Consider the following 72,089-nt stretch of genomic DNA (forward strand, 5'->3'; position numbering starts at 1 on the left):
AACTGTAACAAGGTTTTAATACTTTGTTAAATAATTACACCTGGATATCGACTGAGTGTAACCCAAGGTTTTAATACTTTGTTATCAATTATGCAAAGTGTCCTTATACATAATTTCACCCCTGTTTTAATAATTCTAGTGACTATTAATCCATTCCCGTGTCCGGTTAAATGAACGATTATTCATACATATAAATACCCCGCCCATCGTGTCCGATCGAGTGTATATGGTTATTTATGGGTACGTCCAATTGTAAATCTTTATATTAAAATTAACAAACTATCATTTAGTTAAACAAATATAAAGTCCATTAATAGCCCATAGTCTAATTTCCACAAGTGTCGTTCTTTTGTCCAAACCCCAATTATGGTACAAAGTCCAATTACCCAATTTTAGTAATTAGCCCAACATCATGATTACTTCGGTATTAAATAAGCATAATAATAACTTAGCTACGAGACATTAAATTAAAAAGGTTGAACATAACTTACAATGATTAAAAATAGCGTAGCGTTACACGGACAGAATTTCGACTTACACCCTTACAATATTCGCTAACATACCCTTATTATTGGAAACTAAAATTAAAATTAAAATATAAATTATATATATATATATATATATATATATATATATATATATATATATATATATATATATATATATATATATTTACGTATATAGAGAGATCGATAGAATTAGGGTATATAAAACGTTCAGAATGCGTTGCCTTTTATAGGCATTTTCGAATTTGGCTGCTCCGCGAGTCGCGACACTCTTGCTCTTCAAACTCCGCAAGTCGCGGAGTTCGTAAATCCAGCTCACACAAGTTTGGATCCTAGTCTGCCGACGGATTTTAATAATATAAATATAATATAAATATATAATTTATATAATTAATTATATATTATATTATATTATATTTATATACATAATTAATTTGTAACTTTCGGTCCGTTGCGTCGAGCGTTGAGAGTTGACTCATGTCCCGGTTTCGGATTTTCGAACGTCCATGCGTACAATTTAATATCTTGTACTTTGCGTTTTGAATCTTGTACTCTCGTAATTTCGAGACGTTTCTTATCAATAATTGGAACCTCTTTGATTGTATTTTGTACTTTTGAACTTTTTGGTCGTTTGCGTCTTCAATTCGTCGAATCTGTCTTTTGTCTTCACCTTTTATTATTTAAACGAATATCACTTGTAAATAGAACAATTACAACTAAAAGCTTGTCTCATTCAAATTCACACCAAAATTTCTCTCATTCTCTCTTTGAAGAATTACTACTAGTAAGTATTCTTTTCTTACTTTTTATTTTTTTTTTATACTTTTTACTTTTTTACTTTTTACTTTTTACATCGGTTATTATTTTTACCGAAACATGTAAATAATGTTATAAATTATATGCAATTAAAAATAAAATAAATAACATGTATACACTATTACTATTACTATTACTATTACTAGCACCTATAACATACTACTTATATTGTAACATAAAAACATTTTGGGATATGTATTAGAGATGTATAGATCTTCGAACTTTCTTGACGAATGGTTTCTATGAGATTCTAGGCAGAGGGTTTGGATTTCCAATTTAAAGGGTCCTATGGCTCAAGCCCCTAGATCTAAATTAGCCATTCGAAGGGAAAGGGGTGATTGGAAGCTTATCTAATACGGCAAGTATCCTAAAATAAAAAATACTGATAAAAGTAGAAACTCTCTAGTCATAGAAACTTAGTAAAATAAGAAACTTTCTAAAAATGAAAACTTTATAAAAATAGTAACTTACTAGGAATAGAAACTTAGTAAAACAAACTATACTTAAATACATACTTAAACTTAAACATGGGCAAAACACTTAACTTCTCTTAAATGTCAATAGGTTGACTTTCCTGCTCACTCGTTCAACTCTTTATTCCGAGGAATAACTCTCGCTCTACTTACTAAGGTGAATTCATAGCCCCTCTTTATTGCTACCAAACTTACTTACTTTACTTGGGGTGAGACACATGTTGTTTTTACTTTTTACAATTTAGACACAAGTAGCAAACTATTAAACTATGCTATACCTAGCTATGTCCGACTAAGTCCCTACAGTGATATTTTTAATTGCTGCGGCATTCTTAATTATTGGGGATGTGATAGATTGGTATCAGAGCATAACCAGGCTGTTATAGAGAACCCGGATTGCATTTTTGTGTGTGCCTTATGTGTTAGCTAGGGTGCCTTAGCAATCTAGGAAACTATAACCTTTCCTGCCTTAGACTTAAAGCACTTAGGATTACCTTATAATCTTAACAACCTTGCTTTGATAATCTTGGCTTAAAATGCTAATCAAAGTCTCTTTCCTAATGTTAGAATATCTAATTTTCATCAAGCGAACAAAATGACTCTTTTCAAGCAGACCGAAGAAGATACTAAATGGTCTTCCACTGAAATACCAGCCCAAAGTCCACCCTATGGCTTTGGTGGTCCTCGTTCACCAAACTATAGTCCGGATACTTTACCTAATTCTCCCGATCACAACCAGACCCCGAAAACTGAAGACAAGGGGAAACGTCCTGAGGAAACTGGTCCGTCAAGGAAAAGAGTCCGATCTTCTTCTTATAATGATCCTACTAAGTATGAGGGTTTGCTTCGCCACATGGCGAGAGTGGAGGTCCGTATGAATAAGAAGGACCGCGAAATTAAGAAGTTGTTGGAGGAAAATGTTGAACTAAGAAAAGAATTAAGGCTCCTAAAGTACGAGGAAGAACGCAACACTCGTTGGGGAAAGCAATCACTTACTCATCTCTAGGAGGATGTTAACTTCTGAATGAAAATGGAGAGAAGCCGAGTCCACAAGCAACTTGCCCTAAGGGAATACGACATCAATGCCGTTAACAGTCGTGTTACCAACCTTTATGACAATCTCGAATATCTCTACGAAAAGCAAAAAGCGAAGAACGAGCGATATGATAAGTTTATCAAAGAGTCTCTCGACTCTCAAACCGAAAGGTTAGAGAAACTTGTGAAGAATAACATGGAAAAAGTGATGAAGCGGTTTGAGGACGAAAAGAAGAGATATGAAGATTATTTCAATCTTAATAATCTTTAGTTATCTTTCCTATTTTTCCATCTATGTAAAGGCTATGCCTTAAAACTATTTCTAATTCCGAATCGTGTATTAAGGCTTATTTAATGCCTAGTTCCTTAATAAAATAAAGTGTTTTATTTATATCATGTGTTACGATAAAACTGTTAATGTTCCATTGGAAATGGAGAGACTCTTATCATCCAAGGTGAAAAGAGTAGTTCCAATCTCAACATTATCTCCTATATTAAAACCCGTAAACACCTTATGAAAGGTTATCCAGCTATTCTAGCTCATGTTAAGATGATTGAATCGAAAGAGAAGTGTATTGAAGATGTACCAGTGGTTAAAGACTTTTCCGATGTGTTTCCCGAAGATCTTCCTGGTCTTCCACCTCCTCGACAAGTTGAATTTCAAATTGATTTAACTCCTGGTGCTTCTCATATTGCTAAAGCGTCGTATCGTTTAGCACCCTCCGAGATGAAGGAATTATCTAACCAGCTCCAAGAACTATTAGATAAAGGTTTCATTCGTCCTAGCTCATCCCCATGGGGAGCTCCTATTCTATTTGTTAAAAAGAAGGATGGTACGTTAAGGATGTGCATTAATTACCGCGAACTTAACAAGCTTACTATCAAGAACCGTTATCCGTTGCCACGTATTAATGATCTATTCAACCAACTTCAAGGGTCAAGTGTTTATTCAAAGATTGATTGGAGGTCCGGATATCACCAACTTAGAGTCAAGGAATCCGATATTCCTAAGACTGCTTTTCGCACTCGTTATGGGCACTATGAATTATGTGTCATGCCTTTTGGTTTGACCAATGCTCCTGCTGTGTTCATGGATCTTGTGAACCGTGTTTGTAAACCCTATCTCGATAAATTCGTCATTGTATTCATTGATGACATCTTGATCTATTCCAAGAGTGAGAAAGAACATGAGCAACATTTGCGTATGATTCTTGAACTCTTACGAAAGGAACAACTTTATGCTAAATTCTCTAAGTGCGAGTTTTGGCTCAAAACCGTACAATTCCTTGGACATGTTGTTGATAGAAGAGGAATACATGTTGATCCTGCTAAAATCACTGCTATTCAGAACTGGGAGATACCAAAGACACCGAAGCATATTCGCCAATTTTTGGGACTTGCCGGTTACTATCGGAGATTTATAAAGGATTTTTCACTTCTTGCTAAATCTCTTACGAATCTAACACAAAAAGGGAAGAAATTTGAGTGGTCCGAAGAACAGGAATCTGCTTTCAAGATTCTGAAGGAGAAGTTGACCACAGCCCCGATTCTATCTTTACCTGAAGGTACTGACGATTTTGTTGTTTACTGCGATACCTCAAAGCAAGGCTTTGGTTGTGTTTTAATGCAACGTGAAAAGGTTATTGCCTACGCATCTAGACAGTTGAAGAAACACGAGGAGAACTATACCACACATGATGTCACACCCCCAAATAGGGCCTAGGGTATTTGTGACTAATTATATCAAATCACAGTTGTTTAAACGAGAACGACTCTATATGAGACGTTTTGAATAAAACATTTATTAATAAAACGGCGGAAGCATTAAAAGTTTTACATCAAATTCAAGCTGAAATAATAATAGTAGTCTTAATGTAAAGTAAATGTAATGAAATGAAGTAGCAGCATTCAATTCATCAAGTAGCAGTCATGGCAATCATCTTATTCGCCACCTGAGACAAAACATGCTTAAAGTGTCAACCAAAAAGGTTGAGTGAAGTTCATAGGTTTAACAAAAAGTTTGACCGTTGTTTTAGACCACAAGATTTAGTTTGTAAAGTTGATCTCGAAAGATCGAAAGAAATAGTTATGCCAATTCGTGATATTTAAACTAAACGATAGTATGCCCGATGACAAGTTAGTTCTACTTGTCGGTTTAATTTCATTATCAAGTAATACAAAGACATAGTCAAATGTATCAGGGACGTTACTCCCGATAGGCCTACCCCCAATAACCTAGCATGCCGAGCACTTAAAAATATCACTGTAGGAACTTTTGCTGAACAAAGCCGGGTATAGCATAGTTTAAGCAGTTTGGTACTTGTGTCTAAAGTGTAAAAAAAAAATAGCATGTGTCTCACCCCAAAAGTTATAAACAGTTTAATAAACAGTAAAAGTGGGGCTATGAAAATCACCTTAAATAGTAGTTGAAGTATTCCACGCAAGAAAGGAAAGTAAAGCAAGTAAGTGACCGGAATATCAACTAGAAGTATTTCTTCAAGTGAGAAATGAGAGATTAAGGTGCAAGTTTGAAATGAGAAGTGTATGTGGTATTTATAGTTGAAAATGTTAGGTAAAAAATAAAATATTAAAAGTAGTTTGTATTTTTATTAAAATTAAATCTTAAAAGTTAAAATAAGAAAAAGTAGTTTGTATTTTTATTAAAAGTAAATCTTAAAAGTTAAAATAAAAAGTAGTTTATATTTTTATTAAAAGTAAATCTTAAAAGTTAAAATAAGAAAAAGTAGTTTGTATTTTTTATTAAAAGTAAATCTTAAAAGTTAAAATAAGAAAAAGTAGTTTGTATTTTTATTAAAAGTAAATCTTAAAAGTTAAAATAAAAAGTAGTTTGTATTTTTATTAAAAGTAAATCTTAAAAGTTAAAATAAGAAAAAAGTAGTTTGTATTTTTATTAAAAGTAAATCTTAAAAGTTAAAATAAGAAAAAGTAATTTATATTTTTATTAAAAGTAAATCTTAAAAGTTAAAATAAGAAAAAGTAGTTTGTATTTTTATTAAAAGTAAATCTTAAAAGTTAAAATAAGAAAAAGTAGTTTGTATTTTTATTAAAAGTAAATCTTAAAAGTTAAAATAAGAAAAAGTAGTTTGTATTTTTATTAAAAGTAAATCTTAAAAGTTAAAATAAGAAAAAGTAGTTTGTATTTTTATTAAAAGTAAATCTTAAAAGTTAAAATAAGAAAAAGTAATTTATATTTTTATTAAAAGTAAATCTTAAAAGTTAAAATAAGAAAAAGTAGTTTGTATTTTTATTAAAAGTAAATCTTAAAAGTTAAAATAAGAAAAAGTAGTTTGTATTTTTATTAAAAGTAAATCTTAAAAGTTAAAATAAGAAAAAGTAGTTTGTATTTTTATTAAAAGTAAATCTTAAAAGTTAAAATAAGAAAAAGTAGTTTGTATCTTTGTATTTATTTATTAAAAGTAGATATAGTTTTGATTTTTTTATAAAATTCTAAAAAAATTGTTTAATACATTTCTAATGTACCATTCTTTATTATCAAACTTTTTCAACGTACCATTCTTTATTATCAAACTTTTGGCCATTAAGACCTTCTACAATTTTGCCGTTTTCTCTGCATTTAATGCAGCCATATTTGAATCATCGGTTATCAATCCGAGATGGTTTTAAGAAATTTCATTTTTAGATGATTAAACGCTGATTGTGATCGTCAACGGATCTAATGGTTGATGAATAGGTGTTGTTGATTTCAAAAGTAATGAATGATAATTTCGGTGGGTTGATGTGATAATTCATCATAGAATACGAATGAATATAATTCATGAATGTAGTGATCTTTAGGAAGATAACATCTGCTAAAGCTTTTCTTGGATTCTGATATGTAAGAATATGTAATTGAATTTGTATGCAAAAGGTGAACGGATACATATGTGGATGTAAGTAGTATAGTTACTGATTATTGAATCAGAATTGGAGAATGTACAATGTAACATATTAAAGTGAGATATAAATATTTCTCGGGTTTTACCTACCCGTTAAAATATTTTCACAATTAACAGTTTGTACAAAAGAATTACAATCTTTATGAAGATATACGTTCATATATATATTCTTCAGATGTAATCATGGGTTTAATGAGTTAATATAAGATTAAACTCGTTTGAGTTACGGTTGAAACGAGAATAAATAATCTTCAAAGCCTTAGAGATTTCATATTTGTCGCGAAATATTTCACTAATGAAGTTATGAATCAATACTTCATCGTTCATTATTGTTGATATACTTCGGTATATGAAGTTGGTGCTCGTGGAATTCTTGTGAAATTCACAAGACACGAATAATGTTTTCTAGAAGGTTTCGAGTATATCGAAAATAAAAGTGTAAAATCAAACATGTATTTGAATAATACACTTGGTTTATTATGAAATGGAGTTTATTATGCTGAAGCAGTGATTAACGATTGCTAAGTTATTAATGAAGGATGTACATCATAGCATATTAGTGATATGAATTAACCAAGTAGTACATACTAGTTAAGATTCACACGTAATAGCTTTGTACAAAAAGATTTATTATTGTTCCAAACCATATATATATATATATATATAAAGTATACATATATAATTCTTCAGGAAGAATGAGTCAATACATCTTAACTCATTATTACTAATATTAATTGGTATCTATGGGGCGTATGATGTTGATATCTGAGGTACCGGGTGTGATGGTGAGACGTGGGTTGTGGATGTTGTGGGTGGTACTGGTGGTGCTGATTATGCTGCTGGTGCTGCTGATGCTTGTAGATTTCGCACCATATTTTCCAGAGCCGCTACTCGAGCGCAAAGTTCGTTGATTTCTTCTATTACTCCGGGATGATTGGCGGTTCGGACAAGGGGATGAATAAGATCTGAAATTCTAGATATTATATATTCGTGACGGGATATCCTGGAAATGAGGGTGAAAATAGTGTTTCGAATGAGTTCGCCGGTAAGCGCTTCAGGTTCTTCGCCAATAGGGCAATGTGGTGGGTGAAAAGGATCACCTTCTTCACTTTTCCATTGATTAAGTAGACTATGAACCCACCCCCAATTCATCCAGAAAAGGTGATGACTAATTGGTTGGTTCATTCCGGTTACGCTGCCGTTGGAGCTCGAGGAGTTCGAGGAATCAAGTGAGAAATCCATATTATATGTTTTGAATAGGGTTTGATATGAAATGGGTGTTGGATACTGAATGATATATTCGTCTCCTTGAATATGTATATATAGCAAAAAAAAATTCCGTAATTTACGGAGGAAATTTAGTAAAAGTGTTAGACAAAGTCTATTGGGATAGATATGATAAGATATGATTTGTCTATACTCCAATAATAGCAGTATGACGTGTCGAGATCATAAAATGATAAGTATGTAATCTAATAATCTTTCGATTAAAGACTTTTAATTCGTATACTGTGATAACTCAATGACATTTTTCGGTTCGCAAATCGATGCATAAAGACATAAGGCATATAGGTACGTGATATAACATGGAGTTACATACGTTTGAGTGTGAGTAGTAACAAATATAGGAGTTTCAAAAATCATGGATAATATTTCATGTAATACATATGCAATACACAAAACCATGATAGATGACATAGGAATGTCAAGAATTTTAGAAATCATGGTGTCGCATTTAAATGCGGTGGCGTAATTGGATAGTACTTAGGAAAATTCTTAGATTGGCTTGGCATTCTAAGATAAGTAAAGTTTCTAAAGTATAGTGTAGCATTTAACAGTTAAAGGCAACAATTAAAGGCACTATGGTCAAGGAAAGTTATAGTCCTACATTGCTAAGGTACCTAATTGTATAAGGCACACATAAAATGCAATCCTGGTTCTCTACAACAACTCTGCTCTGATACCAATCTGTCACACCCCCAAATAGGGCCTAGGATATTTGTGACTAATTATATCAAATCACAGTTGTATAAACGAGAACGGCCCTATATGAGACGTTTTGAATAAAATATTTATTAATAAAACAGCAGAAGCATTAAAAGTTTTACATCAAATTCAAGCTGAAATAATAATAGTAGTCTTAATGTAAAGTAAATGTAATGAAATGAAGACTCCATTTGCAGCATTCAATTCATCAAGTAGCAGTCATGGTAATCATCTTATTCGTCACCTGAGACAAAACATGCTTAAAGTGTCAACCAAAAAGGTTGAGTGAAGTTCATAGGTTTAACAAAAAGTTTGCCCGTTGTTTTAGACCACAAGATTTAGTTTGTAAAGTTGATCTCGAAAGATCGAAAGAAATAGTTATGCCAATTCGTGATATTTAAACTAAACGATAGTATGCCCCATGATAAGTTAGCTCTACTTGTCGGTTTAATTTCATTATCAAGTAATACAAAGACATAGTCAAATGTATCGGGGATGTTACTCCCGATAGGCCTACCCCCAATAACCTAGCATGCCGAGCACTTAAAAATATCAATGTAGGGACTTTAGCCGAACAAATATAGCATAGTTTAAGCAGTTTGGTACTTGTGTCTAAAGTGTAAAAAAAACAGCATGTGTCTCACCCCAAAAGTTATAAACAGTTTAATAAACAGTAAAAGTGGGGCTATGAAAATCACCTTAAATAGTAGTTGAAGTATTCCACGCAAGAAAGGAAAGTAAAGCAAGTAAGTGACTGGGATATCAACTAGAAGTAGTTCTTTAAGAGAGAAATGAGAGATTAAGGTGCAAGTTTGAAATGAGAAGTGTATGTGGTATTTATAGTTGAAAATGTTAGGTAAAAAATAAAATATTAAAAGTAGTTTGTATTTTTATTAAAAGTAAATCTTAAAAGTTAAAATAAGAAAAAGTAGTTTGTATTTTTATTAAAAGTAAATCTTAAAAGTTAAAATAAGAAAAAGTAGTTTGTATTTTTATTAAAAGTAAATCTTAAAAGTTAAAATAAAAAGTAGTTTGTATTTTTATTAAAAGTAAATCTTAAAAGTTAAAATAAGAAAAAGTAGTTTGTATTTTTATTAAAAGTAAATCTTAAAAGTTAAAATAAAAAGTAGTTTGTATTTTTATTAAAAGTAAATCTTAAAAGTTAAAATAAGAAAAAGTAGTTTGTATTTTTATTAAAAGTAAATCTTAAAAGTTAAAATAAAAAGTAGTTTGTATTTTTATTAAAAGTAAATCTTAAAAGTTAAAATAAGAAAAAGTAGTTTGTATTTTTATTAAAAGTAAATCTTAAAAGTTAAAATAAGAAAAAGTAGTTTGTATTTTTATTAAAAGTAAATCTTAAAAGTTAAAATAAGAAAAAGTAGTTTGTATTTTTATTAAAAGTAAATCTTAAAAGTTAAAATAAGAAAAAGTAGTTTGTATTTTTATTAAAAGTAAATCTTAAAAGTTAAAATAAGAAAAAGTAGTTTGTATCTTTGTATTTATTTATTAAAAGTAGATATAGTTTAGATTTTTTTTATAAAATTCTAAAAAAAATCGTTTAATACATTTCTAAGAACATTTAACATTTTATTTCTATATTTGTTTAATTATTAAATACGAATTTTATATAAAAATTATTATAATATTTAGTTTTTATAATTAAAATTAAAATTTATGATTATTACTTTATAGTTTTTATTAGTTTTATAAATGTTATAATATTATTTATTATTTAGTTAATTATATATTTTATTAACTAAATAACAAAAGTAATATAAATATTATATATATTCATTGATGTAATTATGTTATATTATATAACATAACCTTATTTATAATATTTATAATTATATTATTTATTTTAAGCGTACGTTTATTCGGTCAACGTTAAATTTATTCGTATATAACAACTCTAGGTATTTTAGTAAAATCGGAAGTCGAAAAGTGAGGGTTGTTATACATGACCTTGAGTTAGGTGCCGTGGTATTTGCATTAAAGATATGGAGACATTATCTATATGGTACCCAGTTTACGGTGTACACTGACCATAAAAGTCTTCGACACATCTTTGATCAAAAACAGCTGAATATGAGGCAAAGCCGATGGCTCGAGTTATTGAACGATTATCACTGTGAACTGAAATATCATCCTGGCAAGGCGAATGTAGTTGCCAATGCCCTTAGTTGAAAAGACGATGTTAAATGTGTTCGTTCTCTGAATCTAAAAATAAAATCGAATCTTATCTCACGAATCTGTGAAGCTCAATTAGAAGCTATTAAACCAACAATTATCGAAGGTGAAGGACCTATTAGTTTTGAAAACCAACTCCAAGTGAAAGCTAATGGTACACGGTACTTTGGCAACAGAATTTGGGTTCCTCGCTTCGGTAATCTCCGTGAACTAGTCTTGGATGAAGCGCATAAGACTAGGTATTCTATTCATCCGGGTTCCAGTAAGATGTACCACGATGTGAAGGAATTCTACTGGTGGCCTAACATGAAAACCGACATTGCTACTTATGTTAGTAAGTGTCTCACTTGTTTGAAAGTCAAGGCTGAACATCAAAAGCCTTCTGGTCTGTTGACACAACCCGATATTCCGCAGTGGAAGTGGGAATGTATCGATATGGACTTTATTACTAAATTGCCCAAGACTTCTAGTGGCAATGATACTATATGGGTCATAGTAGATCGTCTTACTAAATCTGCTCATTTCTTACCGATCAAGGAGACCGACAAGATGGAGAGATTGTCACAACTGTATATCAAAGAAATTGTCTCTCGTCATGGTGTTCCTATATCAATCATATCCGATCGTGACAGTAGATTCACTTCCAGATTCTGAAAATCCTTACAAACTGCTCTTGGAACTCAACTCGACATGAGTACTCCTTATCATCGGCAAACCGATGGTCAAAGTGAACGAACCATTCAAACATTGGAAGATATGCTTCGCGCTTGTGTTATCGACTTTGGCAAAGGCTAGGATAGACATTTGCCTTTGGTTGAATTCTCTTACAATAATAGTTACCACTCAAGTATTAAGGCTGCACCTTTTGAGGCCTTATACGGACGAAAATGTAGATCCCCACTGTGCTGGGATGAATTAGAGGACAGACAGTTAACTGGTCCTGAAATCATACACGAGACCACCGAAAAGATAGTTCAGATTAAGAAACGAATAGAAACTGCCCGCAGCCTACAGAAGAGCTATGCTAATAAAGGTCGGAAAGATTTGAAATTCCAAGTTGGTGACAAAATCATGTTGAAAGTATCCCCTTGGAAAGGCGTCTTTCGTTTTGGTAAACGAAGCAAACTAAGTTCGCGTTTTGTTGGACCCTTCAAGATTACTGAAAGGATCGGACCTGTGGCTTATCATTAGTATTACCTGCTGAACTTAGCAGCGTACACGACGTATTTCATGTCTCGAATCTTAAAAAGTGTCTCGCTAATGACACTCTCGTCATTCCTTTAGATGACATTCGCATTGATGATAAAATGCACTTCATAGAGGAACCCGTAGATGTCATGGACCGATCTGCTAAACGCTTAAAACAAAGCACCATACCTATTGTTAAGATCCGTTAGAATTCACGACGTGGCCCCGAGTATACCTGGGAACGTGAAGACCAAATGAAACAGAAATATCCCCATCTCTTCTCAACCGCTGATGCATCCGAGAAGTCTACCTAAAACTTTGGGACGAAGTTTTTATTAACGGGGAGGTACTGTAACAACCTTCACTTTTCGACTTCTAAATTACTGAATTAACCCTAGGGTTATATGTCTGACTATATGTATTAAGGGTTGTTATATACAATTAAATATTGACCGAATAGTAATTTTTAGTCAACAATGTACGCTTAAATAAATAATATATTATTAATTTATATAATTTGACATAATTTAACTAAGTATATATACTTTGTATCACTTTTATTATTTAGTTAATGTATTATATATTTAACTATATAATAAATCCAATTATATATAAATGTAATAATATTTACAAACTTACTAAAACTATAGTTTAATAATTAAAATCATAATTATTATTAAAAATATAAAATACCGAATTATTTATTATTTTTATGCAAAATTTGTATTTATTAATTAAATAAAAAAAATAAAAATAAAATAAAATAAAATATTATTGACAAATATTCTTGGAAAAGCATTAAATCAATTTGTTTATTTATATAAAAAAAATCCTTAAAATAAATGAAAATAAATAAATTACTTTTTAATTAAAAATTGTAATGGAAAAACTACTTTTATTATTTTATTTTGTGCATTATCCCATGACCTAACATTTAATACTTTTTAATTTTAAAATCTCATTAAGAATTAAAATATTTCTTTTTCTTTTAATTATTTTATTCTTTTTACCTAATTTTTTCAAGTATAAATACCCCTCATTTCTCATTCAAATTCACACCAAAATTTCTCTCATTCTCTCTTTGAAGAATTACTACTAGTAAGTATTCTTTTCTTACTTTTTATTTTTTTTTACTTTTGACTTTTTACTTTTTTACTTTTTACTTTTTACATCGGTTATTATTTTTACCGAAATATGTAAATAATGTTATAAATTATATGCAATTAAAAATAAAATAAACAACATGTATACACTATTACTATTACTAGCACCTATAACCTACTACTTATATTGTAACATAAAAACATTTTGGGATATGTATTAGAGATGTATAGATCTTTGAACTTTCTTGACGAATGGTTTCTATGAGATTCTAGGCAGAGGGTTTGGATTTCCGATTTAAAGGGTCCTATGGCTCAAGCCCCTAGATCTAAATTAGCCATTCGAAGGGAAAGAGGTGATTGGAAGCTTATCTAATACGGCAAGTATCCTAAAATGGAAAACACTGATAAAAGTAGAAACTCTCTAGTCATAGAAACTTAGTAAAATAAGAAACTTTCTAAAAATGGAAACTTTATAAAAATAGTAACTTACTAGGAATAGAAACTTAGTAAAACAAACTATACTTAAATACATACTTAAACTTAAACATGGGCAAAACACTTAACTACTCTTAAATGTCAATAAGTTGACTTTCCTGCTCACTCGTTCAACTCTTTATTCCGAGGAATAACTCTCTCTCTCTACTTACTAAGGTGAATTCATAGCACCTCTTTATTGCTACTAAACTTACTTACTTTACTTGGGGTGAGACACATGCTGTTTTTACTTTTTACAATTTAGACACAAGTACCAAACTGTTAAACTATGCTATACCCGGCTATGTCCGACTAAGTCCCTACAGTGATATTTTTAATTGCTGCTGCATGCTTAATTATTGGGAGTAGGCCTATCGGGAGTAACATCCCCGATACATTTGACTAAGTCTTTGTATTACTTGATAATGAAATTAAATCGACAAGGACAGACACAACTTGTCATGGGGAAAACTTGAACGTTTAGTCTAAATATCACGCTTTGGCATAACTTTTTGATCCTGTGGGAGATCAACTTTACAAACTAAATCTTGTGGTCTAAAACAACGGTCAAACTTTTGTTAAACCTATGAACTTCACTCAATCTTTTGGTTGACACTTTAGCATGTTTTGTCTCAGGTGCTGTTTGATTCAAGCTTACTTATCTACTGCTCATGTGATGCTATTTGGACATAGGATCAAGAGATTATCGCATTTATTACTATTGCATTTAAACATTTACTTTACTCCTTTGTAACGACATTTCATTTTCCATTGCGTACTCCATAAATTTTAACTTTCTCATTTAGTATTGTTCTCGTTATTATAATATGTTGGTATATTTTGATATTAAGTCACATTTTGCCCAGGGCCCTAACTGGGGGTGTGATACGTATTCCGTACACTTTCATGACCGTCACTTATCTCCTTCATCCTTCACCACTGCTCGACGATCTAACGACACTTCTGGACTTAGGTCCCTAACACTCTTTATGCATTGGATAAGTAGGGAAGCCATCTCCTTTCACAAGGTCAGAGTGTCTTCTACTGATGCTCAGCCATACCCAAAGACTTGAGAGTCACCTCAAGACATATCGTATTACTACTTGCTACACGTACAACTCGACACGAGACCCAGATTGAATTTCTAGAAAGGAACCTAACGATATTACCTGAACCCGAACATTCTGAAGAAAATTTCGGGACATTTAGGCATTGATGCATGACCTACGGAACCTACGTACCTACACCGAGAAATCGTGAGATTAATTATGTAGATTTTGTTTTGAGATAGCATAGATAAAGCACCGTTAGATGAAATTGAGTAGAACTTGAAGTGATCACGTTACATTGACCATATGGAGTGATATTGGAATGAACGTATGATTTAGTATAATATAATGACGCCAGGCCAGCGTGATTATATTGAAGTAAATCATGCAGAATTTCCAATGTTACTACGTAAGGAATATGAAGTGAATCAAAGAAAATTTTGGTAGGAACCACTTAAGTATACGCATTATAGTTTGTTAGAGGTAGGGAAAGAATAACCACATAGCCCAGATACCGTACAAGAAGGGCCTTGATTGCAGAATTGATAACCCGAAAATTTGTTATAGATATAGACACCCTGGACACTTAAGGAAAAAGTTCTCAAATAGAAAAAACTTTAGACTTACTTGTGGTAGAGCAATCGTTATCTCAGCTATGGAGACTCGCATGGATCCTGATTTTAGTTAGGGTACGTTTCGTCACAACGTTTTATTTTCTCGAAGTTGTTTAATACTAGAGCGATAGAAACCTCATATCTAAGAACCTTAGTGTTATGACTAATAATCCATTAACAACCATGAGAGTTAAGTATTCTATAGGACAAGCTAATGGTAAGCTGGCAGAGATAGAGGAATAATTTAAGGTAGTACCTTAAAATTTACAGGTGGGTCATTTGGATATGACCTCATGTCAACAAAACTTGCAAGTTTTAAAGTAGTAGTGGAAAGGATTAGTTACCTACGCACAAGAAGATGTTATTTGAGAAGATTGATAGAATTTTTCATGGTAGTATAATAAGATTTGGTTGGAATGAACCTTAAGATTAACCTAACACCCATCAATTCGGGAAGCTTGATGTAATAGTTGGAATGGACTTTAGGATTAACCTAATACTTATAAAGTTAGGAAGCTTTGATGAAATAGTTGGAACAGACTGGCTTTCAAGGATGAAAGCGAAAGTTATTTATAGTGAGAAGATTATTCGTATACCTCGCGAGAATGGTGAGCCATTAATAGTTTACGGGGAGAGGAGTAGCCCGAAGTCGAACACCAAAAACCATCTGGGTTACTTCAACAGCCCGAAATCCCATAATGGAAATGGAAAGGAATAACAATGGATTTCATCACGAAGCTACCGAAAATGGTAGACAGTTATGACACTATCTGGATTATCGTAGACCGCCTCACCAAATCTGCTCACTTTCTAGCCATGAAAGGAACCGATACAATAGATAAACTTACACAACGATACATAAAGGAAATTGTATCCCGTCACTTCAGCGATTCAAATTCAATATTAAAGACTACCCAAGAATCTTATTTGATACTCATTCTTACGCGACTCTAAATCCTAACTCATTCCGAGAGATTTCTTATTTGATGATAATCACACCATCATCCTTCTTACTTCGATATTAGTCACACCAGTTCAAAATTTTCCAAAATCAATGGGTGGTTAATTCTCATCCTCATACTCTCCCATTCGTATCTTACTTATAAGCAACAGCTTCACACTTAAGCATTTTTGGTCTAAGGGACTTATGCCCTACTAATAGTCATCACCCACGTTTAAATTCAATAGTTTTCATTACCTCGTAACATTTTTGCTCAAATATCACCCGAAATTTTCAAAAATCTTTTACTCGATCCTCATCAATCTTTTACCAACTTGTAACCTCCGAAATATGAAAATTTTGTTTGCCAAAATTTTTCACACACTATTTTACGGTACGATCCTCTAGAAGTTTTATAAAAATAAATTTATTTTATTGCCATTCGTACAAATTTTAGAAACCATGAATATTATATATAATAAAGTAAATAATTACTTATTTTTGACGAGTACATATGAAATTTTACTTTTACTTTTACAAATCAATTCTTTTATTCAAAAGATATTTTACTTAGAATAGTACATGTTGGGTCAAATTTGATGATGACACTAATTTTGGATTATATGGATGTTAAACACTTTTGTTAAGAGTTAAATGGTGTTTTTGAATAAAAATTAATCGTGGGAAGTGATTTTGGGTTAAAATGGTATTTTAACATAAGTCAAACGTGGTCAACCGCAATATGGGTCAATATTGCACGTGTTGGGGTTTTGGTGTAAATAACGTTTGAAATGATTACTACCTAAGTAGTAATTTAGTGTTAAGACCTAGGTTTGGTCTAATTGGTGTAAAGTATAATTTGAGTTAAATTATACTTTGTTGTGTAGGTTTGAATTGCCACCCGAAGTGGTAATTGGTTTGTGTCCATTAGGAGATAAATGGGGGGGTGGTCAAACGAGCAAGGTGAGATCTCTCGACTAAGGGATGTGAGTATCGGGTTCTCTTTTAGAGAATTGTTATTTATGTGCATATTGTGCCTATGTGTGATATATGTGGTTGTTTGCTCAGATATGAGGATGAAGATCATGTTATACATGACTTGTACACGCGTTCCAAGGTGAGTGGAATAATTATACGTGTATATATATAATGTATTTATTTGTGTGATGTAAAATGTGGGTTAGTCGCGGTGTTAAGACACCACATTTTACGTGACTAGTGGGTTAGTCGCGGTGTTAAGACACCACTCCGGGGTTAGTGACATGTGGGTTAGTCGCGGTGTTAATATTGAGTCCCCAAAATAATTAAGGATTTAATTATGACAAAACTGCAATTTATTTGTACTAAAATGTTATGTGCAGCCAGCACAAGTTTGTTTATGTATAGACAACAAATATTGCTATGTCAAGTGTTCAGTATGCTGCCTAGTCTACCAGCACAAGGTAGAGCATATTCTTCGAATCAGCACAAGATGAGTACCAAGCAATTCAAGAATATCAAGTGACCCAGCATAAGAAGAATCAGTAAATCTGGTAAGCAGCATACAACACAAGACAGCCATGCTCCATTACAAGCATGGTGGTTTCCTGAGTGGTTTACATCAATTGTACTATTCAACAGAAGTCAAAGACAAAGTTGAACAGGAAAGGACACGCGTCGGCGGCTGACAAGTGACCTTACAAGACCACGTGGGAATGCAGAAGTTTAATGCATGTGCAGACATGTGCTATACTTTGTCAATGCCTAGGGAACATAACATTCTATTTGTTTTAACTAATAGTGGTGCCAAACCAAATTGGGGTGTTCCTGCAAATAGCTACCAAAGAGGAAAGAGGAGAGCGCGCCCTCTGATGCAGTTGTCCCCACAAGTACAGACATCCTATATACCAGTGGACAATAGAACCATTATACGGTTAATAAGACTACTATAAATTGTTGTATCCACTAGTGTAACAACTAGTGGTGTGGGTTTTATTATCTAGAGTCCAAAACGTGTAATAGCTTTAAGTTTATCCTCGTAGCTATACTTAGATAAATCTGTATCAACCAACTATCATTCCGCCAAGGATAGTTGTAATTCTTTGTGATTTAATCAATAAAGAATAACAGTTGAAAAATTACCTTTGACTCTATTTAAACTACATACTTGAATACTAAACTGTGTTTAATTAGTTAGTTAATTAAAAGAAATTGTATTCACCCCCTCTACAATAATCCTATTGTTAATCAAGGGACCAACAGTTAAGACACCACATTGTCGTGATGGGTGGGTTAGTCGCGGTGTTAAGACACCACCCGGGGGGTTAGTGATACGCGGTGTTAAGTACCCTAATAGATGTTGTGAACTCCGATGGTCCTTCGGGAGCACCATTCCCTTGTGCTATTGGTTAACCATGGTTATGTGTTGTAGTTTTAACATATTATATTGTGAACTATATGCTATTGGTGATGCTAGCATATGGTGAATTGTGAATACTTTAATATGCATTGTGATTGCATGGTTGTTGAGTTGCTAGCTTGTATGCGGTATTTGTGTTAGTATTTGCAAGTAAGTAGATTATATATGTATATATATAATATTGCATTCACTAAGCTTTATGCTTACCCCCCTCATTGTTTACCTTTTTACAGGTATTGTGATTGTGAAGCTAGCTAGTTGTTAGACTATATGCGTAGGAGCGTTGGGCTCAATGGGGTAGCTTTTGGAGATTTGGACGCGGTTTGGGGATTTGGTAGTCCCCGGGATTATGCTCTTGGTATCGGGTTGGGTTATTGTGTATTAACCCATATTCTGTGTGATTGGGTCATTATTACAAATGCTTTTGTAATGTGTAATTTGTGTACCAAGGGTCATTATAATTTGCTAATCGTATCATTACGATATTATGTTTTTGGTTAAAACAGAGTTGGAGGTATTATGTATTATGAACGTTTTAATGGGACCTAACATATAAAAAAAATGTGCTTCGTTTTTGGTAAACGGATTTGAGGTCGTTACAAGTGGTATCAGAGCATAGTCTAAGGGATTTGGGGCCGTTACAAGTGGTATTATGAATGTTGTAATTCAAATTGAGACAACATCGCTCTATATATAGAGTGTGAAAGGTTTCACATTTTGGCGAAAAGGTACCATAAATGGTCACACCTTTTAGTAAAAAGGTATCCACGAATGGTTGCACATTTTCGTGAAAAAATAACCATGAATGATTACACCATTTCATGAAGAGTTGTGTCTTTGACTAAAAAGATAGCAACTAAAAAACATAACATTTCAATTTATAGATTTTAGTTATCTTAAAACAAACGTGCATTCCACAATCGCTTAACTTGTAATAAAGCTTAATTTGAAAACCATTTATCTTAATTAAATCATCATCATACAAAATGTCCAATTTTTTTCTTTTTGGCAAAAATAACACAAACTTGAATATAACGAAAACACTTTCTAAACGAAAAAACGCTCTCAAGCGAAAGATACAAAACGATAGCATAGATGCTTAGGGGTGTGCATGGTACGGGAAAAAAACCGAAAAAATCGAGGACTGGGCCGAACCGGATCGGAACCGAACCGGATCGAGGAGTTTCGGCACGGTCAATGGTCCTTAAATTTCATATTTTCGGTCCTCAGTACGGGACAGACCGAAACCGAATATACGGAAAACGGACCGGACCGAAATATTTACATTTTACCTATCTATAATTTAACAAATAGTCTATAGTATTATTGTCTTAATATATAATTTTTCATGTTGTGTTTGCTAAACCATCAAATAGAAATAGTAGTACTTTAAGATGATGTTTTCATTTGTCTTTTGTATCTTTATTTTGAGATCATTACATATAATTCTTCATTTCTTCACATAGTGGTGCTTCATCGTGTACTCTATTAATATTATTAATAATAATGTTTTTTATCAAAAAAAAAAAAAACACTTGTAGGATAATATATATTTTGTAGGTGCTGTTATTTTAAGGCAAATCGATTAGTTCAAATCGAATTCTTGCAAATTAGCTGCACGCCAGTTGCAAAATATCATATATCATACATCATACATCATATATCATATTATTTATAATACAAAAGAAGATAAAAGTACATTATCAATCACTTTTCTTTAGAAAGGTATCGAGCTTATGATGATGATATTATGATGGTTTCAAGTTGCATAAGATGAGCATGAACATATACAGTATGTGATATATATATATATATATATATATATATATATATATATATATATATATATATATATATATATATATGTACTAATTAGTGTATTGACATTTACAGTATGTGTAAAAAAAATACCAGTCTTTGCAAACGGCAAATGTTGGAACGTTTGAGTTAGTTAAACATATATTCACGTTAATAGGTAGATATATATGACAACTATCAAATATCTCTTATAGTCTTATGTAACCAAGAATAATACGTATGCCTTGTGATCAAGTTGAAGATCAAAATAGAAATAGACGTTTTTGCTACCTATCATGAGAAATAGACCGGTTGTAATCGCAATTCCAGCAGTCAATGTTGAGTGTACTCAAGTGGGACGGTTCTTTCCCAGGAACCGAACTGAAAATCATGGAACTGAACCGAACCGAAATTATTTGGTACTGTCCTCGGTACGACTTCATTCATTAATTTGAGACTCGGAGGAACTGAATCGAAGTAGTTTGGGACAAAACCGTACCATGCACAGGCCTACAGATGCTCGAGCCTAGAAAGCATGAAACGAACAATGCTAAGTATCTATCACCGAGCCTCAAACTATGAAAAAACCTTACAAATAGCCTAACAACAACCTATAAAATGAACCAAACAAAACAAAAACAAAATGAAGTGAGACGCACTAGGTGACCACTTTCTTCATCTTCCCGTTAATGGTTTTTCGATCAATTCTTTTACGTTACGATTAACAATCTTATAAGTCAAAACATTAGAAGATCCATCCCCACCTAAAATAGCCTCGGACGGAGGAATAATACCACGATATTCCAAATCCTTGACAAAGCCTTTCTCAACCGGTTTGTTCCCCGGGTCTAACCACTCGATAGAAGAACACTAACCAATCTCCCCGACTTGATCATCAATAAACAACCTTTGAACTTCGTCACCAAAATCGATATCATCAACATTATCGTGTAAATTGAAAGAGCATGAAACGATCTTTTCCATATTTAACTTTCTAAAATTTGACTTAGCCTCAACATCTTCTTGTGGCTTCTTCGACCGGCCATTTAAAATATACCACTTTGTACAAAAACCCTCGCACTTTGGATCTAAGCAATTGCAATACCTCGTACCTCCCCGACCAAACTTCATCGGTTTGTAAACATTATCATTAACGAGATTAGAACCCTTTCTAGCCTCCACCGAAAACCTTCTTACCGCTTTTCTTTGCCGTCAATTTAAGCTTGATGCCTTAGAAATTCCTAATGGTTTCTCTCCATAACTTCCGTCCATATATCAATATATCACCAATGACCTAAAAATCACCAACAAATTTATGAGATAAAATATTTGTGAATAAACTCTTGACCAACGAATATCTATAAGTAGCGTGTATCGAAATAAAATAAAACCCATCAATAAAAATTTACGTTTGCAAGTTAAAAAAATATGCGAATATAGGTGAAGTACGTGAATCCATGAGTCACGACTCTCGAAATGACATACTTAATACTTAAAGTTGTGAACTAGAAATTATACTTTTTCATGTGCCCAAATTATAGAATTTTTGCTCCGTTGGTTCTTAAGTTATACACGAAATTGCAATCCGAGTCTCTCAAGTTTTTAATTGGATTTTCGGGTCCTTTTAATGGCATAATTTGGCAATCCGCGTCCCTCCGTCTACCTGACGCCTGGCCATTAACCCTTGACATGTGCATGCATGTGAGGGTAAAATCGTATTTTTACTGTTTTCATCGAATTTTTTGCTCAGTTGGTCCTTCGTTTATACACAAAATTGCAATCCGAGTCCCTCAAGTTTTTAATTCGACTTTTTATCTGTTTTTTTCATACACTTCATCTCCTTTCTTTACAATTAATTGTTCATAAATCCATATAGTATTCACATAATTATATTTAACATCCAAATCTAAGGAAAGTAAATATGATTATATTATAAGAATTTTTAAAGTAAATATAATTATAATTATATTATAAATTTATAAATTAAAAATAAATAAATTAAAAGATTTATTTGCGCCAGTAGTCCCTCGTTTTAATGACTTAAGGGATCATCGTAGCTAAATATTTTAAAAACGAGGGACCAACAGAGCAAAAAAGGCTGAAATGAAATAATAAGACGAAAATGCCCATCACGTGTTAATCACGTAACGGCACTTAACGCCCAATTTAGACGGCATGTAGACGGAGGGATGCATATTGCTAAATTATGCAATTAAAAGGACTCGAAAATTCAATTAAAAACTTGAGGAACTCAAATTACAATTTTGTGTATAATTTAAGGATCAACGGAAAAAAAAAGTCCAAATTATAAACTTAAACATCTCATCTCATCTTTCTTTATTTGATTATGTCACATACTTACATACATTATACTTACTTACATGCTACTGCTAGTATTACGGAGTAATAATTTGATTTTACCCTTACTTTATGTTACTTGTTTGTACCCACATGACAAAGGTTATATAATCTCATGGGCCCCCAGGCTTTTCATTTCTCCCAACAAAACAAGTGAAGTATTTTTTTGGTTAAACTTTATAATTAATTTTCCGTTACTGTCTCTGAAACTGAAAACAAACTTTCCACATGTCAACGACCTCGTCTTCTCACGACGGAGGAGACGATGGTGGTGGTGGTTCAAACGCCGGTGGTGAGTTTGAAGAGCCGTCGCATTCTCGTCGACGTTTCAACTCCGCCGTGTGGCCGGAACCTTTTCTTGAAGCTCTCGCTACTCAAATCGCCATTGATGCTTCTATCTCATTTGGCCGTCTCGCTGCTGCTCCCGCTCTTTTTAATCTATTTCAGGTAATTCAAAAATATATATGTCATCATTTTTTTAATTTTAGTTTTCTCAAAATCATTACATTGTAATTTATAATTATTATATGTTCATATTAGAGCGTTACGACTTGTGATGTGATATGTTTTGGATACATGCAACATATATTTATTTTGTGTTTCAAACCTTTTGTTTTCATTGTTATTAAATATTATTAAATTAGATATTTGAATTTCATAACTCATTCGCATTTGTCATTGAACATACTGGATATGTGTTTTTGTTTTAAACTAATATAAGTATAAATAAAACCTAAGTTAGTTAAATAAATAAGACTTATTGTAAAGAGTTATTTATTTATTTTGACAGAATACGGAGTATCAGATATAACAATATTGATATTTGATATTGATTTTTTTTTTTTTTTTTTTTTTTTTTTGATATTTGATATTGATTGATATGAGAAAAACAAAATCATTTATAAGATTTTAGGATAGTTATGGAGGTTATATAATTTCTTGATGATGTAGGAAGACCATATATGCAAATTGTTAATTACAATACTAATTTTCTCATCAAAGTGTAAACATGCACTCTTAAATTTGTTCACTTATTCTTTTCACCGATCAAATAACATATGGAACCGGTAATTTATTATTTTATCATTTGAATCAACTCAAAAAATAACGCAAACAATTATAAAGATCAATTATTAATTAAAATTACTGATTAATTAACGAAAAAGGAAATATATAATTATACGGAGTATCCGAGTATAATTCTAATTTAATTTAATCAATGCATTATATGAAATCCATTTGTAGTTTCAGTTGAAGAGAATAGAAAATGAATGAATATATGAGGTATATAGGTCATTCTTATTCTTAAGTACTGTAGTAGGGTAGTACCACTAAAGTATCACACAGCAAGTAAATTCTAGTGCCTTTCAAAAAAAAAAAAAAAGCAAGTAAATTCTAGTAATAGGTCTGTACATAGATCTTGCTGTTGATCTATTTGTACCCTTTTATTTATGTATCTAGTCATATGTTCTTATGTATCCTATAATTTTATTATTTTAGACATACTTAAATTTTGCACCTTAGGTCTAGGATAAAATCAACTTTAACTGCATGTAATTTTATAATTAACCTATAACTAAACACTTTACTATCATATCGATACTTTACTATCATATCGATCGACGAGTAACACATACTTGACTTAAAGGTCTATGTGATAAACGTAACTATTATGCATGGCGATCATTTATAACTAACACTGCCTAGAACCCTGTGTGTGGGTGTTATTGTTATGTTGAGCATCACGGTTGTCTATGGTGCGAGAAGTCTGAAAGAAAACCATTATTCAAACTTCAAAGTCACCAACTTCATCTCTGCTAATTAAGTAATTCGATTCTTACAAGCTTTGACTGGAATAAGAAATGAAATTCAATTAGATCGTAAGCAAAAACAATTCAAATCAGAGTCTTAATGAGAATATTACTACGTAATATTTATGTTTTGTTTGGAATGAAAGTACACAAGACTGTCTTTTCTTCTTTTTTTGGAAAAAACAATTATATTCGGTCAAAATATCAAATGGTGTAACCATTCATTTGGCTGGAAAAGGTTATCGTTGCGACTTTTGGCATGGAAATCTATTGGGATGTTACTTTTGATTATTTTGTGTAGCATTTAAAATTTTTGACCGTGCACTCCATATTCTCTTAACTCGTTATTGATTATTTACCAGAAAACCAGTGTTGTAAATCTCCCGAGATCTCCCCCGAGATCTCGTTTTTAGAAGTCAACCGAGACGAGATGTCCATCTCCCGAGATTTCTCGGTTAACGGGGTCAAACTTAGTCAAAGTCACGATTTCTCGGATTTTCTTGCTAATTTGTAATATTTTCTTGTAAAATTCGTAATTTCTAAGATTTTCTCGCTCATTTCTCGGATATTTTTGTAAAATCTCGTAAAAACCTATATAAATATTCATATATTTATGTTTTTATGCATATTTATATTAAAAAGACTATAAAGTCAAAGTAAGTCAACGTCCGAGATCTCTCCGAGATTATTCCGAGATGCCGAGATCTTCCTAAAAAGTCCAAACGAGATCTCCCCTAAATCCGAATTCTCCAACCTCGCAGAAAACTAATTTTTAGAACAAATCATAATTACCAAAAATGATACTCCGTACTTAAATAACACTTAAAGATCTTATGTCTCTTACAAGCAATAGAAAGTGAAACAAACAATATTTGCCATTTAACTTTTGGGTATTTTAATTAAATTACATAATAATATTTGAATGTTTTACATGTTACTATAAAGTTTAAGATAAGAAATGATGGGCTCGGCGTGACATTTTCTGAAGGGTTATTTAATTAATTAGTTACAAGTTGATAGTAGATGGGAAGGTGCAGGTTGGCTTCTTCTTTCCAAAGAGAGACAATACTTTTTATTGTGTGGCTTTTGACCACCACTTTCTTGGGAATGAAAGAATTAAAACTCATTTTTATTCTTTTTATTTTTATTGTTTAGTTTTTTGGCCATATTGTTTCTGGATCATTACCCAAGAGACTCTTATCTTTATCATTTCTCTCTATATTATAATAACATTTCTTTCTTACCTTCTTTTTTTCTTTTTAAAAAAGGTATGTACTTAAACATAGGCTTAGGTAATACTTGGATAATTTTAAATTGAACGATTCGAAAAGACAAACTACTTTAATCTACATATACGTTTACAAGCTGAAGATATTCTTTCTACAATAGTCAAATGTATGTCATATCACAAGTTGAATTACTTAACTATGAAAATATAAACTTGGATTTGTCATCCAATTGATTGTGGCTTCAACTACCTTTTATAGCACACCCACTGTGATTTTTGTTTTTTTAAAACTTGAGTTTTTATCACTTACGTTCTATAATTTTGTCCAACCGTACATTCTAAGATTTGAACTTGTAAGATTTATTTTGGTTTAATGTGATATTATAAATGAAAAATAATAAGGGTCTGTTTACCTTCTACTTAATGATCTCTATAATTTTTAGTTCAGTAAATAAAATTGATACTTCTTTTTCACTTAATCTGTCACTTATAAGTAGAATTACATTAACAGTAATCATAAGGACAAGCCACATATACTTGTTTATTGTAGTATTTACTAAAAGAAAAATTACTACCTTTGTCTCAATTTAATAATACTTCGGATTATTTTTATTTTGGTTGGTTCCAAATTAATAAACAACTTCTATAAATAAATAAGAATAATGAGTTAATGTTAATAACGTAGATTATAAATTATGGATAAAATTTTAATTTAAATAAAAAGTACAATATAATAATAATATTTTAAAACTAATACAGAGTACTATATTTTAAAAGGAGGTGATCCCTACACACCACTTTTGATCCATCTACATTTAATTTACTATTATACTTTTAATTATACTTAGAATACTAATATAAATTTAATTTCCTAAATTAATTTAGGGTTATACATAGTAATTGTGAATTTATGAGATAAAATTGTAGATAGATTAAAAATTAATGTGTGAGTATCATCACTTTACTTTTTGAAAATATATATTTCTTTTTTTAAAATATATACTGTAATTTTTATTTGTAAACAATTAGATTGAGATCGATGAAGTAATAATACAAAACAAAGAAAAAGTATCGTCGCTTTTAGAAAGTGGTCTCTGTCCAAAGCCACGTTGGGGTCAAAGTTTTGACTAAAGATCTATGTCCAACACAAATTAAGACCCACACTTTGTCGCTTTCAAAGTAATTTGGCTTTTGACCTTTTTGTGTTGTTCTTGACATACACAAAATAGTCAAGTTGTCATGTTTGTAACTAAAATACTGTAGTATATTTTGGTACATGGAAAGCTATGGTTTCTATGTTATACATCATAATATAATTTGTTTCTTTCATCCTCTGTTTTTACCTTTTTGTGTACCTTGTTCGGTTGTCCCACATCCTTCATTTGCTCTTTATTATTTATACTATTAAAATTAAAATGTTTTGTACCAATTTTATATCTACTTTGGAAATAAACCCAGAAAAGGCAATAGAACAAAGGATTATGTATTTTAAAATTAGTTAATGCCTTATTAGAGTAATAGTAAAGTACTACCATAGCATGCACAATGTGATTCTATATACGGAGTAGTAGTTGTGGCAGCAGTAAATACTTTATACTCCGTAAGAAGTAAGAAGCATAATATATAAGAGGACATGACAAAACACTAGTAAAGTGTATATACATTTATTTAATTTAATACCAAAAAGAAAAAAAAGACCTAGAGCTAGTAGTAACAGTGACACTAGGTAGGCATCAGGTGATCTACACATGTACGTAGTACTATACATACAATTACAATACACACAGCAAAAAGAAAGAAAGAAACAAACAAACAAAGCTGTGTTTTCTTATTCTCCGAGCATTGAGCATTGATTCTGACATTACTTTCTCTCTCTTATTTTTTTTTAAAGGTAATGATATTTCCACTAAAACCTGTTCATTGTCAATTTTAGTGTCATTCACTGTCTTCTTAATTGGTGATTTAGGCTGGACATTGAAAAACTAGTTATAAAGTGGGGAAGTCGTTTCAAGTTCCAGTATTTTGAAGAGAGAAAATAGTTATTATTTATTTTATTATTTACTTTTTAGTTAATTTATATTAACTAGGAGTAAATAATTTAAGTAAAGAAAAATGAACGTGGTTCGGGTTTCCTCCATGACAGTAGCTGGGGGCGGGTTATCCAACTACGGGAAATGAACGCGTAGGTGGTTTAGTCTCCCCTTGGTGATCTTAAACTGATGTCCAAAAAAATGTCTACATTTACTATTTTTGACATATTTCATTTCAAGCATCAACTTTGTATTTTAACCAATCAGAAAAAATTATACTGAAGAGAGTATATTTTATTGGTGATGAATAATGTTAATGAAATTTTCTAAAACGATGTGAAGTCACTTGTAATAAAACGGATGGGAATATATAAGGTCCCAATAATAAATCGAGTAATCAATTAAATAAGATATTTACTATACAATTTTATCGTTAATATCTTGTTTAATTGATTATTTATTACCAAGCTTATTAAAGCAGGACCCAAGAACTGGTATTATAACAATAATGATTTAATTTTAAATTATTAATCTTTAACTATCAAGTGATATCCGTGGCTATATCTCAACTCCAAACACGGAGAAGAGTTTACTTCATGAGCGCAAATAAAGGATTATTTACTATTAATTTTGTGTACACAATCATTGTTACATGGGGTTCTATATATATTGCTAAACGAGTTAGTACACAACACAACAAAGACTCCTAATTGCTTTCAAATTTCTTGCGCCCTTGCACAATCTCGCGATCGCGAGAAACATTAGGCTCGCAAGACCCCTTGAGTTCCAAACCAACTTGACTCCTGTTAGCAGTCCGCGATCTCAACATGTGTTATGGTCGCGAGACCTTTTCTCGAACGCAAGCTCAAGTATTCCTGTCACGAGAATTGCCCTCCTGATTCTTGTTTAATCGACTTCGCACTCTGGCATACACATCACTATAGCAACAAAGGACTAACATTGATGGTTTTACGTAAGTACCGAACACAATCCAGCTTTCAGGATTAACCGAAACTAAACCAAACATTACAAATATTGTAAGCAAACGTGGAACTAATAGACGTCACTATAGCAACCAAAACCGAACATCGGAACCTATAAAACACGAAAATCACCGTGCCCCATCTAAAAACCCCACAACCGACCACTAAATCCACCACTCCTCAAAGGCCAACGAACAGAAGCAACTGAAACAAACAAACCTTCAGCTCCGCATGGACCAGAACCCAACGGACCAGATCGTCATGAAAACCACATGGAATGCTCACGCGGAAACCCGATAGTTAGTGTACGACTTGATCTATGATTATGACATACAGGGCCGGATATTGGGGCGTGCAAAGCCATCGCTCAATATCCAAAAAGGCCCAAAAAATTACAGCGCGACATTACATACCTAGGTTCATTTGATTTGATATTATGTTTCTACAGCTTTACTTTAGTTGATACTAGTATTTATGACGTTTTTTTTTAGTATTATTGAACTTAATATTATCGTATATGAAAAACTCTCTTATATAAAAGATCCACTTTTATTTATTAAACAGAACCATAGAAATAACAGGACGGCTCTGATGACATACAGTTATGACATAGTTGTACAAGTCTCACGATAAATCGAATAATCTACGATTAGTCAGAATTTTGGACTAGTTCCGATTTGTCACCGACTTGACCAATTTAATCGGTCAAAGTTGTTGATGTCTCGTTTAGTCGGTCAAACACAATCAATGTGAAAATTCATATTAGTGTCCGACTTGATCGATTAGTATTGCAAGGTCCCGACCGATAACTGATTATCACTAGACTAGTAACCTGAATTAATGATGATTGATAGACGAGGAAGTTTTAATTATGTATGAAACACTCCTCGTTTCGACAGTGTATGGGTTATAAATACAGAGTTTTTATTTTTATTAAGCAAGGTTTTCTTTTTTATAATACTTATATTATATCTCTATTAACTTTCTGCATGTCTGTTATGTAGTGCATGAACTCTCCTTTTGTCGTATAGGATATTGATCCCCCTATGCCTGTTAAAGTATTATTCTATCTGATCAAACTTATTTTGTTTACTCCTGCATAAATTACTACAGTAGTATTAATTCTTCGTATTTCTTGAATCTTGTGTTGTAAATAAATATATACTACTAGTAAATATGTTTTTTGTAGTTGAAAATATATCTCAAAGCAGAATGCCAAATCTGGACCTATATTTGTCATTTCACATCAAATTTAGATCGACTCATATAATAATTGTTATATACTAAGAATAGAGAATAGAGAATAGATGGTAAAATTTAAATAGTTAATCTGCATATTGTTGTTTTTATGTAATGTTGGATTTATCTATTTTGTGTTGGTGCATGAAAGTAAGTCCCGAGTTCATTATAGCGTATTCGTGTGTATTAAGACTTAGTAAGTACTTGGATAATCGATTGTTAGTTGTTAATGTGTACTATTACGTATACGATCGATTAATTAGCATTTAAAGTGAATATATTTACTGTGTGTGTAACCGCACGGATGCAGGTTGCATCCGTACGGGTACAAGTGCAACCGCACGGTTGCACCTTATATGTTGAAAGTTTCGGGTTCATTGTTAGGGTTACGAACCTAAAATATACCCTAGCTGTGATTTCGATTCCTTGCAGGTCTAGTACTTATGGTTATCGATCTACAACATCTAAAAGTATTTATCTTGTCTAGATCATTCGTATTTGAGTCGTTTTGATATAAAACCCAATATCGAGTTATTCCACACTCGATATTGAAGATTAGATCGATTAATACTGTTTAATCGTTCCTACATTTTGTTACTCATAAATTTGGGTGTTCAATGCAGGTTTGTAGAACTTGGCGAACCGTATCGCAATCTGACCTCCTTTGGCAGACGCTTACACGTCGCATTTGGCATCGTAACCAGCTACTGCACCCCACTTGGCATGAAGAATATATTTACCGCCATCGAACTTCTAGAAACTTCCTTGCCCAAAGGTATATCTACACCATCCTGCATTTCCCACCAACTGATAATAATAACGATAACAATGGTACCCTTTCTTGTCGCCGCCTTGCACTCTCCGATTACCATCTTGCGGCGGGGTTTTCGGACGGTTCGGTTCGCGTATTCCATCTCCCCACAAGGCTCCACGTGTCTACATTCCACCCGCAACAACGTAACCACTTAGGCCCCTTCTCACGTGCCGTCTCTGGGATCTTTTTTATGGATAACAGGCTTGTTTTTGCCTCGCTTGATGGTGATATTCACGTTGCTTCTATCAACCTACCAGGAGCTCCACGTAGGGCCCACTTAGGGGACGTGGTCACTGATGGCGTACTAGTGGATTTTACTGGTTGTAACCAGTGGTGGGTCGGGCTTTACGCAGGTAATGAAATATGTAATTTGATGCTACACATATTTTTGATTTGGGAAAATGTATGCATAGGCCACCATAATCAAGAAACTTATACTCAAGTAACCAAAGTTTTATAACTACACGCACGTGCATGCGCATACATTGTTTTTCATTAATTAGTCATTAGTTATTTTACATTAGTTTTGGTTATCATTGTTTTTCATTAGTCGTTAGTAATTTTTCATTAGTTTGGTTATCATACAACAAATGTATGATAACTTGATGTGAAAAAGTAAGATTTTTTATACTAATTTTTTTTGAATCTAAACAATGAATGCTAAACTCACAAATTTTGAATGTTTAGGTGTTCCAAACCGTGCTTTCCATGTACGAAATGGTAATACCGAAGAACTTGTGTTCATTGGTGGCACATTAACGGACCCAGATGCTGTATTTGGTTGGCACTTATTAACAGACCTAACTGAGCACGTAGGTCGTATCCGCATAACAAGCGATGATCTGGCAGTAGGTTTCACAAGCAGCAGGTTTATTGTATTTGATTTAAGAAACCAAATGATATTAGGAGAAGAAGAGTTTGGGAGACGGATAAATGTGGGTGCAGCTGATGCTTACGACAAGGCTCTCGTGTTTGTAAATAGTAGGGGTGTAGCTAATATACGGCACGTGAGTAGTTTACAGGAAATGTGTCGGTTCAGGGCTCATGGTGGCTTTTTGTTGGGTTGCATAAACGGTGGTTACTCTTTTATTTACGGTGGGGGTGGGATTAGAGTTTGTGAGCTGGATCGTGGAGCGTACTTGTATGTTTTAAGAGAAATGACAGGGGTGGATGTAACTGCATTGATTGCAGATGAACGGTATGCCGCTGCTGCAAGCAGCAGCGACAACGCTGTTCATCTATGGGACTTTGGAGCACATTTATAGTTATAGATTTGTACATGCTCACATAAACTGAAGTACCACACAACTGGTGACGTTACAGTTGTTTTGTGTGTTTCTGGTTAACTCTTGGTGCGGATAAAGAAGCCGGTTTACTGGCTCTCCTCATAAGATGATGATTCTTTTGACTGCTGATAACGAGTTAGATTTCATCTTTATTTTGCAATGGGTATTAATTAATTTGATTAATGTTAGACGTTTGTTAGTTGACTTGGAAATCATTGTCATTATACATTGGGTATTAGTTGGGTATAGTGAAGAATGTTGTAGATTTTGGTAGTTTGCATGGTGAAGGAGGCTTTGTGTAAATTCACAAATTCAATTTAGAGAATTGGTTGTTGTTCTTGTTTCTTTTTAGCAACTTCTATTTTGATGGTGTATTGTATGAGTCGATAAAATCATTTTGTTTAGTTTGTAACATGCTTGAAATTTATAGTTGTCTAAGAATGTAGAATGGGGTGTTCGAGCTCAGCTACTTGAACTCGACTTGGTACGAATCACGATTGGTCAAGCTATTTTAGTAGATTTGAAGTGGAGCTTGAGAATTAGAGTAACCATCTCGAGAAGATTGTGAATGTTGTCGAGTCTGTTGTCATTCGTGTAGCATTGGTATGAGATAAGATATTCGATCAAGTCCCTTACAATTATAGAAATATACAATTTTACTAAGCCCCGTGTTGTTCTTATAATCGATATGCAACACAAGTAATACAAGGAATGCGATATAAACACAAGATTTACGTAGAAACCTCCCAAATTAATGGAAGTAAAACCACGGGCAACTAGTAACGTTCCACTATATAAAACTTAATTACAATGGATCCAACAGTGTTTTGACTGTTGGAATAGCATAATGACAGTAAGCAATTTGGTATGTATGTGAATAATTCAATCGGCCAGGAGGTAGCATATATATATATATATATATATATATATATATATATATATATATATATATATATATATATATATATATATATATATATATATATATATATATATATATGCATACAATATGAATGGGTCAAGGATTGTAAAGTAATAAGGAATGGTAATTATGCATAAAATAGGACTCCTTATGTGCACCCATGAATACGGTTATTCCCTTCACTTGAGGAGCAAGTCTAGCCAATAAAAGAGGAGGTGGAATTGGATCACAATACAACAAATCTCCACCTTGAGCCAAAACGCCTCCAATCAATTGTTACTGTTGCCGCACCCCGAAGGGTTTCTATGTATAAGTGATACCGACTAAGTCAAGACAATGCTTGAACTTAGTTGGTGGTAGAACCTTTGTAAGCATGTCGGCCGGGTTCTCGCTTGTGTGAACTTTCCCCACAATTATTTAACCTTTTTCAACTATGTCTCGCACGAAGTGATATCTAACATCAATATGTTTGGTCTTGGAATGAAACTTATGATTCTTTGTTAGGTGTATGGCGCTTTGGTTGTCACAATATACCGTAAGGACCTCTTGAGGTAATCCCAATTCGCCAATCATACCTCGAATCCATAAAGCCTCTTTTACACCTTTGGTATTTGAGATATACTCGGCTTCCGTTGTGGATAGTGCAACTAAAGATTGTAGTGATGAGTACCAACTTATAGCAGCACCACAATGAGAGAATATGTAAGAGGAAAGACACTTTCTTTTGTCTAAATCACCACCATAGTCCGAATCGACATAACCTTGAACACCGAGACTTCGTGCACGACCTTTCTCAAAAGATAACCCAATGTTGCTTGTACCTTTTAAATAATGGAGTATATGTTTGACTACCTCCCAGTGGTACTTGCCCGGATTATGCATATATCGACTCACAATGGTAATGGCGTGCGCCAAGTCCGGACGTGTACATACCATAGCATACATTAAGCTTCCGACCGCATTTGCATAAGGAACCGAAGCCATGTATTGCAAGTCCTTGATAGTCTTTGGGCATTGATCAGCAGAAATCTTGAAGTGTGGTGCAAGTGGAGTATGTATGGGTTTGCTCTCCTTCATATTAAATCGTTCTAGCACTTTACGAATGTACCCTTCTTGTGAGATGGTTAATTTCCCAGCCTGTCTATCACGCCTTATCTCCATGCCTAGAATGTGTTTCGCAGGACCCAAATCCTTCATTTCGAACTCCCTGTTTAATTGCCCTTTTAATTCCAAAACATGAGATACCTTAGATGATGGAATAAGCATGTCATCTACGTATAAAACCAAGTATATCATCGAGTCATCATTGAATTTTTTAAAGTATACGCAATCGTCATAGTTGCTACGTGAGTACCCATGACCTAACATGTACGCATCAAATCTACGGTACCAATTGTGCGGTGATTGTTTCAAGCCGTATAGGGAATTCTTGAGTTTGTACACATAGTCTTCTTTTTCGGGCACTTCGAAATCTTCAGGTTGTCGCACATATATTTCTTCCTCAAGATTCCCGTGGTGGAAGGCTGTCTTAACATCCATTTGCTCTAACTCTAAGTCCAACAATGCTACTATAGAGAGTAAAATGCGTATGGATGTGTGGCGAACAACCGGAGAAAATACTTCTGTAAAATCTATACCTTCACGCTGATCAAACCCTCACACCAGAAAACGAGCTTTATTCCTTTTGTTTTCGACACAGGGTATTCCCTCCTTTATTTTGAACAACCATTTGCAACTAATGGCACCTTGTTTGTGGGAAGTTTAACAATATCCCAAGTTTCGTTTTTGTGAAGACTCTCTACCTCTTCTTGCATAGTAGCAACCCATTTATTACCACCCACACTAGATATGGCCTCCTTATATGACTTGGGTTCTAAATGATCGATATCAGAGGCAATGGCGAAGCAGTATGCTGCAAGATTACACTCATAAGCACTGAACCTTGCGGGCCTACTGATTTGTCTTCTATCTCGGTCTCAGGCCAGTAAGTAATCAGGTTGATTTAACTGTTGAATGTGTTGATTGTCTAATTCTGGTACCGAGCTGTTTAGAGTATTTTCGGATCCCTTTTCCTCAACTTCGAGCTCCACCTTAACCGTAGCAGTGTCCGTCTCACGGTCTGGTGGCTTCGAGTTTTGATAATCTGATTCCGGGTTTAAGAGTGCTTCTTCATTAAACATTACATCTCGACTATAAATTATTCGTTTTTATTTTGGGTTCGGGCACCAAACACGATAGCCTTTTACCCCGGAACCATAGCCTAAGAACACGCATTTCACTGCTCGTGGAGCCAATTTCCCTTCACTAATGTGTACATTGACGGGACAACCAAACACTCGGAGAAGAGAGTATTTAAGTTGGTTACCTGACCACAGCTCCTCGGGAATCTTATCTTCTAGTGAGCGATGAGGAGAACGATTTATTAGGTAGGTTGCAGTTGTGGCGGCTTCAACCCAAAAACTCTTTTCTAGCTTCGCATGAGAAAGCATGCATCTCACTTTTTCCATTATCGTTCGATTCATCCTTTCGGCTACCCCGTTTTGTTGTGGGGTTCATACCAGAGAATGATGTCTAGCGATCCCTTCTTTTCGCAGTAAGCATTAAATTCCTCCCTACAGAATTCGAGACCATTATCGGTTCGAAGTACTTTAATTTTCTTTTCGGTTTGGTTTTCAATCAGAACCTTCCACTCCTTAAAAGTATCAAACACCTCATCTTTAGTTTTTATAAAGAACGACCATACCTTTCGGGAAAAATCATCTATAAGTAACTAGAGGGGGGTGAATAGTTACTTGATACGTTTTTAACACTTTTTCGATTGATCACCAAATTCGATTAACTTTGATCAACCAATTCAACTCAAACTTGATATGTGTAGTGTATATGTTCAAAATAATAAATGAAGTAATGTAAGGAACATAGACACACGAATTTATAGTGGTTCAGGTGGATGTTAACTAATCCACCTTAATCCACTCCCCGATTACACTAATCAGGATTTGTTGCTTCACTAAGCACTTTTCTTCAAACTCGGTGGAGATCCGATTTATAAGTCTTCAACTTCTTTGGTAGACAAAAAACCTAATCTTTCTATCCCTTTGAAAAATCAAATCCAACCTAGATCAACTTGTCTTCACCTTGGACAAGTATTAATCTCCAAATGAGATTAATCAACTTCCTAAGTCCCTTTAAGGAAGTAGATCACTAAGCTAGCCTATGCTTCTACTAATTGAAGTTACAAAACTTATACACTTTGTAATGATGATCCTAAGACAATACTAGGACATACATTACACTAAGTAAACTCATAAGATTAATGATTTTGATTAGTAAGTTTACAACAACCAAATTCTATATTTATAAGATCATAGAATCTTCTCTTGCTTGATCACATTTGAGTAGTAGTTAGAGCCCTTGTGATCTCTGGAAATAAGCCTTTGAAATATTCAAGAGGGTCAGCTTCAAATGCTCTTTAATGTTTGCCTTTTATAGTGAGATTCAAAAAGTAGCCGTTGACACACGGTTGCCATCACGGTCGACCGTGGTTCGACCGTGCGTGCTCCAGTCCAAATTTAGTATCCGTTGTATAGCCGTTTGACTCAAATTTGAACACCACATTTTGGCACCTTTACTCCTTCTAGCACCTGCAAAAGAAACCAAACATCCTATACAAGTACTACATGCATTAAGTGCGTGAGATTTGGTCTTATTGCATGAAAGTGACATAACACTCCATTAGTGGTAAACCCAACATTCTTGGAAAAGTGTCTTGATTGATATTTTGGGAAATCTCAGATTGGTCAAGACTTAGTTAGTCACATTAATGTCTTTGGTTCAATTCAAAAGACTAGTCACTATGTCATTAACTTCCTAGTTTCAATTAATCACAAAATATGTTCCATTTGGGTTTAGTTAGAGATTAATTGAATGATGTCTTTGTAAGATAATCTTGAAGTATTTAGAGACATCAAAGTTAAGTCATTCTTGAATAAGCAATCACACTTAGTTACTTAGACCCAATAGACAATTGACTATAATTTCATTGTAAACCAATTTACACTAAATTTGTTGGAGTAGACTAGTTACTTGAATCCTAACTAGTAAGCACATAGCAAGCATGTTAATCAAGTTGATAAATTTATGAGTATTAAACATATTAGCAAGTTGCAAGTAATACTCACACATAGCAAGATATAGTTACTATAAGATCAATCATATAGATATTTGCACAACTTATAATTTAAGCTTTTAGTAAGCTTACTTGCAATATAACATATTGCATGATTAATGTGTAAGCACACATTAATGTCCAACACATGCACAAGGTAAGAGCAATCTATAGTTGGGACTTGGTGACCATCCTAAATGTATCTAAGTGTATTTTAGGATTACAAGTCTTTACTAGTTACACTTGAGAGCATTGTTCCTCATTTAGCCTTAATTAACCACTAAGTAATTTTCAATATCAATTATTGTTCTAGTGACATTGGCTTAATTGTGTTGGTACTTGATGATCATACTAAGGATGTCTAGATAAGATTTAAGATCACAAGTTATTATTTAACACTTATGTGTTAAGCCTAATCTTGGTTAATTTGTCATTAAGATGTCATTAGGCGTAATTAACCACAATTAGTGTTTTTATGACCAAAACTTAATTGAGTATTAAGAAGGCATCTATTCTAAGCATGTTGAGAAAAGTTTCATGAATTATAGATGTCGGGAACTAGTCAAACTTTATTTGCTCAAAATTGGTAACAGAGAAAACTGCAGTTGCACTGCGGTTGACCGTGGTGGCGACCGTCCAACTTGTTTTCACAAAACTGCGTTGCAATTCAGTGTGTGGTTCTACGGCTGGCTGTGCGGTCGACCGTACCTTGACCGTGTATTTAGCTGAACTTTAATTCTATTCTTTAAGCTATGTTTGACTTGGTCATTTGCCAAATAATATATGGATTAGTGACCTTGCGTATTTTATGTTAAGATGTCGGTCATCACTTATACATATGTATGTGTCATCATCAAAACATATTCTTTGGTTAATCATCATATTTAAGTTTGTCGTTTAGTTCATTAACCAACATTCAACCAACATCATCTATGATGGTAAGCATGTATCGCTTTCCACCACGTGAGGTGACGGGTGATGGCCCCCACAAGTCAGAGTGTAGGTAGTCGAGAGGAGCTTTGGTTGTGTGTAGTCCTGAACCAAAGCTTACTTTCTTTTGCTTGCCGAAAACACAGTGTTCACAGAAATCAAGGTTGCACCTTTAATTTAATAAACCTCTTTTAGCTAGTATGTTCATCCCCTTTTCCCCCATATGACCCAACCTATAGTGCCATAGTTTAGATTCAGAGGGGGTAGATTTCGCAGTAGCTACACTGGCCGAACTAGTGATGGTGGTGCCTTGCCGCATGTATAAACCAGCGGATTGTAGAGCCTTCATATACACGAGTGAACCCTTAATGATTTTCATAACACCATCTTTACCCGAGTATTTGTACCCATTAGCATCTAGAGTACTCAACGATATGAGGTTTCGTTTTAATTCGGGAACATGTCGGACTCCAACTAAGTTTTAATGAGACCATCATGCATCTTTACTTGAATGTTTCCCTTACCAACGACATGGCAGACCAAGTGGTTTCCCATGAACACACTATCTCCATTGTGGGATTCGTATGTATGAAACCATGACCGATGTGGAGTCATGTGGAAAGTGCATCCGGAGTCTATGATCCATTCATCCTTGAATTTTTCAGAGTCGATTGCCAAATAAACATCACCATCTCCTTCACCTTCGGCAACAGTGGCTTCGGCCGATTTCTCTGTTTTGTCTTTGTTAGTTGCAGCAGCTTCTCGCTCTAGTTTATTCTTTAGCCGGTAGCATTCAGATACCATGTGACCGGGTTTCTTGCAATACTTGAAAGTTTTGTTTGAATTTTTTGCCACGGTATTGAGACCTATGTTTCTTGGGTTTGTTTTGGCTGCTCTCTCCACGTTTTTGAGTTCGTCCCCTAGCCATTAAACCTTCTGCAACTTCCGGTTCATCATCATCATACTTTTGTTTGGACAAAAGTGCAGATTTTACATCATCAAAGGCTATGGTTTCAGAGTGAAAGTATGTTTTTCAAAATGGTCATCAAGATGTCGTTCTTTCGACAGAAATGACTTCCTCTTTAGTAATTGACATGTAACTTAAATTTCCGACTATAAACCTATAATTTTTCTGTTTGGATTCTTAAATTAGAGTTCAATATGAAACCATAGCAATTTGATTCACTCAAAACGGATTTAAAATGAAGAAGTTATGGGTAAAACAAGATTGGATATTTTTGATCTTTTTAGCTACGGGAAATGTTTAACAAATCTATACAAATCATATCATAGCTAACTTATATTGTATTATACATGTATTCTAATATATTATGTAATCTTGGGATACCATAGACACGTATGCAAATATTTTGACATATCATATCGACCCATGTATATATATTATTTGGAACAACCATAGACACTCTATATGCAGTAATGTTGGAGTTAGCTATACAGGGTTGAGGTTGATTCCAAAAATATATATACTTTGAGTTGTGATCTAGCCTGCGACGTGTATACACTGGGTCGTGGATTGATTCAAGATAATATATATCGATTTATTTTCTGTACATCTAACTGTGGACAACTAGTTGTAGGTTACTAACGAGGACAGCTGACTTAATACACTCAAATCTTTAAAACATAATAAAAAATGGTTGTAATTATATTTTGATCATACTTTGATATATATGTACATATTTGTATAGGTTCGTGAATCGATCCGTGGCCAAGTCTTATTTCCGAGGAAGGAAATATCTGTGAAAGTGAGTTATAGTCCCACTTTTAAAATCTAATATTTTTGGGATGAGAATACATGCAGGTTTTATAAATGATTTACAAAATAGACACAAGTACGTGAAACTACATTCTATGGTTGAATTATTGAAATTGAATATGCCCATTTTTATTAAGTCTGGTAATCTAAGAATTAGGGAACAGACACCCTAATTGACACGAATCCTAAAGATAGATCTATTGGGCCTAACAAACCCCATCCAAAGTACCGGATGCTTTAGTACTTCGAAATTTATATCATATCCGAAGGGTGTCCCGGAATGATGGGGATATTCTTATATATGCATCTTGTTAATGTCGGTTACCAGGTGTTCACCATATGAATGATTTTTATCTCTATGTATGGGATGTGTATTGAAATATGAAATCTTGTAGTCTATTGTTACGATTTGATATATATAGGTTAAACCTATAACTCACCAACGTTTTTTGTTGACGTTTAAAGCATGTTTATTCTCAGGTGAATACTAAGAGCTTCCGCTGTTGCATACTAAAATAAGGACAAGATTTGGAGTCCATGATTGTATGATATTGTGTAAAAACTGCATTCAAGAAACATATGTCGATGTAATATATTTCTATTGTAAACCATTATGTAATGGTCGTGTGTAAACAGTATATTTTAGATTATCATTATTTGATAATCTACGTAATATTTTTAAAACATTTATTGATAAAATAAAGGTTATGGTTGTTTTAAAAATGAATGCAGTCTTTGAAAAACGTCTCATATAGAGGTCAAAACCTCGCAACGAAATCAATTAATATGGAACGTTTATAATCAATATGAACGGGACATTTCAGTTGGTATCCGAGCGTTGGTCTTAGAGAACCAGAAAATTTGTATTAGTGTGTCTTATCGAGTTTGTTAGGATGCATTAGTGAGTCTGGACTTCGACCGTGTTTTTCTTTAAAAATGATTGCTTAACATTTTTGTTGGAAACTATATATTATTAACATGTAAATATTATGTGATATATTAATCTCTTAACATGTTTGATATTGTGTGATAGATGTCTACCTCTAGCTCAAATCCCATTGACTCACCTAATAATATTGAAGAGTCGAATATATATTGGCAAGATTCACAAGTTCCCAAAGAACTGGAAGAAGAGGAAACGGAACCGAAAGAAGAGGAACCGGAAGAAGAGGAACCAGAAGAAGAGGAACCGGAAGAAGAAGAGGTTCCGGAGGAGGGAATAGTAGGAACCACAGAAAACCGGTCAAATAAAAGAAAATCCTCAACCAATGGACCAAAGTTAATAATGGTCAATGGTGTTTCCGCTAAGGAAGCAAAATATTGGGAAAATTACCAATTTTCCGATGAATCGGATCCTGATGAGGATTTCGATGATGTTATAGAAATTACCCCGACCCAATTTAATGAGGCAAAAGAAAATAATAAGGGAAAAGGCATCAAAATAGAGAAATCTGATTCCGACCCCGATGAACTTTATATGTACTGTCAACACCCGTATTTTCAATATCGTGACAATAACCCGGGAACCTCTAAACCACCAGGTTTTTCTAAACCAATGTGGAAAATGACGACTACTATTAGAGGAACATCATAAATCCCTAGAAGATTAGGAAAAAGAACCAAGTCCGAAGAAGAAGAAACCAGTGATTCAGATTAGAGGGGTGTGAACATGTTGTGTAATAAATGTACTGTAGTGTGCTTGTACTTTTATGTTCTATGTAAAAATTGCTTGTATTGTTTGTTATTACGAATCTAATCCTTGTCTATTTTACAGTATAAAAACAAAATGGACGTTAAGGGTAGACAACCGAATATTTTAGAAGACCTACCAGAGGATATGATTGAGGAAATCTTGTCTAGAGTCGGTCAGAATTCATCAGCACATTTAGTTATGGCGAAATTAACTTGTCAAACATTTGAAAGACTTTCCAGAAATGCCTTAGTTTATAAAAGGCTTTCCTTTGATAGGTGGGGTATATCTGTCATAACCCGTCCTTAACCATAAGAACGAGTTAGATAACGTATGATTTCATTGCGAGGTATTGACCTCTATATGCGACATTTTTAAAAGAACAACTGCATTTATTTTACATTACAAACCATAACTCTTATTTTAATACAAGCTTTAGACAACAAAAAGATGATTATCGTTTAACGATAATCTTAGACTTACAAACTTTACATGTGATGATAACAATACGATTTCTAGCATATTTTACATTACAAATCCTCCGATATGCAGTTTTATTTTTGACACAAATATGCATACTCAAGATCTTGTTTAAATTCAACATGTTGCAGCGGAAGCTTCTAATTATCACCTGAGAATAGACATGTTTAAAACGTCAACATAAAGTTGGTGAGATATAGGTTTAATGCCGGCAGCAATATATATATATATAGACCACAAGATTTCATATATAAACGTTTTAATAAAAATATTCTAAGTGGTTGAGCACTTGGTAACCATACTTAACATTTAATCACGTCGCATATTCCCTTTATTATGAAATCTTACTACACCGTACCAAGTGTAGTCACGAAACGAAGTACTGTGCAACCGTTGAATACTGGTCGTCCAGTCCGGTTGGGGTTGTCACTCCCGATAGATCTATCAACAGGATTCGCGTTTACAATACCGCTGTAAATAACAGTTACCAAGCTACAGGGAAGTATGCCAGTGGTACAACTCAACGTAGAATATATTTTTCAGTTACTTGTGTCCATAACGTAAAACATAAAATACATGTATTCTCATCCCGAAATATTTAGAGTTTAAAAGTGGGACTATATACTCACTTTCGTCTTGAAGATATGTAATTTTGACTTGGTCTCCGATTGATATCACGAACCTACCCATATATAATATATCAATACCTTTTCTTTTTAAACAAACGTCACATATATATACTTATAATACTTTTAATACTTTTAAAAATTCCTTAGTCCGTAGTTAGCAGTCCGATGTTAGTAATTCAATTTTAAATGGTTCATTTTTAGGTGTTTAATAAACCCCCAATGAAATAAATAAAAACCCCCATCGTATATGTATTGGTCGAGATTAATCTTGACCCACGGTACCGGTGTTGTCAAATGACGTGTTGCGTACATAAAGTACCGGTGTTGTCAAATGACGTGTTGCGTACAATCATGGGATCTTATGATTAATCTTCTCGTATTGTTTACGGGTGATCCTGAACCATATAAAATTAAATTATGAGTACATATATATAAAATATCATGTTATTTTAAAAAGATGTGATTTATTTAATTTTCTCCAATTATTTTCGTAGCTAAACTAGTCTTAGATATCCGATCTCGTTTTGGTCATAGTTTCTTCGTTACAACTCCGTTTTCGTTGATTCAACTTGCCACTTCCTTGGATCGAGTCCCTCTTTAAGACTATGAACTGTAAATACCTTAGTTTGTATTCGAAATCACAGGTCATAGGTCAAACTTTAGTGAAACTTATGAAGTTAATCATTTTTGTTACAAAAATATCATTTAATGACCATTTTTCTAAAAATACTTATACTTTGAATTAAATCATAAAATTTTTATGTGTCATCATATTCATAAGAAATATCATTTTTCCAGAATATAAACCTCCAATTCAAAGTTCAAGATGGTTTTTAATTATCCAACCCAAAACAGCCCCCGGTTACACTCCGACGTCGTAAAAACAGTTTTTAAGGTGTTCTTTGAAAAATCAAATTATACCTTGTTAAATTAGCATATATTTAAGTTATATTACAGGTCTTGAAGTATTTTAAAAGTTAAGTTAGAAGGATCTATTTAGTTTGCAAACAAGTTTGAAAACATTCAAACTATGTTCTTGTTGTTAAAATTTTATACCACAAAATAATATAGCTATATATATATGAATTGAATAAGGTTATGAACAAAGTTACTACCTCAAGTTACTTGGACAAGATTGCTGTAAAAGAGGAGTAAGAACCTAGAACCAAAAGGGTGATGGAATTGGATGAAAGATTGGAAGTAAGTTTGTGTTCTTGGAAGGATTCTTGAAGTGTTTTTGTAAGAGTTTTCTTATGGTGATTAAGTGATGTTTTTATGGCTAGATCTTCATGGATATTAGCTGAATGGTTATGGAGTTTAAGACTCTTAAAAGTGTGTGTGTTTTTATCTAGAGGTTTGAGGTAAAAATGAATCAAAAATTGAGAATGGATGGAGTATAAATGGTGATGTAAAAGGTGTATAAGTTTGTAATTTTGTGAAAAAATCTTTTAATCATGTGAAATTGTCATACTAGATAACAAAAGTAGTTACCTTATACATAAGGCATTGAACAAGGGCTGGTTGGTGGTGATTTGATGTGTATATACCAATAGTAAATACGTATAGAAGCTAGGTATGATACGAGTACATGTACTCTAGATATACGTATAGAAATTTTGTGAAAAATGGAATGAGAATTCAAATATAGCTATCTTTTGTGAATACACTTATATTGTTTTATGTATTTAAGTCCTTAAAAAGTGATTAAATACATTACTTATACGATATATGTATAAAGATTATAGGTCATAAGTATTTATGTCAAATAACGTTACGTATGGTTATCGTTTTGAAAACTTAAGTTAGTAGTTTCAAAATATACTTATAACTTATTGTTATTAATACAAAATGAGATATTAAAACATTCTTGGATCATGTTAAATATGTATATATACATATATATACACAAACGTATAATTATCATATATTGTATAGTTCATGATATCATCGGTCAAACTAGACGGTCAAACGTTGTGTAAAACTCATTTCAAAAACATTAGTCTCATCAATTTGGATTGCTTATCATGTTGGTAAGGTTTAATTTATGTAAATATTAATCTTATAAGTATAGAACGATCGAAAAAGTGCGGGTCATTACAGTACCTACCCGTTAAATAAATTTCGTCCCGAAATTTTAAAATTGTACCTATTTTGCGTCATCGAGAAACAAGTGTGGATACTTTTATTTCATCTGATCCTCTCTTTCCCAAGTAAACTTGGGACCTCTTCGAGCATTCCAACGAACCTTAACGATCGGTATGCTGCTCTGCTTGAGCCGTTTAACTTCACGATCCATGATTTCGATTGGTTCTTCGATGAATTGTAGTTTTTCATCGACATGGATTTCTTCAAGAGGAATGGTGAGGTCTTCCTTTGCAAGACACTTCTTAAGGTTCGAGACGTGAAATGTATTATGTACTCCGGCGAGTTGTTGCGGTAACTCGAGTCGATAAGCTACCGGTCCAATGCGTTCGATGATCTTGAACGGGCCTACATATCTTGGGTTCAGTTTACCCCTTTTTCCGAAACGTATTACACCTTTCCAAGGTGACACCTTTAGCATAACCATGTCACCGATCTGAAACTCTAATGGTTTCCTTCGGACATCGGCGTAGCTCTTTTGGCGACTACGGGCTGTTTTCAATCTCTCCTTGATTTGTACTATCTTCTCAGTCGTTTCGTGTATGATCTCGGGACCAGTTAATTGTCGATCTCCTACTTCATTCCAACAAATAGGAGATCTACACTTCCTTCCGTACAATGCTTCGAATGGCGCAGCTTTAATGCTCGCATGATAACTATTATTATACGAGAATTCTGCTAATGGTAGATATTTATCCCATCCGTTTCCAAAATCGATCACACATGCCCTGAGCATGTCTTCAAGAGTCTGAATTGTTCTTTCACTCTGCCCGTCGGTTTGCGGATGATATGCGGTACTCATATCCAAACGAGTTCCTAGTGCCTCCTGTAGTGATTGCCAGAACTTTGAGGTAAATCTACTATCACGATCAGATATAATGGAAATAGGTATTCCATGCCTTGAAACTATTTCCTTTATATATAATCGTAATAATTTCTCCATTCTATCTGTTTCCTTTATAGGCAAGAAATGTGCAGATTTGGTAAGACGATCAACAATTACCCAAATAGTATCATATCCCCAGGCAGTCTTTGGTAACTTCGTGATGAAATCCATGGTAATAACGTCCCATTTCCATTCTGGGATTTCTGGTTGTTGAAGTAATCCTGACGGCTTCTGGTGTTCTGCTTTGACTTTGGAACAAGTTAAACATTCCCCAACATATGTTGCAACGTCTGTCTTTAAATTAGGCCACCAATAATGTGTCTTAAGATCTTGGTACATCTTTCCAACTCCAGGATGTATCGAATATCTTGTCTTATGTGCCTCGTTCAATATCAACTTCCTTAATCCACCCAACTTTGGTATCCAAATACGATTTGCAAAATATCGAATTCCATCTTCCCGCATAACGAGTTGCTTCTCATACTTCTTCATTATTTCATTTCCTATATTTTCTTTAGTAAGTGCTTCTCATTGAACTTCTTTGATTTGTGAGTTGAGATTCATGCGAATTTTTATGTTCATCGCTCGTACTCGAATTGGTTCTCGTTCCTTTCTGCTTAGAGCGTCGGCCACTACGTTCGCTTTCCCGGGATGATAACGAATTTCACAATCATAGTCATTTATTAACTCAACCCACCTACGTTGCCTCATGTTCAGCTGTTTTTGATCGAAAATATGTTGAAGGCTTTTATGATCAGTAAACACAGTGCATTTAACCCCATACAAGTAGTGTCTCCATATCTTCAATGCAAACACGACTGCTCCCAGTTCTAGATCATGCGTCGTATAATTCCGCTCGTGAATCTTTAATTGTCGGGATGCGTATGCAATAACTTTCTTCCGTTGCATAAGAACGCAACCAAAACCTTGTCGCGAAGCGTCACAATATATTTCAAAATCATCGTTCCCTTCTGGTAACGATAAAATAGGCGCCGTAGTTAACTTCTTCTTTAGTAATTGAAATGCGTTCTCCTGCTCCGAGGTCCATTCGTATTTCTTCCCTTTTTGCGTTAATGCTGTCAAAGGCTTAGCTATTCGGGAAAAATCTTGAATAAACCTTCTATAATAACCGGCTAAACCCAAAAATTGGCGTATCTGCATTGGTGTTTTAGGAGTCTCCCATTTTTCAATGGCCTCAATTTTAGCTGGATCAACCTGAATTCCTTTGCTACTAACAACGTGGCCAAGAAATTGCACTTCTTTCAACCAGAAAGCACATTTAGAAAATTTAGCATATAGCTGTTCTTTTCTCAACAACTATAATATCGACCTTAAATGCTGTTCATGCTCTTGCTCACTCTTGGAATAGATAAGAATATCATCAATGAAAACGATAACAAACTTATCTAAATATGGACTACAAACTCGATTCATGAGGTCCATGAATACAGCTGGCGCATTCGTCAATCCAAACGGCATGACCAAAAATTCGTAATGACCATAACGTGTCCGAAAAGCAGTTTTCGGAATGTCCTCTTCTTTGACACGTAATTGATGATAACCCGATCTTAGGTCGATTTTCGAATAAACACATGATCCTTGCAGTTGATCAAATAAGTCATCAATTCTCGGTAGTGGATACCGATTTTTGATAGTTAACTTATTTAATTCACGATAATCTATACACATTCGGAAAGATCCGTCTTTCTTCTTGACGAATAAAATTGGAGCTCCCCACGGTGAAGTACTTGGTCGTATGAATCCACGATCCAGTAATTCTTTTAACTGACTCTGAAGTTCTTTTAACTCGGACGGTGCAAGTCTATATGGAGCACGGGCAACCGGTGCAGCTCCTGGTACAAGATCTATTTGAAATTCTACAGATCTAAATGGAGGTAATCCCGGCAACTCTTCCGGAAATACTTCAGGAAAATCTCTTGCCACAGGCACGTCATTGATGCACTTCTCTTTTTCTTTCTTTTCAACTTTATTAACATGTGCTAAGATAGCATAGCACCCTTTCTTCAAGCACTTTTGAGCTTTCAAATAACTAATGAGTTTTAACTTTGAGTTACCCTTCTCTCCATAAATCATTACTGGCGTTTTATCCTTACGAGGAATGCGAATTGCCTTCTTGGCGCACACAACTTCAGCTCCTATTTTGGACATCCAGTCCATGCCGACTATTACATCAAAACTTCCTAATTCTACGGGTATCAAATCAATCTTAAATGTTTCTCCGGCTAAATTTATTTTACAATCACGGCAAATTTTATCGGCTTTAATTAGTTTACCATTAGCTAACTCAATCATGTACTTAGCATCTAGAGGTAATGATGAACAATTCAATTTAGCGTGAAAGTCTCTACACACGTAACTTCTATCAGCACCAGTATCAAATATAATAGATGCGGATAAGTTATTAATGGTAAACGTACCCGTAACAAGCTCCGGGTCTTCACACGCCTCTCTAGCATTAATAACAAATGCTCTCCCTCGTGCAGGTCCGATATTCTTCTCTGGATTCGGGCACTGGCTCTTATAATGACCCTGTTTCCCACATCCATAACAAGTAACAGTAGCCAAAGCAGTTCTATTTGCATTAGTGGCAGGAGTCTTGGTACTATTTGTATTTGTAACGAGAGCCCTACAATCTTCAGCAAGATGACCCTTTCGATTACATTTGTTGCATACCACATTACAGTAACCAGAGTGATGTTTGTGGCATCGGTTGCATAAAGGATTTTGTCCTTTATAACCAAAGCTTAAACCACTACCCGCACCTTGCGTGATTTCTTGTTTCTTAAAAGATTGTTGTTGGTTACCTCGATCATAATTTCCATTCCACTTTCTTTTGTTACCTGATACCTTCACATCAGTATTGGATACTTTCTTATCCATGATGACCTGATCCATTAGCTCGTTTGCCATGGTTATAGCTTCATGAATTGTCTTAGGTTTCGATGCTGTAACATTTGCCTTGACCTTTTTGGGCAAACCATCTTTGTACATTTCAATCTTCCGTTCTTCGGTTGGAACCAATTCAGGACATAGTAAAACTAATTCCATGAATCGCTGATTGTAGTTGGTGATTTCAGTACCAAAAACCTTCAGGCTTCGTAATTCATCTTCCAACTTCCTAACCTCGTTCCTTGGACAATACTCGTTGATTAACATTGTTTTGAATTCTTCCCAAGGAGTATCATAAGCTACATCTCCTCCTACAGCCTTCACATAATTTTTCCACCACGTGAGTGCACTATCTTGTAAAGTGCACGATGCATACTTGGTCATGTCCTTTTCAACACAACCACTTATTTTAAACACAGTCTCCATCTTTTCTATCCACCGGGTTAAACCGATCGGTCCTTCTGTTCCACTGAATGATGAGGGCTTGCAAGCTTGAAAAGTTTTGTAAGTGCACCTCACACGAGGATTTGGGTTAACTGCAGCACCTCTTGCAGCCTCGACCCATAACATTCTGTCATTCACTCGCTGATTGATGAGTTCCTGGATTTCTTGTTCCGTCATTCGGTTCAATCGCGCCATAATCTTCAATAAGAATGAAAAGAAAATAATTATTCACATGGAATATTATAGATGTAGTGTATATTTACAGTACATTATAGCTTATTAATAATATGAACCAGGTATTATTATAAAAGCCTTTTCTTCTTATTAGCGTTTTATAATTATATCTAGGGTAGTACCTACCCGTTAATGTCCATACTTAATAGCTTAGTACAGAATCAATTACTACCATCTAAATAATACTTAACCATGGAAAATTATTGCATTTCACACTTCACTATTTTACATATGCTTATCTTACATCGAACATTAAGCAAACCACACTAATAATATTATACAAAACATTATATGATCCCATGGTTTAATACGGCAGCGCATAGTTTGGTCTATTTTCTAGGACGTTTAGGTTCAAAGAATCGCTTAACGCTTATCCTGGCTGTCTGCCTATATTTTGGCTGTGGGACTGAAGAACTGGATGCCGGGATAGAACGAATAGGAATAGCGGGAATAGGGGTGGTAGTGTCTAGTGGAGTTGGTGCCACATCATCCTTATTAAACTCAAGATTTGAATTTTCTAATTCATTAGCCTTTCGTTTCTTTTCTAGTTCGAACTTGTCTTTCGTAATTTCCTGTATTTCTTCCTCGGGTTCACTTTCCTCCTCGGGTTCACTTTCCTCCTCGGGTTCACTTTCCGGGTTCTCTATAGTCGGTTCATCCGGAATTTGTGAGTCTTCCCCAAAGATATTATTTTCGTCATCGGATAGGTTAATGACTGGAACACCATCTGAAGATTCTGGTTCGGAGTCGCTGAATGTGATAACAAGTTTTGAGCTCGACATCTATCACACAACAACTAACCCATTAGTACTACATAATATTTACATATAAATTTTAACCAACAATGATAAGCAATGGTTTTTAAATCAGACCCGGTCAAAGTCCAGACTTACTAATGTATCCTAACGACTTATCGGTTAGACACACTAATGCAAACCTGGTTCGCTAAGACCACTGCTCTGATACCACATGTCATAACCCGTCCTTAACCATAAGAACGAGTTAGATAACGTATGATTTCATTGCGAGGTATTGACCTCTATATGCGACATTTTTAAAAGAACAACTGCATTTATTTTACATTACAAACCATAACTCTTATTTTAATACAAGCTTTAGACAACAAAAAGATGATTATCGTTTAACGATAATCTTAGACTTACAAACTTTACATGTGATGATAACAATACGATTTCTAGCATATTTTACATTACAAATCCTCCGATATGCAGTTTTATTTTTGACACAAATATGCATACTCAAGATCTTGTTTAAATTCAACATGTTGCAGCGGAAGCTTCTAATTATCACCTGAGAATAGACATGTTTAAAACGTCAACATAAAGTTGGTGAGATATAGGTTTAATGCCGGCAGCAATATATATATATATATAGACCACAAGATTTCATATATAAACGTTTTAATAAAAATATTCTAAGTGGTTGAGCACTTGGTAACCATACTTAACATTTAATCACGTCGCATATTCCCTTTATTATGAAATCTTACTACACCGTACCAAGTGTAGTCACGAAACGAAGTACTGTGCAACCGTTGAATACTGGTCGTCCAGTCCGGTTGGGGTTGTCAGGCCCGATAGATCTATCAACAGGATTCGCGTTTACAATACCGCTGTAAATAACAGTTACCAAGCTACAGGGAAGTATGCCAGTGGTACAACTCAACGTAGAATATATTTTTCAGTTACTTGTGTCCATAACGTAAAACATAAAATACATGTATTCTCATCCCGAAATATTTAGAGTTTAAAAGTGGGACTATATACTCACTTTCGTCTTGAAGATATGTAATTTTGACTTGGTCTCCGATTGATATCACGAACCTACCCATATATAATATATCAATACCTTTTCTTTTTAAACAAACGTCACATATATATACTTATAATACTTTTAATACTTTTAATAATTCCTTAGTCCGTAGTTAGCAGTCCGATGTTAGTAATTCAATTTTAAATGGTTCATTTTTAGGTGTTTAATAAACCCCCAATGAAATAAATAAAAACCCCCATCATATATGTATTGGTCGAGATTAATCTTGACCCACGGTACCGGTGTTGTCAAATGACGTGTTGCGTACATAAAGTACCGGTGTTGTCAAATGACGTGTTGCGTACAATCATGGGATCTTATGATTAATCTTCTCGTATTGTTTACGGGTGATCCTGAACCATATAAAATTAAATTATGAGTACATATATATAAAATATCATGTTATTTTAAAAAGATGTGATTTATTTAATTTTCTCCAATTATTTTCGTAGCTAAACTAGTCTTAGATATCCGATCTCGTTTTGGTCATAGTTTCTTCGTTACAACTCCGTTTTCGTTGATTCAACTTGCCACTTCCTTGGATCGAGTCCCTCTTTAAGACTATGAACTGTAAATACCTTAGTTTGTATTCGATATCACAGATCATAGGTCAAACTTTAGTGAAACTTATGAAGTTAATCATTTTTGTTACAAAAATATCATTTAATGACCATTTTTCTAAAAATACTTATACTTTGAATTAAATCATAAAATTTTTATGTGTCATCATATTCATAAGAAATATCATTTTTTCAGAATATAAACCTCCAATTCAAAGTTCAAGATGGTTTTTAATTATCCAACCCAAAACAGCCCCCGGTTACACTCCGACGTCGTAAAAACAGTTTTTAAGGTGTTCTTTGAAAAATCAAATTATACCTTGTTAAATTAGCATATATTTAAGTTATATTACAGGTCTTGAAGTATTTTAAAAGTTAAGTTAGAAGGATCTATTTAGTTTGCAAACAAGTTTGAAAACATTCAAACTATGTTCTTGTTGTTAAAATTTTATACCACAAAATAAGATAGCTATATATATATGAATCGAATAAGGTTATGAACAAAGTTACTACCTCAAGTTACTTGGACAAAATTGCTGTAAAAGAGGAGTAAGAACCTAGAACCAAAAGGGTGATGGAATTGGATGAAAGATTGGAAGTAAGTTTGTGTTCTTGGAAGGATTCTTGAAGTGTTTTTGTAAGAGTTTTCTTATGGTGATTAAGTGATGTTTTTATGGCTAGATCTTCATGGATATTAGCTGAATGGTTATGGAGTTTAAGACTCTTAAAAGTGTGTGTGTTTTTAGCTAGAGGTTTGAGGTAAAAATGAATCAAAAATTGAAAATGGATGGAGTATAAATGGTGATGTAAAAGGTGTATAAGTTTGTAATTTTGTGAAAAAATCTTTTAATCATGTGAAATTGTCATACTAGATAACAAAAGTAGTTACCTTATACATAAGGCATTGAACAAGGGCTGGTTGGTGGTGATTTGATGTGTATATACCAATAGTAAATACGTATAGATGCTAGGTATGATACGAGTACATGTACTCTAGATATACGTATAGAAATTTTGTGAAAAATGGAATGAGAATTCAAATATAGCTATCTTTTGTGAATACACTTATATTGTTTTATGTATTTAAGTCCTTAAAAAGTGATTAAATACATTACTTATACGATATATGTATAAAGATTATAGGTCATAAGTATTTATGTCAAATAACGTTACGTATGGTTATCGTTTTGAAAACTTAAGTTAGTAGTTTCAAAATATACTTATAACTTATTGTTATTAATACAAAATGAGATATTAAAACATTCTTGGATCATGTTAAATATGTATATATACATATATATACACAAACGTATAATTATCATATATTGTATAGTTCATGATATCATCGGTCAAACTAGACGGTCAAACGTTGTGTAAAACTCATTTCAAAAACATAAGTCTCATCAATTTGGATTGCTTATCATGTTGGTAAGGTTTAATTTATGTAAATATTAATCTTATAAGTATAGAACGATCGAAAAAGTGCGGGTCATTACAATATCACATTGGGGAGACTTTAAGTTACGCCGTGTTTTCTTTAAAGCGTTAAATGCGGGGAACCCAAATGCAATTTTATGCTACGGGTTAAGAACCTATTTTGACTCAACATATCCCAACATAGGATTTCGTGAATTAGAAAGAGCTTCTAACATGCATCATAAAGAAGCATGTTATTCTTACGGGTTTGTGATGTTCGCTTCTTACCAAAGTGAGAAAAAGAACATCGGATTGCAGCTTTTAAATAAAACTTTCCCACAAGTGACGGATTCAGTAGTTGGGGTGAGAAACAAGGGTTTTAGATTATTACGGGGCTGTTGAACATTACGAAACCCTCGTCCTTTTGACGACATTACAACAAGCTGCCTAGCCAATGGTCATAACGGTTATTTTCCACAAGACCAAGGATGGGAAGTCGTCTTAGTAAAACCAGAATGCATGACTTGTTTCTGGACTTATGAATTACGTGTCTTTATTTCCTTTGCTGAACAACTTGCGTATTAACTAGATTTATCTTCAAAACTGTCCTGTATCATAGTGTACTATATTTCATGTTATATGTAATATAGCGAAGTTGTAAGTTTGAAGAATATTTGTATGTGATATATTATTATAATCAGTTTTTCATATGGAATTGTAGTAGTTGAATTGTATATTAGCTACTAAGTATGAACTTAACGGGTAGGTAGTACCCGAATTTAAACTTATAAAACGCTAGTATGAGGAAAAAGCTTTTATAAATGAGTTCATATTATGCTACGAGATACTATTGACTACTCTTAATATTCTGTATGATTAACTTGTTTCATTTGACTATTTTGAAGGAAATGGCACCGACTACTCGACACACCTTGAATATGAGCGAAGAGGAATTTCGTGCCTTTCTTGCTTCAAACATAGCTGCAGTACAGGCCGCGCTACATACCAACAATAACTCTGAATCTAGCAATACAGCTAACGGCGCAACAAATCGTGTAGGATGCTCCTACAAGGAATTCACTACCTGCAAACCTTCAGAATTTGATGGGACCGAAGGACCAATCGGATTGAAATGGTGGACCGAGAAAGTTGAATCGGTGTTTGCCATAAGTAAGTGTGCTGAAGGAGACAAAGTGAAGTACACTACGCATACCTTCACAGGTATTGCATTAACATGGTGAAATACCTATCTAGAGCAAGTGGGACAAGATGCTGCTTACGCGCTACCGTGGTCAGCATTCAAGCACTTGATGAATGAGAAGTACCGTCCCAGAATCGAGGTCAATAAGCTCAAGTCAGAACTTAGAGGGTTACGAACACAGGGATTCGATATTTCTTCGTACGAAAGACGATTCACAGAATTGTGCCTATTGTGTCCGAGAGCGTTCGAAGATGAGGAAGAGAAGATCGACGCGTTTGTGAAAGGGTTACCGGAGAGAATCCAAGAAGATATAAGTTCACACGAACCTGCCTCCATACAAAAGGCATGTAGAATGGCTCACAAACTAGTGAACCAGATTGAGGGAAGAATTAAAGAACAGGCGGTCGAAGAGGCCAACGTGAAGCTAGTCAAAAGAAAGTGGGAGAAAAATGGTGATAAGAGTCACCAATACAACAACAACTATCCCAACAATCGCAACATCAATCGCAACTACAACAAACGGCACAACAACAAAAACAACAACTACAACAATCATCCCAACAACAATAACAACCACAACAACAAAAACAATCAGAAGCAGCTATGCCAAAGGTGTGAAAAGTATCACTCGGGGTTCTGCACCAAATTTTGCAACAAGTGTAAAGGAAATAGTCATAGCGCGGCGAAGTGTGAGGTCTACGAACCAGGGGTTAACAGAACGAAAGGAACAAATGGTGTCGGAATGAGTAATGGTGGAGCAAGTAGTGTCGGAGCAAGTTATGCCAATGTAGTTTGTTATAAATGTGGAAAACCAGGCCACATTATTAGAAATTGCCCAAACCAGGAGAACACGAATGGACAAGGTCGCGGAAGAGTTTTCAATATTAATGCGGTAGAGGCACAGGAAGACCCGGAGCTTGTTACGGGTACGTTTCTTATTGACAATAAATCTGCTTACGTTTTATTTTATTCGGGTGCGGATAGAAGCTATATGATAGAGATTTTTGTGCTAAATTAAGTTGTCCATTGACGCCGTTGGATAGTAAATTTTTACTCGAATTAGCAAACGGTAAATTAATTTCAGCAGATTATATATGCCGGAATCGAGAAATTAAACTTGGTAGCGAAATATTTAAGATTGATTTGATACCAGTAGAGTTAGGGAGTTTTGATGTAATAGTTGGCATGGACTGGCTGAAGGAGATGAAAGCAGAGATCGTATGTTACAAAAATACAATTCGCATTGTACGAGAAGAAGGAGAACCCTTAATGGTGTACGGAGAAAAGGGCAACACGAAGCTACATCTTATTAGTAATTTGAAGGCACAAAAACTAATAAGAAAAGGTTGCTATGCTGTTCTAGCACACGTCGAGAAAGTACAAACTGAAGAAAAGAGCATCAATGATGTACCCGTCGCAAAAGAATTTCCCGATGTATTTCCGAAATAATTACCGGGACTACCTCCACATCGATCTGTTGAATTTCAAATAGATCTTATATCAGGAGCTGCACCAATAGCTCGTGCTCCTTACAGACTCGCACCCAGCGAGATGAAAGAACTGCAAAGCCAACTGCAAGAACTATTAGAACGTGGTTTCATTCGACCAAGCACATCACCATGCGGAGCTCCTATTTTGTTTGTCAAGAAGAAGGATGGTACATTTAGGTTGTGTATTGACTACAAAGAGTTGAATAAACTTACCATCAAAAACCGTTATCCACTGCCGAGAATTGACGACTTATTTGATCAATTACAAGGCTCGTCGGTTTATTCGAAAATCGATTTACGTTCTGGATATCATCAAATGCGAGTAAAGGAGGATGATATTCCAAAAACTGCTTTTAGGATGCGTTATGGTCATTACGAGTTTATGGTTATGCCGTTTGGATTGACTAACGCACCAGCTGTGTTCATGGACCTTATGAACTGTGTGTGTGGGCCATATCTTGACAAGTTTGTCATTGTTTTCATCGATGACATACTTATTTACTCAAAGAATGATCCAGAGCACAAAGAACATTTGAGAAAAGTGCTAGAAGTATTGAGGAAAGAAAAACTGTACGCTAAGTTTTTAAAGTGTGCATTTTGGTTGGAAGAAATTCAATTCCTCGGTCACATAGTGAACAAAGAAGGTATCCAGGTGGACTCGGCAAAGATCGAAACCGTTGAAAAGTGGGAAACCCCAAAAACTCCGAAGCATATACGTCAATTTTTAGGATTGGTTGGTTACTACAGAAGATTCATCCAAGATTTCTCCAAAATAGCAAAACCCTTGACTGCATTAACGCATAAAGGGAAGAAATTTGAATGGAAGGATGAACAAGAGAAGGCGTTTCAGTTATTGAAGAAAAATCTAACTACGGCACCTATATTTTCATTGCCTGAAGGGAATGATGATTTTGTGATTTATTGTGACGCATCAAAGCAAGGTCTCGGTTGTGTATTAATGCAACGAACGAAGGTGATTGCTTATGCGTCTAGACAATTGAAGATTCATGAGCAAAATTATACGACTCACGATTTGGAATTGGGTGCTGTTGTTTTTGCATTAAAGACTTGGAGGCATTATTTATATGGTGTCAAAAGTATTATATATACCGACCACAAAAGTCTCCAACATATATTTAATCAGAAGCAACTGAATATGAGACAACGCAGGTGGATTGAACTGTTAAATGATTATGATTTTGAGATTCGATACCACCTAGGGAAGGTGAATGTGGTAGCCGACGCTTTGAGTAGAAAGGACAGAGAACCTATACGGGTAAAAGCTATGAATATAATTATTCGTACTAACCTTACTACTCAAATAAAGGAGGTGCAACAGGGGGTTGTAAAAGAAGGAAAGTTGAAGAATGAGATACCCAAAGGATTAGAGAAATATCTTAATATTCGGGAAGACAGAACCCGATATAGGGCTGATAGAATTTGGGTACCAAGGTTTAGAGATGTGAGAGAAATGGTACTTAAAGAAGCACATAAAACCAGATATTCAATACATCCCGGAGCGGGGAAGATGTATAAAGATCTCAAGAAATACTTTTGGTAGCCGGGTATGAAAGCCGATATTGCTAAATACGTAGGAGAATGTTTAACGTGTTCTAAGGTCAAAGCTGAACATCAGAAACCATCAGGTCTACAACAACAACCTGAAATCCCGGAATGGAAATGGGAAAACATTACCATGGATTTCATTACTAAATTGCCAAGGACTGCAAGTGGTTATGATACTATTTGGGTAATAGTTGATCATCTCACCAAGTCAGCACACTTCCAGCCAATGAGAAAAGATGACAAAATGGAGAAGTTGGCGCGATTGTATTTGAAGGAGGTTGTCTCCCGACATGGAATACCCGTATCTATTATCTCTAATAGGGATGGTAGATTTGTTTCAAGGTTCTGGCAGACGTTGCAATAAGCATTGGGGACTCGTCTAGACATGAGTACTGCCTATCATCCAAAAACTGATGGGAAGAGCAAAAGGACGATACAAACACTTGAAGACATGCTACGAGCATGTGTTATTGATTTCGAAAACAGTTGAGATCGACACCTACCGTTAGCAGAATTTTCCTACAACAACAATTATCATTCTAGTATTGAGATGGCGCCGTTTGAGGCACTTTATGGTAGAAAGTGCAGGTCTCTGATTTGTTGGAATGAAGTGGGGGATAGACAGATTACCGGTCCGGAGATAATACAAGAAACTACCGAGAAAATCATCCAAATTCAACAACGATTGAAAACCGCCCAGAGTCGACAAAAGAGCTACGCGGACAGTAAAAGAAAAGATATAGAGTTTGAAATTGGAGAAATGGTCATGCTTAAGGTTTCACCTTGGAAAGGCGTTGTTCGATTTGGTAAACGGGGGAAACTAAATCCAAGGTACATTGGACCATTCAAGATTATAGATCGTGTCGGACCAGTAGCTTACCAACTGGAGCTACCTCAACAACTCGCGGCTGTACATAACACTTTCCGCGGCTCGAATTTGAAGAAATGTTTTGCTAAAGAAGATCTCACTATTCCGTTGGACGAAATCCAAATCAATGAAAAACTTCAATTCATTGAAGAACTCATCGAAATAATGGATTGTGAGGTTAAGAGACTTAAGCAAAACAAGATACCGATTGTTAAGGTTCGATGGAATGCTTGTAGAGGACCCGAGTTTACCTGAGAGCGTGAAGATTAGATGAAGAAGAAATACCCGCATCTATTTCCAGAAGATTCGTCAACACCTTCAACAGCTTAAAATTTCGGGACGAAATTTATTTAACGGGTAGGTACTGTAGTGACCCGAACTTTTCCATGTTTATATATATTAATTGAGATTGATATTTACATGACTAAATGTTTCCAACATGTTAAGCAATCAAACTTGTTAAGACTTGATTAAATGAAATAAGTTCATATAGACAATTGATCACCCAAGTTGACCGGCAATTCACGAACGTTACAAATTTGTAAAAACTACATGTTGTGGTATATATAGACATATATATATGGTTGACATGAGATTATGATGAGTAAGTATCTCACTAAGTATATTAACAATGTTTGATATACATAAGAAATGAGATTACTAAGTTAAGAAACTCGAAATGATATATATAACGATTATCGTTATGATAACGTCTACTAAATACATATGTATCATATTAAGATATTGATACACTATATTTAACATGATAAAATGATATTTAAATATATCATTAAGTGTGTTAACAATGAACTACATATGTAAAAACAAGACTACTAACTCAAGAATTACGAAACGAGACTTATATGTAACGATTATCGTTGTAACGATATTTTAATGTATATATCATATTAAGAGATATTCATAGATCATAATATCATGATAATATAATAATTTAACATCTCATTTGATATAATAAACATTGGGTTAACAACATTAATTGAGATCGTTAACTTAAAGGTTTCAAAACAACACTTACATGTAACGACTAACGAAGACTTAACGACTCCATTAGAATGTATATACATGTTGTGTTTTGATATGTATTCTTACACTTTTGAAAGACTTCAAGACATATATCAAAGTACTTCTACTTAACAAAAATGCTTACAATTACATCCTCGTTCTGTTTCATCAACAATTCTACTCGTATGCACCCGTATTCGTACTCGTACAATACACAGCTTTTAGATGTATGTACTATTGGTATATACACTCCAATGATCAGCTCTTAGCAGCCCATGTGATTCACCTAACACATGTGGGAACCATCATTTGGCAACTAGCATGAAATATCTCATAAAATTACAAAAATATTAGTAATCATTCATGACTTATTTACATGAAAACAAAATTACATATATTTTATATCTAATCCATATACCAACGACTAAAAAAACCTACAAACACTTTCATTCTTCAATTTTCTTCATATAATTGATCTCTCTCAAGTTCCATCTTCAAGTTCTAAGTGTTCTTCATAAATTCCATAAGTATAGTTTCATAAAAATCAAGAATATTTTCAAGTTTGCAAGTCTACTTCCAAGCTTTCTAATCCATTCCAAGTAATCATATAAGATCAAGGAACCTTTGTTATTTACATTAGGTTATCTTTCTAATTCAAGGTAATATTCATATTCAAACTTCGATTCAATTTCTACAACTATAACAATCTTATTTCGAGTGAAAATCTTACTTGAACTGTTTTCGTGTCATGATTCTGGTTCAAGAACTTTCAAGCCATCCAATGATCCTTTGAATCTAGATCCATTTTTCTCATTTCCAGTAGTTTTATCCAGAAAACTTGAGGTAGTAATGATTTTCATAACATTATTTGATTCATACATATAAAGCTATCTTATTCGAAGGTTTAAACTTGTAATCACTAGAACATAGTTTAGTTAATTCTAAACTTATTCTCAAACAAAAGTTAATCCTTCTAACTTGAATTTTAAAATCAACTAAACACATGTTCTATATCTATATGATATGCTAACTTAATGATTTAAAATCTGGAAACACGATGAACACCATAAAATCGGATATACGCCGTCGTAGTGAAACCTGGGGCTGTTTGGGTTTGGATAATTAAAAACTATGATAAACTTTGATTTAAAAGTTGTTCTTCTGGGAAAATGATTTTTCAAAATGGTTAAACTCAAGGTGAAAGTATGTTTTTCAAAATGGTCATTAAGATGTCGTTCTTTCGACGGAAATGACTACCTCTTTAGTAATTGACATGTAACTTAAATTTCCGACTATAAACCTATACTTTTTATGTTTGGATTCTTAAATTAGAGTTCAATATGAAACCATAGCAATTTGATTCACTCAAAAAGGATTTAAAATGAAGAAGTTATGGGTAAAACAAGATTGGATATTTTTGATCTTTTTAGCTACGGGAAATGTTTAACAAATCTATACAAATCATATCCTAGCTAACTTATATTGTATTATACATGTATTCTAATATATTATGTAATCTTGGGATACCATAGACACGTATGCAAATGTTTTGACATATCATATCGACCCATGTATATATATATTATTTGGAACAACCATAGACACTCTATATGCAGTAATGTTGGAGTTAGCTATACAGGGTTGAGGTTGATTCCAAAAATATATATACTTTGAGTTGTGATCTAGCCTGAGACATGTATACACTGGGTCGTGGATTGATTCAAGATAATATATATCGATTTATTTTCTGTACATCTAACTGTGGACAACTAGTTCTAGGTTACTAACGAGGACAGCTGACTTAATACACTCAAATCTTTAAAACATAATAAAAAATGGTTGTAATTATATTTTGATCATACTTTGATATATATGTACATATTTGTATAGGTTTGTGAATCGATCCGTGGCCAAGTCTTATTTCCGAAGAAGGAAATATCTGTGAAAGTGAGTTATAGTCACACTTTTAAAATCTAATATTTTTGGAATGAGAATACATGCAGGTTTTATAAATGATTTACAAAATAGACACAAGTACGTGAAACTACATTCTATGGTTGAATTATCGAAATTGAATATGCCCCTTTTTATTAAGTCTGGTAATCTAAGAATTAGGGAACAGACACCCTAATTGACGCGAATCCTAAAGATAGATCTATTGGGCCTAACAAACCCCATCCAAAGTACCGGATGCTTTAGTACTTCGAAATTTATATCATATCCGAAGGGTGTCTCGAAATGATGGGGATATTCTTATATATGCATCTTGTTAATGTCGATTACCAGGTGTTCACCATATGAATGATTTTTATCTCTATGTATGGGATGTGTATTGAAATATGAAATCTTGTGGTCTATTGTTACGATTTGATATATATAGGTTAAACCTATAACTCACCAATATTTTTTGTTGACGTTTAAAGCATGTTTATTCTCAGGTGAATACTAAGAGCTTCCGCTGTTGCATACTAAAATAAGGACAAGATTTGGAGTCCATGATTGTATGATATTGTATAAAAACTGCATTCAAGAAACATATGTCGATGTAATATATTTCTATTGTAAACCATTATGTAATGGTCGTGTGTAAACAGTATATTTTAGATTATCATTATTTGATAATCTACGTAATGTTTTTAAAATCTTTATTGATAAAATAAAGGTTATGGTTGTTTTAAAAATGAATGCAGTCTTTGAAAAAAGTCTCATATAGAGGTCAAAACCTCGCAACGAAATCAATTAATATGGAACGTTTATAATCAATATGAACGGGACATGTATAATGTATATGTATATGTATATTTAAAACTGCACCATCTTTAAAACTTGATAGACTGAACTACATAACAAATGTACTACAACCTCAAAACGCATAATTTTAGTACTGTTATTAGAGTAATCATTTGAGATTTTGAGGTTGTAGTACATTTGTTATGTAGTTCAGTCTATCAAGTTTTAAAGATGGTGCAGTTTTAAATATACATATACATATACATTATACATGTCCCGTTCATATTGATTATAAACGTTCCATATTAATTGATTTCGTTACGCGGTTTTGACCTCTATATGAGACGTTTTTCAAAGACTGCATTCATTTTTAAAACAACCATAACCTTTATTTTATCAATAAAGGTTTTAAAAACATTACGTAGATTATCAAATAATGATAATCTAAATATACTGTTTACACACGACCATTACATAATGGTTTACAATAGAAATATATTACATCGACATATGTTTCTTGAATGAAGTTTTTACACAATATCATACAAATATGGACTCCAAATCTTGTCCTTATTTTAGTATGCAACAGCGGAAGCTCTTAGTATTCACCTGAGAATAAACATGCTTTAAACGTCAACAAAAATGTTGGTGAGTTATAGGTTTAACCTATATATATCAAATCGTAATAATAGACCACAAGATTTCATATTTCAATACACATCCCATACATAGAGATAAAAATCATTCATATGGTGAACACCTGGTAACCGACATTAACAAGATGCATATATAAGAATATCCCCATCATTCCTGGACACCCTTCGGATATGATATAAATTTTGAAGTACTAAAGCATCCGGTACTTTGGATGGGGTTTGTTAGGCCCAATAGATCTATCTTTAGGATTCGCGTCAATTAGAGTGTCTGTTCCCTAATTCTTAGAATACCAAACTTAATAAAAAAGGGGCATATTCGATTTCGATAATTTAACCATAGAATGTAGTTTCACGTACTTGTATCTATTTTGTAAATCATTTATAAAACCTGCATGTATTCTCATCCCAAAAATATTAGATTTTAAAAGTGGGACTATAACTCACTTTCACAGATATTTCCTTCCTCAGAAATAAGACTTGGCCACGGATCGATTCACGAACCTACACAAATATGTACATATATATCAAAGTATGATCAAAATATAATTACAACCATTTTTATTATGTTTTAAAGATTTGAGTGTATTAAGTCACCTGTCCTCGTTAGTAACCTACAACTAGTTGTCCACAGTTAGATGTACAAAAATAAATTGATATATAATATCTTGAATCAATCCACGACCCAGTGTATACACGTCTCAGGCTAGATCACAAATCAAAGTATATATATTTTTGGAATCAACCTCAACCCTGTATAGCTAACTCCAACATTACTGCATATAGAGTGTCTATGGTTGTTCCAAATAATATATATACATGGGTCGATATGATATGTCAAAACATTTGCATACGTGTCTATGGTATCCTAAGATTACACAATATATTAGAATACATGTATAATACAATATAAGTTAGCTAGGATATGATTTGTATAGATTTGTTAAACATTTCCCGTAGCTAAAAAAGATCAAAAATATCCAATCTTGTTTTACCCATAACTTCTTCATTTTAAATCCGTTTTAAGTGAATCAAATTGCTATAGTTTCATATTGAACTCTAATTTAAGAATACAAACAGAAAAAGTATAGGTTTATAGTTGGAAATTTAAGTTACATGTCAATTACTAAAGAGGTAGTCATTTCCGTCGAAAGAACGACATCTTGATGACCGTTTTGAAAAACATACTTTCACGTTGAGTTTAACCAAGATTTTTGGATATAGTTTCATGTTCATATGAAAAATCATTTTCCCAGAAGAACAACTTTTAAATCAAAGTTTATCATAGTTTTTAATTATCCAAACCAAAACAGCCCCCGGTTTCACTACGACGGCGTATATCCGATTTTATGGTGTTCATCGTGTTTCCAGGTTTTAAATCATTAAGTTAGCATATCATATAGATATAGAACATGTGTTTAGTTGATTTTAAAATTCAAGTTAGAAGGATTAACTTTTGTTTGTGAACAAGTTTAGAATTAACTAAACTTGGTTCTAGTGATTACAAGTTTAAACCTTCGAAAAAGATAGCTTTATATGTATGAATCGAATGATGTTATGAACTTCATTACTACCTCAAGTTTTCTGGATAAAACTACTGGAAATGAGGAAAATAGATCTAGCTTCAAAGGATCCTTGGATGGCTTGAAAGTTCTTGAAACAGAATCATGACACGAAAACAGTTCAAGTAAGATTTTCACTCGAAATAAGATTGTTATAGTTGTAGAAATTGAATCAAAGTTTGAATATGAATATTACCTTAAATTAGAAAGATAACCTACTGTAAATAACAAAGGTTCCTTGATCTTAGATGATTACTTGGAATGGATTAGAAAGCTTGGAAGTAGACTTGCAAACTTGGAAGTATTCTTGATTTTTATGAAACTATACTTATGGAATTTATGAAGAACACTTAGAACTTGAAGATGGAACTTGAGAGAGATCAATTAGATGAAGAAAATTAAAGAATGAAAGCGTTTGTAGGTGTTTTTGGTCATTGGTATATGGATTAGATATAAAGGATATGTAATTTTATTTTCATGTAAATAAGTCATGAATGATTACTAATATTTTTGAAATTTTATGAGATATTTCACGCTAGTTGCCAAATGATGGTTCTTACATGTGTTAGGTGACTCACATGGGCTACTAAGAGCTGATCATTGGAGTGTATATACCAATAGTACATACATCTAAAAGTTGTGTATTGTACGAGTACGAATACGGGTGCATACGAGTAGAATTGTTGATGAAACTGAACGAGGATGTAATTGTAAGCATTTTTGTTAAGTAGAAGTACTTTGATACGTGTCTTGAATCCTTTCAAAAGTGTAAGAATACATATCAAAACACAACATGTATATACATTCTAATGGAGTCGTTAAGTCTTCGTTAGTCGTTACATGTAAGTGTTGTTTTGAAACCTTTAAGTTAACGATCTCAATTAATGTTGTTAACCCAGTGTTTATTATACCAAATGAGATGTTAAATTATTATATTATCATGATATTATGATGTATGAATATCTCTTAATATGATATATACATTAAAATATCGTTACAACGATAATCGTTACATATAAGTCTCGTTTCGTAATTCTTGAGTTAGTAGTCTTGTTTTTACATATGTAGTTCATTGTTAACACACTTAATGATATATTTAAATATCATTTTATCATGTTAAATATAGTGTATCAATATCTTAATATGATACATATGTATTTAGTAGACATTGTCATAACGATAATCGTCATATATATCATTTCGAGTTTTTAACTTAGTAATCTCATTTCTTATGTATATTACACATTGTTAATATAGTTAGTGAAATACTTACTCATCATAATCTTATGTCAACCATATATATATGTCTATATATACCAAAACATGTAGTTTTTACAATTTTGTAACGTTCGTGAATCGCCAGTCAACATGGGTGATCAATTGTCTATATGAAACTTATTTCATTTAATCAAGTCTTAACAAGTTTGATTGCTTAACATGTTGGAAACATTTAGTCATGTAAATATCAATCTCAATTAATATATATAAACATGGAAAAGTTCGGGTCACTACAATACCTACCCGTTAAATAAATTTCGTCCCAAAATTTTAAGCTGTTGAAGGTGTTGACGAATCTTCTGGAAATAGATGCGGGTATTTCTTCTTCATCTGATCTTCACGCTCCTAGGTGAACTTGGGTCCTCTACGAGCATTCCATCGAACCTTAACAATCGGTATCTTATTTTGCTTAAGTCTCTTAACCTCACGATCCATTATTTCGACGGGTTCTTCAATGAATTGAAGTTTTTCATTAATTTGGATTTCGTCCAATGGAATAGTGAGATCTTCTTTAGCAAAACATTTCTTCAAATTCAAGACGTGGAAAGTGTTATGTACAGCCGCGAGTTGTTGAGGTAGCTCCAGTTGGTAAGCTACTGGTCCGACACGATCTATAATCTTGAATGGTCCAATGTACCTTGGATTTAGTTTCCCCCGTTTACCAAATCGAACAACGCCTTTCCAAGGTGAAACCTTAAGCATGACCATTTCTCCAATTTCAAACTCTATATCTTTTCTTTTACTGTCCGCGTAGCTCTTTTGTCGACCCGTAATCTGTCTATCCCCCACTTCATTCCAACAAATCGGAGACCTGCACTTTCTACCATAAAGTGCCTCAAACGGCGCCATCTCAATACTAGAATGATAACTGTTGTTGTAGGAAAATTCTGCTAACGGTAGGTGTCGATCCCAACTTTTTCCGAAATCAATAACACATGCTCGTAGCATGTCTTCAAGCGTTTGTATCGTCCTTTCACTCTGCCCATCAGTTTGTGGATGATAGGCAGTACTCATGTCTAGACGAGTCCCCAATGCTTGTTGCAACATCTGCCAGAACCTTGAAACAAATCTACCATCCCTATCAGAGATAATAGAGATGGGTATTCCATGTCTGGAGACAACCTCCTTCAAATACAATCGCGCCAACTTCTCCATTTTGTCATCTTCTCTCATTGGCAGGAAGTGTGCTGACTTGGTGAGACGATCAACTATTACCCAAATAGTATCATAACCACTTGCAGTCCTTGGCAATTTAGTAATGAAATCCATGGTAATGTTTTTCCATTTCCATTCCGGGATTTCAGGTTGTTGTTGTAGACCTGATGGTTTCTGATGTTCAGCATTGACCTTAGAACACGTCAAACATTCTCCTACATATTTAGCAATATCGACTTTCATACCCGGCCACCAAAAGTGTTTCTTGAGATCTTTATACATCTTCCCTGCTCCGGGATGTATTGAATATCTGGTTTTATGTGCTTCTTTAAGTACCATTTCTCTTACATCTCCAAACCTTGGTACCCAAATTCTATCAGCCCTATATCGGGTTCCATCTTCCCGAATATTAAGATGTTTCTCTGATCCTTTGGGTATCTCATTCTTCAAATTTCCTTCTTTTACAACCCCCTGTTGCACCTCCTTTATTTGATTAGTAAGGTTAGTACGAATAATTATATTCATAGCTTTTACCCGTATAGGTTCTCTGTCCTTTCTACTCAAAGCGTCAGCTACCACATTCGCCTTCCCCGGGTGGTATCGAATCTCAAAATCATAATCATTCAACAGTTCAATCCACCTGCGTTGTCTCATACTTAGTTGCTTCTGATTAAATATATGTTGGAGACTTTTGTGGTCGGTATATATAATACTTTTGACCCCATATAAATAATGCCTCCAATTCTTTAATGCAAAAACAATAGCACCCAATTCCAAATCGTGAGTTGTATAATTTTGCTCGTGAATCTTCAATTGTCTAGACGCATAAGCAATCACCTTCATTCGTTGTATTAATACACAACCGAGACCTTGCTTTGATGCGTCACAATAAATCACAAAATCATCATTCCCTTCAGGAAATGACAATATATGTGCCGTAGTTAGCTTTTTCTTCAATAACTGAAACGCCTTCTCTTGTTCATCCTTCCATTCAAATTTCTTCCCTTTATGCGTTAATGCAGTCAAGGGTTTTGCTATTTTGGAGAAATCTTGGATGAATCTTCTATAGTAACCAGCCAATCCTAAAAATTGACGTATATGCTTCGAAGTTTTTAGGGTTTCCCACTTTTCAACGGTTTTGATATTTGCCGGGTCCACCTGGATACCTTCTTTGTTCACTATGTGACCGAGGAATTGAACTTCTTCCAACCAAAATGCACACTTTGAAAACTTAGCGTACAATTTTTCTTTCCTCAGTACTTCTAGCACTTTTCTCAAATGTTCTTCGTGCTTTTAATCATTGTTTGAGTAAATAAGTATGTCATCGATGAAAACAATGACAAACTTGTCAAGATATGGCCCACACACTCAGTTCATAAGGTCCATGAACACAGCTGGTGCGTTAGTCAATCCCAACGGCATAACCATAAACTCGTAATGACCATAACGCGTCCTAAAAGCAGTTTTTGGAATATCATCCTCCTTTACTCGCATTTGATGATATCCAAAACATAAATTGATTTTCGAATAAACCGACGAGCCTTGTAGTTGATCAAATAAGTCATCAATTCTCGGCAGTGGATAACGGTTTTTGATGGTAAGTTTATTCAACTCTCTGTAGTCAATAAACAACCTAAATGTACCATCCTTCTTCTTGACAAACAAAACAGGAGCTCCCCATGGTGATGTGCTTGGTTGAATGAAACCACGTTCTAATAGTTCTTGCAGTTGGCTTTGCAGTTCTTTCATCTCGCTGGGTGCGAGTCTGTAAGGAGCACGAGCTATTGGTGCAGCTCCTGGTACAAGATCTATTTGAAATTCAACAGATCGATGTGGAGGTAGTCCCGGTAATTCTTTCGGAAATACATCGGGAAATTCTTTTGCGACGGGAACATCATTGATGCTCTTTTCTTCAGTTTGTACTTTCTCGACGTGTGCTAGAATAGCATTGCAACCTTTTCTTATTAGTTTTTGTGCCTTCAAATTACTAATAAGATGTAGCTTCGTGTTACCCTTTTCTCCGTACACCATCAAGGGTTCTCCTTCTTCTCGTACAATGCGAATTGCATTTTTGTAACATACAATCTCTGCTTTCATCTCCTTCAGCCAGTCCATGCCAACTATTACATCAAAACTCCCTAACTCTACTGGTATCAAATCAATCTTAAATATTTCGCTACCCAGTTTAATTTCTCGATTCCGGCATATATAATCTGCTGAAATTAATTTACCATTTGCTAATTCGAGTAAAAATTTACTATCCAACGGCGTCAATGGACAACTTAATTTAGCACAAAAATCTCTACTCATATAGCTTCTATCCGCACCCAAATCAAATAAAACGTAAGCAGATTTATTGTCAATAAGAAACGTACCCGTAACAAGCTCCGGTCTTCCTATGCCTCTGCCGCATTAATATTGAAAACTCTTCCGCAGCCTTGTCCATTCGTGTTCTCCTGGTTCGGGCAATTTTTAATAATGTGGCCCGGTTTTCCACATTTATAACAAACTACATTGGCATAACTTGCTCCGACACTACTTGCTCTGCCATTACTCGTTCCGACACCATTTGTTCCTCTCGTTCTGTTAACCCCTGGTCCGTAGACCTCACACTTCGCCGCGCTATGACCATTTCTTTTACACTTGTTGCAAAATTTGGTGCAAAACCCCTAGTGATACTTTTCACACCTTTGGTATAGCTGCTTCTGATTGTTGTTGTTGTTGTTACGGTTGTTATTGTTGTTGGGATGATTGTTGTAGTAGTTGTTGTTGTTGTTGTGCCATTTGTTGTAGTTGCGATTGATGTTGCGATTGTTGTTGCGATTGTTGGGATAGTTGTTGTTGTTTTGGTGACTCTTATCACCGTTTTCCTCCTACTTTCTTTTGACTAATTTCACGTTGGCCTCTTCGGCCGCCTGTTCTTTAATTCTTCCCTCAATCTGGTTCACTACTTTGTGAGCCATTCTACATGCCTTTTGTATGGAGGCAGGCTCGTGTGAACTTATATCTTCTTGGATTCTCTCCGGTAACCCTTTCACAAACGCGCCGATCTTCTCTTCCTCATCTTCGAACGCTCTCGGACACAATAGGCACAATTCTGTGAATCGTCTTTCGTACGAAGTAATATCGAATCCCTGTGTTCGTAACCCTCTAAGTTCTGACTTGAGCTTATTGACCTCAGTTCTGGGATGGTACTTCTCGTTCATCAAGTGCTTGAATGCTGACCACGGTAGCGCGTAAGCAGCATCTTGTCCCACTTGCTCTAGATAGGTATTCCACCATGTTAACGCAATACCTGTGAAGGTATACGTAGTGTACTTCACTTTGTCTCCTTCAGCACACTTACTTATGGCAAACACCGATTCAACTTTCTCGGTCTACCGTTTCAATCCAATTGGTCCTTCAGTCCCATCAAATTCTGAAGGTTTGCAGGCAGTGAATTCCTTGTAGGAGCATCCTACACGATTTCTTGCGCCGTTAGCTGTATTGCTAGATTCAGAGTTATTGTTGGTATGTAGTGCGGCCTGTACTGCGGCTATGTTTGAAGCAAGAAAGGCACGAAATTCCTCTTCGCTCATATTCAAGGTGTGTCGAGTAGTCGGTGTCATTTCCTTCAAAATAGTCAAATGAAACAATTTAATCATACATAATATTAAGAGTAGTCAATAGTATCTCGTAGCATAATATGAACTCATTTATAAAAGCTTTTTCTTCATATTAGCGTTTTATAATTTAAAATTCGGGTACTACCTACCCGTTAAGTTCATACTTAGTAGCTAATATACAATTCAACAACTACAATTCCATATGAAAAAACTGATTATAATAATATATCACATACAAATATTCTTCAAACTTACAACTTCGCTATATTACATATAACATGAAATATAGTACACTATGATACAGAACAGTTTTGAAGATAAATCTAGTTAATACGCAAGTTGTTTAGCAAAGGAAATAAAGACACGTAATTCATAAGTCCAGAAACAAGTCATGCATTATGGTTTTACTAAGACGACTTCCCATCCTTGGTCTTGTGGAAAATAACTGTTATGACCATTAGCTAGGCAGCATGTTGTAATGTCGTCAAAAGGACGAGGGTTTTGTAATGTCCAACAGCCCCGTAATAATCTAAAAACCTTGTTTCTCACCCCAACTACTGAATCCGTCACTTGTGGGAAAGTTTTATTTAAAAGCTGCAATCCGGTGTTCTTTTTCTCACTTTCGTAAGAAGCGAACATCACTTGAAATGTCCCGTTCTTATTGATTAAAAACGTTCCATATTAATTGATTTCGTTGCAAGGTTTTGACCTCTATATGAGACGTTTTTCAAAGACTGCATTCATTTTAAAACAAACCATAACCTTTATTTCATCAATAAAGGTTTAAAAAGCTTTACGTAGATTATCAAAAAATGATAATCTAAAATATCCTGTTTACACACGACCATTACATAATGGTTTAAAATACAAATATGTTACAACAAAATAAGTTTCTTGAATGCAGTTTTTACACAATATCATACAAGCATGGACTCCAAATCTCGTCCTTATTTAAGTATGCGACAGCGGAAGCTCTTAATAATCACCTGAGAATAAACATGCTTAAAATGTCAACAAAAATGTTGGTGAGTTATAGGTTTAACCTATATATATCAAATCATAATAATAGACCACAAGATTTCATATTTCAATACACATCCCATACATAGAGATAAAAATCATTCATATGGTGAACACCTGGTAACCGACATTAACAAGATGCATATATAAGAATATCCCCATCATTCCGGGACACCCTCCGGATATGATATAAATTTCGAAGTACTAAAGCATCCGGTACTTTGGATGGGGTTTGTTAGGCCCAATAGATCTATCTTTAGGATTCGCGTCAATTAGGGTGTCAGTTCCCTAATTCTTAGATTACCAGACTTAATAAAAAAGGGACATATTCGATTTCGATAATTCAACCATAGAATGTAGTTTCACGTACTTGTGTCTATTTTGTAAATCATTTATAAAACCTGCATGTATTCTCATCCCAAAAATATTAGATTTTAAAAGTGGGACTATAACTCACTTTCACATATTTTTTACTTCGTCGGGAAGTAAGACTTGGCCACTGGTTGATTCACGAACCTATAACAATATATACATATATATCATAGTATGTTCAAAATATATTTACAACACTTTTAATATATTTTGATGTTTTAAGTTTATTAAGTCAGCTGTCCTCGTTAGTAACCTACAACTAGTTGTCCACAGTTAGATGTACAGAAATAAATCGATAAATATTATCTTG

The 72,089-nt window shown here is 34.0% G+C and overlaps 1 protein-coding gene across 1 annotated transcript; it reads left to right on the forward strand.

The window, feature by feature from the left end:
• The first annotated feature begins 23,072 nt into the window (after positions 1–23,072).
• LOC139853435 (transcriptional regulator STERILE APETALA) lies at positions 23,073–32,214 on the forward strand. The gene is made up of 3 exons (XM_071842831.1): positions 23,073–23,291; positions 30,759–31,302; positions 31,637–32,214. Exons 1-3 carry the CDS (start codon positions 23,073–23,075, stop codon positions 32,212–32,214), a joined length of 1,341 nt encoding a protein of 446 aa, XP_071698932.1.
• Positions 32,215–72,089: the final 39,875 nt, after the last annotated feature.

Source organism: Rutidosis leptorrhynchoides, chromosome 1, assembly GCF_046630445.1.
Source record: "Rutidosis leptorrhynchoides isolate AG116_Rl617_1_P2 chromosome 1, CSIRO_AGI_Rlap_v1, whole genome shotgun sequence".
Classification (NCBI taxonomy): Eukaryota; Viridiplantae; Streptophyta; class Magnoliopsida; order Asterales; family Asteraceae; genus Rutidosis; species Rutidosis leptorrhynchoides.

Coding starts and splice junctions, on each gene's coding strand:
- LOC139853435 (XM_071842831.1), top strand. CDS start 23,073: ATGTCAACGACCTCGTCTTCTCACGACGGAGGAGACGATGGTGGTGGT. Junction 23,292..30,758: donor CTCTTTTTAATCTATTTCAG/GTAATTCAAAAA, acceptor TGTTCAATGCAG/GTTTGTAGAACTTGGCGAAC. Junction 31,303..31,636: donor GTGGGTCGGGCTTTACGCAG/GTAATGAAATAT, acceptor TTGAATGTTTAG/GTGTTCCAAACCGTGCTTTC.